The sequence below is a fragment of the Helianthus annuus genome, chromosome 16, assembly GCF_002127325.2.
Source record: "Helianthus annuus cultivar XRQ/B chromosome 16, HanXRQr2.0-SUNRISE, whole genome shotgun sequence".
Taxonomy (NCBI): domain Eukaryota; kingdom Viridiplantae; phylum Streptophyta; class Magnoliopsida; order Asterales; family Asteraceae; genus Helianthus; species Helianthus annuus.
This window is the reverse complement of record NC_035448.2, coordinates 5,009,786-5,081,176: the sequence shown is the minus strand read 5'-3', so window position 1 is coordinate 5,081,176 and position 71,391 is coordinate 5,009,786. Positions and strand designations below refer to the sequence as shown.

Below are 71,391 nucleotides of genomic sequence, written 5' to 3'. Positions count from 1 at the left end.
AGAGCGGGGATAGTCAGAGAAGTTAAATACCCATCCTGGGTTGCCAACCCAGTTATGGTTCAGAAAAAAGACGGGGGGTGGAGGATGTGCATCGATTTCCAAGACCTAAACAAGGCATGTCCCAAGGACTGTTATCCTCTCCCGGAGATAGACACCCAGGTGGACTCTCTGTCCCAGTACCCCCTGAAATGCTTCCTAGATGCCTACAAGGGATACCACCAAATACAGACGTCAATAGAAGACGAGGAGAAAACCGCTTTTATCACAGACGAGGGGACATTTTGTTACACCAAGATGCCCTTCGGCCTCAAGAACGCGGGGGCAACATATCAAAGGTTCATGAACACCTTGTTTAGAGAACAGAGGGGAAGGAACTTAGAGGTGTACGTTGACGACATTGTCATCAAGAGCTTGACAGAAACAGCCATGATAGACGACATAGCCGAGACTCTCAACACCATGCAGGATGTGAACATGAAGCTGAACCCTGGGAAATGTTGTTTCGGGGTAGAGGAGGGAAATTTTCTGGGGGTAGTGGTAACCAAAGGGGGAATAAAAGCAAACCCGGAGAAAACCCAGGCTGTAGCCGAAATGCGTTCTCCCAGGTCCCTAAAGGATATCCAGCAGCTGAACGGGAGGCTGATAGCATTAAATCGCTTTTTATCAAGGGTGGCTGACAAAACCCTTCCCTTCATGAAAGTATTAAAAGACTGCCTCCAGACCAGCAAATTCAACTGGACCACTGAGGCCGAAGCCGCCTTTCAGGAAATGAAAACCTACATCTGTAAGCTCCCAACATTAGCCACCCCGGTGCCTGGGGACCCGTTGCTCCTTTACCTATCCGCCTCAAAAACGACCATAAGTGCGGTCATGATGGTGGAACGGGAGGGGAAACAGATCCCCATATATTTTATCAGCAGAACACTTAAGGGGCCCGAGGAACGATACATGCCTCTAGAGAAACTTGCGTTGGCTCTGGTCTTTGCATCCCGGAGGCTCAAGAGGTATTTCCAAGGGCATAAGGTCACCTTAGTGACCGATCAACCCCTTCAGAAAGTGCTTAGAAAACCGGAGCTGTTAGGACGATTGGCTAAATGGGCTGTAGAGTTAGGAGAACACTCTCTGGAGTTTAAGCCCAGAACGGCCATGAAGGGACAGATACTGGCCGATTTCCTAGCAGAAGTCCCTGAGGATGAAGAGAGGGAGCTACTAAAATGGGAGGCCTTGGAGGAGGAAGAGAGAAAAAGGGAAGACGAGGCTGTATGGAAGTTGTTCACTGATGGAGCATCCAGTGAAGAAGGGAGCGGTGCAGGTATCACGCTGGTGAGCCCCGAGGGGGTCGAGTTGACATATGCTATAAGACTGGATTTCGAAAACACCAACAATACCGCAGAATATGAGGCCCTCCTAGCAGGGATGAGGCTGGCACAGAAGATGAAAGCGAAACACGTGGAGGCTAGCACCGACTCACAGCTGGTAGTAAAACAGTACCAAGGAGAATATGAAGCCAAGGATAGCACCATGGCTCGATATGTGGAGAGAGTTAAGGAGGCGGCTAAGGAATTCAGAACTTTCAAGCTGGAGTACATCCCTCGTGGAAGGAACAGAAAATTTGATGCACTCAGCAAGTTAGCTTCGGTAGCATTCGACCATCTCGCGAAAGAGGTCAAAGTGGAGGTCCTAACATCCTCCTCCCTTAACACAACAGAAGTTGGCACGGTCGAAGGTCCTCAAGAAACATGGATGACCCCAATCATCAGATTCCTCCGGGATGGAACTCTACCCGAGGGGGAATGGGCGGCCAGAAAGATAAGGGTCAGGGCCCTACAATATGAACTGATCGAGGGGAGCTATACCGAAGGTCATATCTGGTCCCGTCCCTGAAGTGCGTTGACATGGAAGAGGCCGAATATGTGGTTAGGGAGATGCACGAGGGGATTTGCGGAATGCACTCGGGACCAAGAACAATAGTGAGAAAGGCAATGAGCGCAGGGTTTTACTGGCCACGAATGTACGAAACGGCATCTGAGGAAATCAAGAAGTGCGACAACTGCCAAGTACATGCACCGATGACCCACCGACACAAACACCCTATGGTACTAGTCTCAACATCTTGGCCGTTCCAGAAATGGGCCATCGACATAATTGGGCCTTTCCCCGAGGGTCCGGGAGGGGTCAAATACGTGATGGTAGCCATTGATTACTTCACTAAGTGGATTGAAGCGAAGCCCCTGGCAAAGATTACTGGAGACCAAATGAGAAGGTTCGTGCTAGATAACATCATATGCAGATATGGGGTTCCGAAGGAGTTGGTGAGTGACAACGGGGTCCAGTTTGCTGGAAGACCCTTCAAACCATGGTGCGAGCAGATGCGGATTCAACAAGTGTTTACTTCTGTTACCCATGCCCAGAGTAACGGGTTGGTGGAGAGAGCCAACCAAAGCGTTATTAAAGGAATGAAGGGTAGGCTTGGAAGGAAACAGAAGGGCTGGCTGGAAGAACTTCCATTCGTGTTGTGGGCATACCGGACCACCCCCAAAAGTTGCAACGGGGAGACCCCGTTCAGCCTTACCTATGGGACGGAGGCTGTGATCCCTGCTGAAATCGGATCCCCAACTGCCCGGATGAAGCTTTGGGATGAGGAGAACGAGCAGGATCTTAGAATGAACCTAAACTTGTTGGAGGAAAGAAGGGAGATAGCAGCAGTAAAGGAAGCCCAATACAAAAAGCTCCTGGAAAGTTACTACAACACCAGGATGAAGAAACTCAACGTTGTCCCAGGGGATCTGGTTCTCAGAGCCAACGAGGCCAGTCTGTAAGAAAACACAGGGAAGTTAGGCCCCAACTGGGAAGGACCCTACAGAGTCACGTGGGCGAATGGCAAAGGGACTTGCAAGTTGGAGACGCTGGAGGGCAAGGAGGTCCCCAGGACCTGGAATCTCATGCAGCTCAGGAAGTATTACATGTAAGGGGCGTACCCCCAAGGAAAACGGCCAAGGGCCACTTTTGTAATAGGTAACTATATGTACGGGGACTTTCCCCCAAGAAAGTGAACCTTTTTGTAAACAATCTATGACGGGAAGTATAAACCCTCAAAGATTAAATGAAAGACGGACGAAAACGTCCCATTTTGAAAAAACAATGGGCAACCACACCTGGGCAGACGTGCCTAGAAACACCATTAAATCTAAACTAGAGCAAACAAACACACGTGTACGAGGCATTCAAAGCATGCCAAAAGCCCGGCCGTGGGGCTAATAAAGGTCTAGCTAACCTAAAACGGACAAAGCAAGTTAAGAGCATAACACCGCATTATAAACTTGTCCACCGATTGGCCTCGAACAGACTATCAAAGTTTAACGAAACAAACAACAAAAAGAAAAAACAAATAATGCAAACACACCCGTGTATACAAAACTACGAAGGGGAATCCGCTTTATTTAATGCAAAATACATGTACAAAGAAAAGCCCCAATAACTTGGGCAAAAATTAGCAATGTACAAGATTACAAACACAGCAAGGTGAAACGAAAGCATAACTCCTCGCTAAAACAACCTGAAAATTCCCACGAAATCACCAAGCTGGCCTCCGGTAAGAACCCCTGCAAGACAGGCAAACAGGCAACACAACAAGAAAGACTATGCATAACCATAAGCCATACGATTAAAGGTCAAAGTGGTCCCCAACACAAAGGACCACCTAAGATAGTCAAGCAAAGCACAGAAGTATCCTAAAGTAAGTTAAAGTTATTACAACCATATCGAACTGTATCAAATGTTTGGAATTCACTGGGGATCACCCCCGGAAAGAGACGGTGGAGACGAAGGACCGGCGGAGGAGAACAGGGTCTTCAATTCATCAATAGAGATCAGGGGATGCTAAAGGATTTTGGCAAGAATGGCCGGGGTTTTACGCCCAAACTCCTCGTTCAGTTTGGACAACCTCTTTTTTGCCTTAGAGTTATAAAGAGAAGTCTCTTTTCTGCCCAAGCCTTGGGCAGAATAAGCATAGCCATCCTTCAAACCCGCCTGATAGCCAACATCCCTATAAGCCCTATAAACCTCCTCCAAGCCACTTTTAAAGTCCTCCGATTGAGCGACAGCAGCGAGGAAAGCCCCAAAACCCTCAGTAATCAACCAGTGCTTCTCCCCCGCCAATCGTTGATTATCATCGGAAGTTATCCCATAGTCTGCGTACATGGTATTGAGCTGCTCCTGGGAAACGGAGCCAACTTCCTTCACATGCTTCAGCTCAGCAGCAAGCTCCTCCTTCTCCTCAACCAACGTTCCTTCCTCTTAAGCATAGCTCCAGCCCCCTAGAGAAAGGATCAGTGAGTATGTATGTATATATATAAAAAAAAAGGAGGGGAGAAGACTATGCACCTTCTCCTCCTGCAATCTCCTCTCGGCATCAACCACCTGGCCTCTAAGCCCAGCAACAACCGATTGAGAAGCCTTAAGCTCAGCCTTGAGTCCTTCGTTCGCCTTCCTCAAATCATCAATCCTTTGCAGAATCCCAGCACCCCTGAAAAAGCTTTCACACAAAGACATGCTGTATTGATCTTCAAAGAGATCATCCCTCAGGGCAGAGTTTACAAATTTATGTGAGGGAGGGACAACATGGTTCAGAAAGTCTCTGGCAGCTTCAGGAGTCCCTATCACGGAAGAACTAGTTACCTTCCATTAGGAACATAAGTGGTGGGAATGGCATCGGCAAACAAAGGGGCAAGAGGGGATCGATAAACAGGGCCTTCGAGGAGAGCGGGTTTGCTAGTTCCAGTAGCATGTGAGGGAGAAAGCTCAAAAGCCGAAGAAAAGCGAGCCACCCCCACCTCAGAGGCCTTGTCCCGGATGCGGGAAGGAGAAGGACCAGTTGGAATTTCTATAGGCTCCCGGGAACTCCCCTAAGAAGCAAGAAAAAGAACAATCAGAAGCGACACAAAAAGACAAAGAAAGAATAAGAGAAAAGAAAACTTACCAACAAAGGAGCACTCACTAAGCTTGAGGACTTCAAATGCTTAGACAGGGAACCTTTGACCCCGGCAGGAGGAAGGTCAGAGGCAGCCTTGTAGGAAGGGGGAAGCTTCTGACCACTGGCACTACGAAGCCTCTGACGGATGTTACGGGGTGCAGGAGCCGGTTGGGGACTGGCAGATCTCCTTTTACGAACTAGCTGTATCTCCACGTCTTCGTCGTCACTTTGACCGGAGGGATGAACATGAGGAAAGCCGGGAGAACTCTCCTCCTCACTAGAAGGATCCTCCTCGTATCCACCCAGGGCAACAGAACCTCCTGCCTGGACGGATCCCCCTGTAACCTGCACTTCTGCGTTCAACCTAGAATCAACCTCATCATCAACCACATATTTTACATCCTTGGAGTCACCCTGGAGAAGCCTCCACAAAGTTATCTCTGCACAAAAAGAAAACACTAAAGATGACTACGGGGTCCCCAAAGGCATAAAAAAGAGGATGGTTGTAAAAAGGAAACCAAAAACAAAGAGATACCTTTCTTGCCGAAAAAAGCTCTCGGACGGACTGGGTAGGAGGGACTCAGCCCCCCCCCCATAGCAAGCATCCCTTCGGAGAAAGTGAATGCCCTCGTTGGGTTGTCACACATCCTTTTCCACTGAATGGTCTCGCCCGCGGAAAGGGTAGGGATAGTGTCTTCAATAGCAGCGTCAAGATCCTTTGGCACAGGGGACTCCGGCAGCATGGCGGCAGAAACGAAGATGAATCTACACTTCCAGTCCTTTGGATAGGTAGAGGTGGGCATGAAACTGTAGAAAGGCCTCGAAATATTGTTCTGTCGTTTAGCGAAGGTAAACCAATCTCCGTCGGAGATACCGGTAAAACATACAGAACAAAGGGACAGAGGGCTCCCCTGAGATAGCTGCACAGGATAGTTCAAAATGAACCACCCTCATGAACCCTAAAGGGTGAATCTGTGAGAAATGGACACCAAAATGACGGAGCAGAGAAATCTTGAAAGCAGAAAGGGGGTATCGGACCCCACAGGAAGAAAAGGCAAGGGTGTAAATGGGTATCTTGTCCGGCGTACATTCTGCCGACTCACTGGGGCCGGGCAAGGAAGGAGAAAATCGATCCAGGATGTTGTATGCCTCAACGAAGGATTGCAAGTCCTTCGCCGTCAGTATAGACCTTATCGAAGACCGGCCACCACGACTCATGGTTAGAGGAAACGGTGATTTAGGAAGATGGTTACAAGGAAGAAAAGGGAGTTGGAAAATTTGAATGAGAAATCGGAGAGGGCAAAGGGGGTATTTAAATGCTGACATGCAAGTAACCGTCACATCAGCAGTCTCTTCAAAATTCAAAAATGGGCACGTGCTACTAGGGGAATAACTCCCGCTACAGTCGATTCGGCGATGTCATGATTAATGGGAACGGCAGGCAGTAACTGACCCGGAGTGGGCCCACCAAAAGAGAAACCACCTCTCTTAAGCGGTTGTGACTCAGCCTCGGATCATGAGCCTCGGGTCTCAGAACCAGGTACTAAAGATGACTTGACGACGGGCCAGTGGGGAAGCCCACTTTACCCGCTTTGGGCCTTTCTCTTTGGGAGCCCAAATACTTAAAAGTCCACCAGACAGAATAACCTTGTTCACTAAGGTTTCTCCTTCGTTTACAATGAGCGGGAAACAGCTAAGAGGAACAGGCTCATTAAATGCTTGATAAGAAGAGTATCCGGTCTAAATCACTGTACTTATCCGGCTGAACATTAATGGAGAAGGGTATCCCACCGTTGGGAGTCAGACACGTGTCTGACCTTCCCAAGAATCTCCAAATACCGTCGGATAACATGTGAGAAAGTCCTCGATAAGATAAGGGCTGGCTATTATATAAGAAGGAGGAAGAGAGAGCTCGGGCAGGTATAATCTCCGGCACTCTCTCATTTACTACCCTCATTAACTCCTCTCTCATTAAATCCCGACCAACATTCCTCACATTTACTACACATAATTCATTAACTAGATTCACACCAAAGAAGGAACCTTCCGGTGAATATCCTCATCGGAAAATACTCCTTATATTTCCCGGCAAGTTTACTTACTCTCACGCCGGAGCTTGGTCACGGATCCCCCTCCCGGGGTCCCCCGTGGCGAGGCTAACGGTTTATTCTTTTGTAGCAAGCAAGGATAGAAGCTCTTGACGTCACCGAAGATCCAGCTAACGTCAGCCGGAAGTTGGGTATTCGACAGCATGTCCAGTTGCGTTTGTGTCAACGCAACATTGTTGTGCGTTCTCAAGTAGGTCGAGTTTGTGCCAGCACAACATTGTTGTGTGCAGTGGCGGATCTAGAAAATCCTTAGAGGGGCAACGTTTCAAAGAAAAGGGGTAACGAAATCGAAAAAAAACGTCAGTTTTTTCTAAAATTCACACTAAATTTACACTACCGTAGGTCGATAGCTTGGTTCATGCTTGGTTCATGCTTCCTCAAGTAGGTCGATAGCTTAAATGATGCAACGTGGCTTACCCCTTGTTAAGAGGTAGATCCGCCTGCGTTCTCAAGTAGGTCGATAGCTTGGTTCATGCTTCCCCATTGCTTAAAACTGAATAGATGAGCCCCATAACTCACAATCAATTTTATTTAATTAAACTTTAGATAAAATCAGTTCTGTTTAATAAAATTCAGATAAATGTATGGGTAAACTATAAAAGAGTTGATTAAATAATTTTGTGTTATATGTCTAGAAAATGACGTAACAACGTTTAATCCCTATTGTAAGTACAACATGTCTTGTCAAACTAGTTTCCACACCCCTTGCTTTTTAATCTCACATCTTCGTCGAACGGGTGTTTGTGTATATGTCAAACAGTCGTTCGCACGTATGTATATCAAATCATGGGCCCTCTAAATTTCAAACTACTATTTTCTTGTCATCAAACGGATATTTGATGACGTGGGACAATGTGAGATTAGAAAGCAAGAGTGTGGGTATAGACGTATTAAAGTTAATTTCATATTTAAAGTAAATCTTTTAAACAAATTACCTCCAAAAGTTCTGTATTTAACCAACAATCGTATAAAATGAAACTAACATCAATAATGTCATAAGACCTATCAATGAGCAACTCCTTACTCCTCTGTTATGATTAAAATAGTGAATCCAGAAAAAGGTGCAGAGGTCGCAATGAGATGACAAACATAGTATCACTGTATTTACATCATCAAAATCTAATATTTGATTATTCAATACTAACCTTCCAGTAATCACAAAATAATCTCACATAACAAGGTTTACTTTGTTAACAATACATACTTTTACGTTATTATATTATATATATAATTATAAATTGAGTAAATTTCTGTTTTCGTCCCTGAGGTTTGTCAATTTTAACTAGTTTAGTCCAAAAATCTAATTTATAACAAATTCAGCCATCAAGTTTGCATTTGTTAACGCTTTTCATCCCTAAGGGTGCTTTTTCATTTAATTCTTAGGGATGAAAAGTGTTAAGAAATGCAAACCTTAGGGATGAAAAGCGTTAAGAAATGCAAACCTCAGGGATGGTTTTGTTATAAATTAGATTTTTGGACTAAACTAGTTAAAATGGACAAACCTCAGGGACCAAAACAGAAATTTACTCTTATAAATTTATATATATTGGTAAAGTATTTATATATATATATATGAAGTAATCATGAATAGTAATTTATTTTTAATAATAGGGTGAGAATTGACTACAAAATCCATTTTTCCTATAAAGTGTTAAAAGTCATAAAACACCGTAATGTCAACCATAAAACACACTCAAAACCCACCAATAACAAAGTGAATGTTTCTAAAACGCCATATTTGTGGGTCTTGTGTTGTGTTTTGAATGATAAGCCTTTGATTATCGAATGGCTAACATTAGTGTATTTTATGTTAATTATCATGTTATGTTTTATATGCATAGTTCTACGATTGTGTGTTTGAAGTTTTATAGACTGTTAGGGTTTGGATATTATGTTTTAGTAGTCTTCATTCTGTTATTTGTGGGTTTTAAGTGTGTTTTATGGCTGAAATTGTGGTGTTTTATGGCTTTATACACTTTGTAGGAAAAATAGATTTTGTAGCCGAACCCCACCCTCTTTAATAATAATATATATAGTTTCTTTTTCATACTTCTATTATTTCAATATTAAAATAGATTATTATTATATTTATTTTTAATCTTAAATATATTTCTTTAATTTTAAATTTTAATAAAAAAAATTTAATATTGCTAATATTGTCTAGACAACATCGGTACCGGTACCGGTACCGTATAACATAAGTATAGTTTTTTTTATTATTAACGTCATCATATACCTATTATTACATATGATTCGATAAAAGTTCTACTCGAACATGTCATATATAGTTGATTTTTTTTATCATCACAAACCGAACATATACCGACCAAACAACATCGGTATTCGAATGTGTCATATACAGTTGATTTTTATCAACACAAACAAAAAATATACCGACCAAACAACATCGGTAACGGTACCGTATTCGTTTGTATAGAATTCTCGACGTGGCGGTATAAAATTCATTGAACACAAAGTAATATTCGCAATAAAGTATTTTTGGTATCGTAAGCTATATCGAGTATCTGTACAATATTACCGGTATCGTAACGGACCGATACCGACCAAACAACACAGGTACCGATACGGGTATTCGTTTTTATGGGTTTTCAATCGATGTAAAAACTGCCGATTAGCCTATGCCGAGTGCCGGTGTCGTACTGATATTGTAATGAACCAGACCGATAATAACAAAAGGCTCGCAACGAAGCGTACAGAAATCCCACTAGTTCAAATATAAATTCTCTTCTGTTTAAACCCCTTGGTTGAACAGTTCAAGTTGGATTACTTTAGTATACATAGAAAAAGAATGTTTGTCCATGATTATACGACATTGACAAGAATAGTAAATTCCATAGGAGTACATATACATCCTACATACCTTCAACAGTGAACAACAAAGGTTACCACTCTCACTCCCACTCCTTGAACACTGTATTCAAAGGAGAACGCACAAGTGGTTCGGTAGGTCAACAAAATCTAGTGGATCCACTTTTCGGGTCATGGTTAAGTCTCCGCAAACAACTCACCAACCAACCATCATGCATTGTTTGTTTTAGTATCATATGAAATATTAAGTCCTAGGTTTAAATCGATATCCGTACGTTTAAATGATTATCCATTTTTTTTATTTAAATTTGCTTAACCTTTTATAGTTAACGTGACCCATGTTTAACAAAACACATATAACAATATTATTTTGTATTATATATCAATATATTTACATTTACAAATTAGGGTTTAGATCAAATACCAATGCTCCAAATAATAATAAGTCGTACAAAGGGTATCAAACGGACCAGCGACGGAACTAGTCCAAAAATTTAGCGGTATCCCATTTTTTTATTCTTTAGACCAGGGGTATCCTCTGTGTAACGGAGACGAAGTTGATGGGTATTTTTACACTATGGAAACGGAGTTAAGGGGTATTTTTACTCTACGTAAACGGGGTTAAAGAGTAGCCCGTGCTACCCCCACTAACATTCTAAGTCCGCCCCTGAAACAGACTCCGATTGACCCCATTTAAGTGACATTGGAACGGTTTCATCGAACTCTAAGATGTGAGATTTTAGATTTTCACTTTTGAATTTATGGGTTGTAGATTTTAGAATTTTTGTTTATTATCATTGTGTCTTTTATTTATCATTGTGTTTTTTTTATATTTGCGTCATTATGTCTTTTTCCTCGACATTGTGTTATATTTTCCTCGACGTTGTGTTACATTTTGCAATCCATTATGTCTTTGTAAACTTCTTAATTTTAGAAGCTTTTATAAAATAACTTAACTCTGCAAATTAGATTTGTTTTAGAACGTAGTGGAAAACTCACACATTCAATAAATCTACTACACTAAGCTACAAGTCGTTTGGTATTTGCAAATTAGTTACTTGTACAATTTCTAAAAACCATTAAAATGTGTATGTTGGTTGTGTAATTAATAAGTCTGACCGGTTCATTTCCACTAGAGTAAAAACAAGCAATTTTAATTTGAATTAATTTTGTCATGTTACTCGACAGAATGTGAACCTAGGATATCTAAACTATTCAAGTAAAAGAAAATCACGAAAGATTGTTCGTATGGACTAAGATCCTAGGTCTTACAAGTAGGAGTGGGGTATGGACGTGCAATCATATCCTGAAATTTATTCTTGTAGCTAGTGTAAAACAACAAAAATAGAATAGTAATAACACAATAATATAATAGAGTTTTGCGTAATAATAGGATCATTACTTAAATCACTTAATTGACATGTAAACCCCCTTGAAGTTTCTGTTTATTATGGGTAATAGAATAGACGAGGGAAGAAATAGAATGGACGAGGTAATGGAATGGACGGTGACGGTAATGACAATAGTGGTGGGTGTCGGTAGCGGCCGGTGGCGGTGGCGAGCGATAGTGATGGTTAGCGGCGGCGCGGGTGGCTATGGTCAGTGGTGGTGCTGATGGGGTGTGGTGGTGGTGGTGGTGCCGGTGATCAGCGACGACGGAGGGTGGTGGTTGTGATCGGTGGTGGTGAGAGAATAGAATAAATTTAAACGCGAAAAATTTATTTTGATCGTGAAAACAAAACTAAAGCTTTAGTAATTTTGTTTGTAATGAATTAAGTTCGGATATCAAAAGCTAATTGGTTTAGTAATTTTGTAATTTTGTTTATAATGATTTGAGTTTGGATATCAAGTTCAAGTATTTGCTCGAGATGTGAATGCATCTGTAGCTTGAAAAATTGACATTTGAACTCATATGATTCCACTTTTTGCTAGTTGTCCTTATTTAAGTTTTAGGGTTTTGTTTGTAAGCTCTAACATTTGTTACAAATTGGTAATGAATTTAAGCATGAAAAATTTTCAGGTGTTACACTAACATGTATATATACACACTAGTTGGGTGCCCGCGCGATACGGTGGGGTCGACACTTTATTTTGCGGTACTCGTTTCTGTTAGTTTTCTTATTCGTATAATATTTATGATTACATTATTGTAATGGATATATGTCATAAGTGTTACACATATGTAAAGTTTTTTTTATAAAAATTAATAATCAAAAGACAAAAAATATTGTTTTTTTATAAAAGTTAATAATCAAAAGACAAAAAATAAAAGACAACTTGTTATAATTGTAAAGTATGTTTATTTTATTGGTTAAATTATAAAGTATAATTTTATGCTTTAAAATTCATAACTTTTTTTAAATATCCACATAGTACTCATCCAATAAACTTTAAGTTTAAAATTTTCGTTTTTATAAAAATAAAATAGTATTTGACTCGTAAGTACATTTTAGACCTTTAACTTAAATTGTTAAATTTCGTTTTTTTACAGATATAAAAAATTTATATTTTTATAAAATTTCAAGATCTATTTTTATAAAAAAAATAGGATATTAAGTGTTTATATCTTTATTAACTTTATATCAGACTAAGTTCAGATTTTTTGTTCCTACCTAATTTTATTTATATGAGTCTACTTTTAACTTATAATACCTAAAAATATACAACATAATCTACTATGTATCTAGTCAAGTTGGTAAAGAATTCTTTTGGAACTGATTAATATTATTTATAATAATATAGTTGAACTTATAATTCCTAAAAATTTGTAACACAATTTAATATTTATCTAGTAAAGATTGTAAATTTCTGGAGTATTTTATTTATATTACTTGTTACAAAAAATGTTTATAAAAGAATTATCTTTTATAAAAACAAAATATTTTGTTCATAAATAAAGTAAACAAACTGTTTTACACATGTAAAGTTTGTTTTTAAATAAATAATAATAATCAAACGATAAAAAAATTAAAGATAAGTTGTTATAGTGGTAAAGTAAGTTTATTTTGTTGGTTAAATGATAAAGTTTATAATTTTATTCTTTATAGTTCATAACTTTTTTTAAATATCCACATGATACTCATCCTATAAACTTTAAGTTTAAAATTTTTGTTTTTATAAAAATAAGATTTAATTACATAGTTAGTGCCCGTGGTTTGCACAAAATAACATACTTAGGTACTAATAGTTTAAAATCGCTTTCTAGGGTATTAACTTTTCATTTTGTAACGTTTGGAGGTATTAACTTCTAGGGTATTAAGATAGTTAGTCCATGTGGTTTGCATAAAATAACATATTTAGGTACTAATAGAATGTGATTTTAAACCTACAAATAACGTTAATACCTCCAAACGTTACAAAATGAAAAGTTAATACCTTAGAACGTGATTTTAAACTATTAGTACCTAAGTATGTTACTTTGTGCAAACCACAGGGACTACCTATGTAATTAACTCTAAAAATAAAAGATAGTAGTTGACTCATAAGTACGTTTTACGCCTTTAACTTTATTTGTTAAATTTCATTTTAATATATATAAAATTTTTGTATTTTTATAAAATTTTAAAAACAGTTTTTATAAAAAAAAATAGGATGTTAAGAGTATCTTTATTAACTTTATATCATAGTAAGTTCTGTTTTTTAGTTTAGTTTTAAAGTTTATTACTTTATTGTAAAAAATAAGATATACAAATTATTAGATTAATATCCAAGAATAAATGCAAAATTTTATAATTTCAGCTTGACTATATCTAATTGCAATATCTATTTATTGCAACTTTAGGATATTAACTTATATAAGTTCACTTGACTTGTAAATTTAGGATACTAACTTTATTTTAACCTTTATTAATATGGTCAATAATTGCATTATATTAACACAAAAAAAATAAAGTTCAAATATAAAATAAACTTTATTCATATGTCTAGATCAAACATAACAACTAAAAATGGAAAAAAATATAAAAACACTTGATAGATTTCATATTAGACTGCATGAAATTTGTTCCGCTTCTGAATTGACACTCGATGTATGTTTAATCAGGTTTTCTGGTTTGTGCTTGAATCGGCAGTATCTTCTAATTCCTCCTTTGTCATTGTCCTCAGAATCGTCTAAATTAATAACCTTACCCCATTTCCATATAGAGAGTCTCTTGGATCTCTTCCTTTGAATCTTAAACTTCCGATCCTTAAAAAGGACAAAAATTGAATACAAAATTTAAAAAAGATTAAATAAACCTTAAAAATACATCTTCACTAAATTCACGTTGAAAATTAGACTTGTATGGACTAAACATTGCACCAAAAGAAATAATATCAACACTTTTATCACCATCATTCTGCAATAAAACACACTTATAATAACACAACGAACATGTTAATATACAAGATATACGCAAAAATAATACTTAAAAACCAGCAAAAATCAATACCTTAGAAGCTTGTTCAATAACTGGTTTGTTTAAATTGGCATGTTCATCATGCAACTTGTGACATCTGTGCTTGTGTAATCATTGTATAAACTCTGGACAATTCAGTATTAATAAAACAATGTGTTTTGATCCCAATATTTGTTTATTTATGTTTGAAATTTTGCACGTTTTGATTTTTGTTCGATTTTAAACTCTATATCGCTTTCTAGAAAGTTATACGCAGACTGATGCGTAAACGTAATCAGTTTAACGTGACAAACACTCCGGAACAGCAAAATAAACTTAACATACCTTAAATAACCTTTACATAACTTAGAAATAAGTTTTGAAGGGTTTGGTATGGCAAAAACAAGTTTATTCGCTCACATGGACTATTTGCGTCAAACTGCAAAAGTCTGTCATTTCGTATGGCAACGTACATTCCGGAACATGATAATAAGCTAAAAATACCATAAATAATCTTAACATAGCTTAGAAATAAGCTTTGAGGGGTTCGGTGTGCTAAAATACGCTTATTTGATCAATAGGGACTAAAAGCGTCAAAAACTGCGTAAGTTTGCATTTATGCGCATATCTTACGTTTTGACCACATCTGGACATCCAAAAAATTTTTAGTCACTAAAATATTTTATTTTAGTGATAGGAATGCAAAAATACCATTCGTCGCTTAATTTGGATCGTTTTCGCGTCCGTTCGAGTTTCGTCGTAATTAGCCGAATAACGCGACCGTACGACCAAACGAACCGACATCCGTGATATTTCCAAACATATTTCAAGTCCCCTATACTTTTACGTCCTTGTAGAGCCTTGAAAATGTCTTGACGGAGGTTAAATACGTCAAATATGCATATAAGTGTGTGCAGGGACCGAACTTGTAATTTTTGAAACCTGATGCAGTCCTCGCGCTGCGCGACGGCCAGAGGGCCATCTGTCGCGCCACGCTGTGAGTGTACATGAATGGTTCTAAAAGATGAAGAACGTGGTGTGAATCTGTCAAACCCCAACCGATGATGGAAACATCGGGGCGCGGCACTGAGCGAAACAGATTGTCCAGGAGTTTCCATAACAACTACGATTACCAATTATTTAAGCATCACGTCCCATACCATGACATAACATGTAGCATAGTTATTACAGACAAATCAAAGACAAATAGTTCTGTTCCGACAACTCAAATATAAATTGTTTTTGTTTGTTTCTAGACTCCATCCTAGCTCGATTCCATCACATAGCAAGCAAAGCATCCTAAGCATTCAAACAGCTGTCACATATGTTAAAATAGAGTCAATACACATAGTGTAAAGGTGAGCATACAATTTTGATAGTATATTAGAGTTCGAATTCGTCTACGCATAACCAGCATGTACAACGTATAATGTGAAGCATGTAAGTTATCGACAAACATCCTATCAATACCAATGACTGCGAGTTGACTGCGAGTAGCGAGTGCGCAACACATGTTCACCACTGCGAACACGTGAAGTAATATCCTTAACAACCCCTGAGTGAACAGGTGCTGAGTCCAAACTATAGTACTTACGTTGCTAAGGCAGGTAGACAGCAATCAATGTGTAAATATAACAAACAGGCATTCATCGAGTCACGTATAACATGCAATAGCGGTTAGCGTTTAAAGTGTTTGCGTTGTGTGTTGATGTGATTTGAATATAAGTAACGTATGTCACACCCGAAAGTGCGTAAAGCAAAAAGGGATCGAGTATACTCACATATCGTGTTTAATAAGTAAATACTCTCTTGGATTGAAGGGAGCACTGGAAGAGATTAGCCTAAACAGTTAAAGATAGCATAAGCGATGAACGGTGCGTAAAACGGTGCAAAGTGGCCAAGTGTCGAACGGTAATCCGATCGGATGTCAATCCGTTCGGATGGCCATTCGGTCGGATTGACATTCGTTTGGTAAGGATGTGTTTGTGTATGATGGCTTTGAAGTTTTCGTTGTAGCATTTTGGAAATAGAGAAGTATTTCTACCCTTCAGGTCGTTCGATCGAACGGCAGTTCGATCGGATGGCGATCCGATTGGCGAGACATTTCTCAGAGAACAAGTTCACAGCAGGATTGTCATTCGATCGGATGGTCTACCGATCGGATGGCAATCCGCTAGAACTGGTAATGCATTGAACATGTTGAAAATTGTTTAAGTGTTAAAATCTAAGTGCAATCCGATCGGATTGCGGTTCGATCGGATGACAATCCGATCGGATGGCAATCCGATCGGACGGCAATCCGTCCCGTGATCTGATCATTTTGCAACTTAAAATTTGTTAAGTCTTGCGGTTTGCTCGAGACGGTATGACAACGTGTTAAAAAATAGGAACTCCACCAAGACTCAGGTTACCCGATCGAACAGGAATCACCCTAGTCCAATCAGTTAACTTGTTCGAGACGAACGTTCATGTTCAACCCGTAAATCGGGTGTCTCTTTGATAGAAGTCAGATCTTGCACCAACTCTTCACTAAGAATGAGTAGAAGATCAGAACGAGCTCCGATTCTATCGGTTTTGAGTGCATTGAGTGTAAAAGAGTTGAAAAAAAGTTGAAAAAGTATCTTTTAATCCTTTTAACCATGAAAGTGTTTAGATCTATGCGAAAACATTGTTTAATCATGTGAAAATCCTTCAGATCTAAGTTGTTCTCGGTGGAATGAAGCCAAATCTTGAAGTTCATAAGAACTCCATGATGATATCACCCTAGAACACCTCAAATCCACTGATTTCACGGTTAAAAGTTAAGATTCAAAGGTGAAAATGATGAAGAAGTGTGTGTAGATCATAGAAGTACAAGATTTGAGTTGAAAACTTACAAGAATCGCGAGAAATCGAAGAAAAAGTAAGCTGGAGCGCTGCTGGTCGAATGAGGGAGCTGTCACATCAAGTGATGTGACAGGAGGGGTATTTATAGGTTACCAAAAAGGGAAAGAAGGGCACCAACGTCGGATCGGATGACAATCCGATCGGATGGCCATTCGATCGAATAGTCATACGATCGAAGTGGCTTGGCGAGTTGAGTTTCGGCGTTTCGTTTCGTGTTTTGAGCGATGCGAGTTTCGATTAAGCGATGCGATAGATTAGTAATAAACACACAAATACTATATCTAACATACAATCATCCTAAGTAAATTGCATTTAGCATTTGCGATTAAAGTGCGATTGCGATAGAGTTGCGATTGCATTTTCGAATAATCACCACAACAAACCATAAATAAACATGCACAAGTAACAAATAAGTAGCACACACACGTAAAACAATATCCAGAACGCATAATTCGAGTTGCGAATGCGATTGCGATGCGATTAGCAATAAGCGATAAAACATTCGATTAGACCTTGATTATTCACAGATACTCCACATAATACAACTAAAGCAAATAAAATAAAAGATTTGATTACAAGTCACGGTGTACAATCCATAGTTAAGCAAGGAGTGACTGTAACAACTCTCACTAAAATCAATACTTAGGATGTTAATTATCTATTAAGGAAACCCTAATTAAGAAACCCAAGTAATTCTGCATAAACCCTAAAATTTTCATAACAATCAGAATTAGGATCAGGACCCCTAAAACTCAAGGGGGATAAACCCTAATCGATATTTATCTTCTAAATTCGTTGTCTGAATTCAAATTTCACAAAATGTCAACTCAGCAAGCCTACTGGAACACAAGGCTACCCTAGGGTAGACTGGCATCTCTCGCGCCACGCGACAGGTGCATGTATCCCTGTCGCGACACGCGAGGGGGGGCAATTTCTGGGTATAAATAGTCGGGTCTGGGACTTGACATTCTGCTTTAATTCGACACTCAAATTCCTATTATGCTCTGAGTTATAGTCGAAACAGTCCAACAACACACACAATTCACGAAGTGCTGCCGCAATCAGGGTAATAACTCGATCGCTATTACGATTCAACGTCCGATCGATTGTAACTATCCAACGATTGTTTGAGTGCTGCTCAAATTGAGTTTATACTTTGTTATTCATAGTGATTTCGACTTGAATGTTTGAGTGCTGTTCGAATTCGGACTATACTCTGTCATTCGTTGTGAATCCGTTGAATTGTTAAGTATTGCACTTGTAAATCGTTGTGAGGGTTTAATCTCGTGAATTATCGTAACTGCTGTATTAGTTACTAACCCGTTTGTGTGTACGTTGTTATTCAAATTAGATTAATCAAGGCTAATCAGTAGGCTTATACTCTGCTCGTTAAATCTGCAATGTGAGTCATTCTCTTTTTATCAACTGTTTTACAATACTCCAAATTATTTTCAAAGTGTTACAATTACAGGGATTAAGTCGTGGTTATCTTGAATCACTCGCTAGTGGGGTGTTGTGCACATTACTAATTTGCTCCCAGTTAGGTTCATTGACCTACTAGGGATAATCATCACTATTTAGGTTCATTGATCTAATAGTGGTATGACCATCGTCACCATTGTGACTTGTCACCATTGTGACAGAGCGCCAGATAAAAATAAGATATAAACCATTGTAATCGCTCGTATGCTGTAATTTATAACTAAGAGTCATTTTATAAAACCTGAATGAACTCACTCAGTATTTCCCGCTGACAAAACCTTTTTCAAACATGTTTCAGGTGATCTGTTGTGATCCAAGAAAAGTGCCGTGAAGCACTTCAAGCTAGAAAAGTGGCTCAATGTAAATAAATAAAGAAATATGTTTTGTAAAATAAAGATTTCCTAGTGAAATCATCTTATTGTAAATTACCGGGGTTTTATCCCTAGATTATATAAACGGGCAGTTTTAAATATTGAAAGATCCTGTTTTAAAAAGACTTCCGCTGTCGCCTAAATTAAATACCACGGGATTTCTGTCCCGCGGCTCCTGAAACGGGTCAAACCGGGTCGGGGGCCGTGACAGTGACAGATCGCAATTAGCAATCTTTTCTTCCTTTGACTTCGACTTTGACTTGTACGTTGACTTTCGTAACACGGGGTGTTACAGAATCGATCAATAACGAGGTGCGGAATCCCTCGGCATCGTCAGAGAATCATCAACAACGATATCAACGATTAACTTGTCCAATTTCATTAGCTGATATGAAAGTACAAAAGATCCTGATGCAAACTGGACAGAGCTTCGCTATGACAAAATGGCAAAAGGTTCTAAACTAAGACCCCTACTCACCTATTTATAGGGAATCTTGGGAGAGGTGATGTCATCCGATCGGATGGTCATCCGATCGGATGGCCATCCGTCCGGATGACCCATGTCATCCGTTCGGATCACATTTTACGTTCCGTTCTCCCGATTCGTCTAGATACAAAATACATACATATAAAAATGTACAACGACACATACAGGACAAAATACATAGACTTGATACAGACGGAAGCTACAGACATAATGCACTAACAGACTCCCCCTTGGATGTAGTTGTAGTCTTCCTTCCTGCATAGTCTTTTTTTCACCTTCCTGCTGCGTCTCCTAGCTCTAGCTTTCTCTCTCCTCTTTTCTTCTCGTTTAGCAAGCATCTTGCGCCTCAGAGGCCTACCAATCTCATTCCAGTACTTTCTATACTCAGTATCTCCATCTCGCTTTCTATCCCACCTAGGGATCATGTTCTCATCTGATTCTATTGGCGTTTGGTCAGTTGGAGAAGGTCTTTCGAACTTTCTACGCCCAAGAACCGCTGCTCTTTCCCTTATCTTCTTGAACCTTTCAATTCGCTTTTCTCTTTTCAAGAATTCCTCCAACTCTAAGTCTCTAAACTTTGTCTGCCAACATCTGCCAGAATTGATATCCTTTGCAAAGCATAAGTTTGCCATCTTCTGATATTGTTGCGCTTGAGCTTTCTCAGGAGCATCATACACAATCTTGTTGAAACATAAGTACTCAATATCCTTCTTCGAACAATTCACCAGTATGAGATATATAATTAGTAGTCGGCGGCTTTACGCTATCTATGATAACAACTTTCCTATGAGCTAAGTTGTGTTCAAAACAATAATAGTGTGTTTGAAATGAAATTGAAATGAGGAAATGCCATGATCGGCGGGTGTACAAATGAAGTGTTTACAAGTGAAAAACCATGATGCTTAAGCTACTTCCGTCGGGTTTTACTTCCACTCATACGCGCACACACTGTGGGTACAAAGGTTGGTTCGAATGGCTTGGTAACTCAGAACTTCTTATTTGAAAATTGTTTGAATGAAAATGTGTCTACACAATCTATACATAATCTAATTTATCCACGTCAAAGTGGTGTTGGTTCAAGCCCACACTGAATTTTAGAAGTACATTTAAAGTGGTGTTCGCCGTTCAAAAAACAATATAATTCTTCTAAATTTGTTAAAGACTCTTAGAACAACAGATATTGTTATGGTTATATAGTATTCATTTTACAATGAAGAATAATGAGACAGATACATACATACCACTTTATCCTGCCAAACGCCCCGCCCCTTTCGTTCCTCACAAAAAACATTAATTAAATTACGCTGAAAAGCGAAAACTAAAAACAACTCCAGTAGTAATGTACATTTCTCAATTCAGAGACTAACATAAACTGCATTACCGAAAACAGACATCATCTCATATAACATCACAAACATAGTCGGTCATACGAGTTTTCTGGAACAATGCGTTCACCAGTAAACGGGTCAAATTTGTAAGGCTCACCAGTGTACGGGTCAAATCTCATTTGCAGACGACCATCACCGCCTTTTACATAAGCTGGAATTGCGTACGGATCTTGTGCATGAATTGCATAAGATATTGAAGATGAGCCCGGGATTTGGTGTGACGACGGGTTGGGGCTCATTTCCTCCATGTTTCCGTAAGCTGTTGGGAGATTTGAATTTGTCAAATATCGACTGACTGTAAGAAGCAGTGGCGGAAGAAGCGGGTAATTCATGAAAGCGTAATGGACTTATTTCATCTCTTTTTAAAACACTTGCATGACTTGGCGCACCATATTCTGAAATTAATGAAGAATAACGAGATGCATAACCATCCGACCTGCTGCATTATACACACGAGAACAATAACTTTAAGGAGTCAGCAGAAAACACAATTTATCTAACCAAGATTCAGATTTTATTTTATCATGTTCACATGATGGGATTTATCTAATTTGTAACTTGTAATCATTCAAAGGTTATACGTCGTATATAACATTTGTTTTGGTTGACAGGTACAAGCTATCCATACCGAGATATCTGGATAGTTATAAAATACTTATGTTATATTGTGCAATCATATTTATTATACATTACATAGTGCAGATTGAGATATCTGGATAGTAATCAAATGCTTTTGTCATAATGTGTAATCATATTATTATATATTTATACATTACATTTAAGTTGAGACCTGAAGCAATAAGATTATTTTAGAAAAATGACTCGCTTTTTCAGCAACAGAAAAAATATATACAAGTATAGAACAAAATATAAAACTGGAAAACGGAGAAAGTGTCTGAGCCCACCCAACCCGACCCGTGGCCAATTTGACCTGTTTTTATTTTAATGAACATGTTACCCAACCCAGCTGTCTTTTATCCTTTACTATGTCTGAACATTAGACTCTGATTAGTTTTGAGCGATATGAAACTGTTGTTTCCATTTGTGAAAATTATGCTGCTATTACATTACAGGAGTTTATATAAAGTATGGTTTGGTGTATGGATAGGAATATTATTTAATCAATGTTTGATTAACTATTGAATTAGGCTTAATAATAAAGCATTATTGGGAAACGGTGCCACTTGATTAACGTTAATAACAGGTTGACTTTTGTGTTTACTTTTTTCCTTATTTGTGTTGGGTCCTATAAAAATTGCATAGGAACAATTATTAAGAAAAAAAAAAAGTGAAGCTTTATCAAATTGCTCTTTATAAATGTGAACTAATATTATTATAAACCAAGTTACGTCGTCGAATGCAAGAAACAAACCTAGGCACAATTGGGTCAAGAGGCAAGCCAAGAGAATCAAGAGCTGGAAGATGGGCCCTACCAGAGAGGCCCAGGCCCACTGTTTCCCTGACATTAGTGTCCCTTAATCTCACAGGGCATTGAAGATGATACTTTTGATTAAGGTTTGTAAGCTTTTAATGATTTTGCTAGAGTTTGCAAAAATTCAATTTTGCTAAAACTAGATTAGGGGTCTGTTGGCCCTTTCCTGTTTTTCTGCATCTTGCAGAAGGTGAATGCGGGTAGCTTTGTAATAGATGTATATTTGTTTTAGTAATAAATTGTTCTACTAAAAAAAACGGTTAAGATGGTTCAGTTGGGTAGATAGAATAATGACGCAGTGCATTTTTGTTTCTACATTTCATATTTAGGTAGCTATCACTACAAGAAAATAAGCTATCTCAGTATGAGGGCTTTGACACGTTAAATTAATTGAGAGTTTTACTCATGGTTGCAAAAGTCGCTAGGTGCTCCCTAGTCGGTGGACCGGGGAGTTGAGAGTACTCGGCCTAGGCGGAGAGTAATCGGGGAGTACTCGGACATGCTAAATTATAAAGAAATTAGTTTTTGGAAATTATATATATGTCAAAAACATAAATTTACTAATATCTAGAACAAAATACGTGAAAATGATATTAATTATTTAATATGTTAAGCATAGAAATTATGTTTTATTATTTTTTAAGTTAAACTCGGACAGAGTTGACCTACTAGATACGATTTTGGCCGAGGTTGACCGCGTTTGACCGATTTCGAGTAACTAGGCGGAGTCAAAGAAAATCGCCTCGGCAGCCTACCTTGTAGCGACTACTCGGGGAGTACTCGGCCTTGGAAACCTTGTTTTACAACCATGGTTTTACTTAACAATCATATAACTCGTTCTTATTTTATTGCTTTTGCACCATGCAGAAGAGCAGTTAAATTAATGGATTTCTTTTGGGGTTCTATACATTAATGATGCTTTTAAAAATTTAATTACTGACGGTAAAATGGGAATTTATTGGTGTAGGATTACTTTTAGTGGAATAATAGATAATGGAGGAAGAAATTAGAAAATAGTGTTTCAGGGTTTTGAAAGGGCATGTAAGATTTTCGAAAGGAGATATACAATATATTGAAGTTTTAAGTGTGTGTGTGTGTGAAATTCTGGCTAAAACCAAAACTTAATATGTACCTTTGAAATTAGTGAAGTGAGATATGCTCCCTTGTCATGCTCTTCTTCTGCTCCCAATAACATAAACTGTAGAGAAAGATATAATAGCATAATTATTAATACTTGTGTATAACAGATATCTTAATAATATTCAATAGTTAACCTGATCAAGAACTAATATGGCTGTAGATTCAGGTAGTTCCGCTAGATTAGCTAGGGATTCAACTTCGATCTGCAAAAGAACAAATACAAATATAATGTCAACTCCCCCAAGCATATTTTCCAACAAAAAGACAAAACAGAAAACTAAATCAGGGGATAACATTACATCATATCGAGTAGCAATACCTTGGTTTAAAAAAGCGTGAAGCGCTCCGAAGCGTTTTGGTTCCAAAAGCTTTAAGCGAAGCTTCAAGCGCGAAGCGAGAGCTTCACGTATACGAAGCGCTCCATATTATATATAATTATATATAATGTTAATTTTATATATATGTATAAAAAATAGCTATCCATATTATATATGGATAGCTATTTTTTATAATGTTAATTTTGTACTTTTATGCATAAATTAAAAAGTTTAAGGACCAAATGTAAACTACTGAAGATAGAGGGGGTTAAATGTTTAAATAGACAAACTATCTTTACACTTTTTAAGTAAAAAGTTAGAAGTTTCAGGGACTGAATGTAATCTAATGAAAGATAGAGGGGTTAAATGTTTAAAAACCTTAACTTATAAAAACCCTAAAAGCCTAAAAGACAGATACGCCCGCTCTCAGCATCTCTCTTCTTCTTCCCCCTTCTTCCTGGTTTCCGGCTGAAAGCAACTCCGCCGCCGGAATTTGTCGCCGGATTTCACATAGGAAGTCGCTATATCGTCGATATAAGGTCGATATGTACCTTGTAAGGACTGTTGGGCTTAAAAAATGGCCCAAATGGTGATCTGATTGGCTGGAGCGTCGCTTCACAACTTCATCGCTTCGCCGCTTAAAGCTCGCTTCACGTAATGTAACGCTTCAGACCCAAAAAAGCGTTTTTTCCAGCGCTTCAGCGCTTCACGCTCGCTTTAAGCGCGCTTTTTTAAACACAGAGCAATACCGAGTCGTAAAACTCGAAGTAACCGATCTCTAACAGCCACTGGTAGCAGAAGAACAGCAGCTTCATGGGGATCAGCAACTATAGGATCCTAAATATAAGCAGAAAAGAATATCAAAGTGTAAGTAACCAGATAGATATATTATTCTTTTGGAAAAGGACATTAATATCTAACAAACCTTTTGAACTGTGTCGTCACGGTAGCCATTGAAAGAACTCATGACTGACTCATAATTTTGAGGTTTGTAGTTATTTAAAATTTCACGCGACTGAGTGATTTGCGAACCCTTTTCCGTTTCTTGTCCATGGGCCTTGCAACTTCAACCTATTATCATATCTCATATTTGTTTGTTATTCTTATGTAAATAACTTATTAAATACCTACAGTTGCTTACAGTACCTGTAGCTTAAATGATGGACCGCCCTTTGACGGTTTTTTCATTTAGCCCCCCTATGGCATTATCAAGGTGCTATTTATGGAAACAAAGTTAGCAATTACAATAACATAAAAAAAAAAAAAAAAAAAGATTAATATGTCAAACTGCATGCTAAATTAAGTTTTGCCACTTACTGATCGTTGAGCAAAATGAATAAATCCGACACTAGACGCGCCCTTGTTGTGTACCACCACTTTTTCTACCTGAAACATAAGCATGCAAACCATTAAATCTTATAACTTACATACTTAAATTAAAATAAATAAATAAATAAATAAATAAACCACGGTATCTCTAACCTTCCCAAAGGGCCCAAAGAGTAACTTCAAGTAGTTTTCATCAGCAGTAGACGGTAAGTTTCTGATAAATGCTATTTTTTATCTGGAAATTAAAAAAAAATATCAATGTACATCAGATAATTCAGAAGAATCATGCATGATAAATTACCAGTGACATCGGTTGGCATCGTCTTTTGGATCAACACTTTTGGACTTAACTTTCAAATTAGTAAACTTTAACTTGACATTTCTGATGCCGTTAGTGAGTGACATGTGTCCCGAAGCAGGTTTTATATAATACGCTATAGACTATAGATGTTAAGTTTAGGTGATTAAAAATCTATCTACCCATCAAAGCAAACAAAAGAAAACAGAAAACCAAAATGCCCTAAAAGCTGCTAACAAGAAACTACAAAAATTTCAAAACTCTAGTAGAGTCAAATCCTTACAAACATATAAAAAACACATAGCACCTTAAACAAGACAGAAAAGAGAAAACATAGACATTCAACTCGAAAAGAATTGCTGCCTGAAACTGGTGGTTATCTCCAGAAATATGCAGCAACCAATGGAGCCATTAATTCAGGAACTTCGAAGCTCAACTTGAAAATTCATGAATCCGTCTTATTATAACTACTCTTCCTCCGCATCTTTCTTCTTTTTCTTCTTCTTCTCACTTTTGCTTACTTCTTGACCATCTTCAGCTTCTTTACTTTTCTTTTTCTTTTCACTTTTGCTTGCTTCTTGACCATCTTCGGCGTCTTTAGATTTCTTTTTCTTTTCGGATTTATCCCCATCTCCGTTCTCAGCTGCATCCCCATCTTTCTTCTTCTTTTTCTTCTTCTTCTCTGTCGTCTCACCTTCCGCCTTCTCCTCTTCTGCTTCAACCTTCTTTTTCTTGGACACCGGTGTTTCTTCAACTTCTAAGTCTTCTAACTTACGTTTAACCCCTGCATCACCGTCTTCGTCATCCTTGTCCTTCTTCTTCTTCTTCTTTTTCTTCTTCTCACTGTCAACTTTCACGGTCTCTGCAGCCTCCTCCACAGCTTGTGCGGCTGCAGGTGGTGCAGCAGCAAGGCTAGCAACGATAGAGTCACCACCAGTAGGAAGAACAACGTTCCTCGTCCACTCAGCCGGAGTTTTCTCATTCGGTTTTCCATGTTTGCTCAACTTCCCTTCAGAAATCAGCTTCTTTTTCATCGAAGCAGTGGGACCCAACCCCCATTTCCTAGGATAAGTATCTCTATCCATCACCACCCTCTTAATCTTCGCCACAACACCATGATCACAAGTGGCCATTACAGCGGTAGTCATCTCCGCTATACCTAACGCTATCGCCTCCCCTTTCGTTGTCATCAAAACCACTTCCTCCCCGTTCTCAATACCATTCTCAAACCTCAACAAACCCGGAATCATAAGCTTAGCACCATAACAAATAGCATTCACCGCAGAATCCTTAACCACTAATCTCTTATAACTAGTCAACAACACCTCCAACGGCATAACCACACGCCTCAAATAACTCTCATCTCTGTAATTATCATACATCCATTGAGCATCCATAACATCGTGCATGGTAATCATGTTATCCTTCTCGCCCATAATACCGGACCGAACCCTTCTCAACTCCTGCATATGCCCACCGACCCCCAAAATCAACCCTAGATGGACACACAAAGTCCTCACATAAGTCCCGGCCTCACAACTAATCCAAAACACAACCAAATGCTTCTCAGCATCATACTCCAACAGCTTACTCTCATAGATGGTCCTAATCCTAAGCTGCCGTTTAACCGCGGAAATCAACGGTGGTCGTTGAAACACCGCACCGGTCAACGTCTCGAGTGCACGGGCCACTTTGGCAACATCAGGGACAGCAGAATGTAACCTAGCAACACAAACATACTCTTTACCAGCACCTTGCTGGGACTTAACTAACCTAGTGGCTCTATCAATGCAAACAATCAAATTACCAGTGACTTTGGGGTCGAGTGTGCCGCTGTGGCCCGTTTTCTCGACCCGGAGGATGCGTTTAATCCAGGCAACAACCTCGTGTGAGCTAGGGTTAGCAGGCTTATCGAGGTTAATGACACCGTACCTAATGTATTCAGCGAGAGGACGCTTCAGAGGAGAGTAGCCGGAGGGGAGAGGAGTGTAGTGGCCGGTACGGACGTTCAATCGGTCGTAGTTTTTGAGGAGAATGGGCCATTCGGAGGTGTCGATTGCAGGTGTGAAGCTTTGTGGTTTGATCAAGTAATCTTCGGCGGCGGCGGGGTTTTCGGTGGTGGCGTCGGTGTCTTTGGACTTGCTCTTCTTTTTCTTCTTATCTGAACGGTGGAGCTCGACGTCGGACATGGTGGAGGTTTGTGGCGGTGGCGGAGGGAGTTAGGGTTTTGGGGGAAAAGAGAAATGGGGGTTTAGGGTTTTGAGATGTTTTATCACTTATGGTGGGTGAACTTATAGAGCATTTTATTTTCGTTAAATATCAATAAATATGATATAAAGAAAAAAAAAGCATTATGCATTAAGATGTTTTGTTGTATAAACTAGCAATGTGTATGTATTTTTTATAAGAGTAAATTGCAATTCGTGTTTCTGTGATATGGATCAAAATGTTTCAGAGGCTGTTTAGTAACATCTCTGAATGGTTAAGTGTTGAATTAGTAAGAGGTCTGAATCATTAAGTGCTGAATCAGTAAGAGGTCTGAATCATTAAGTGTTGAACCAGTAAGAGGTTTGAACCATTAAGAGACTGTTTAATGCTTAACCGTTCAGTGGCAAATGTCTGACCAATTCAGATTAGAGATCTTAACCATTCAGACTCTGTATAATGTTTAACCATTCAGAGGCAAATGTCTGAAGTCTGAACCATTCAGACATCTGCTCATGAAACAAACAATCTGAACCATTAAGTGCTAAACAAGTAAGAGGTCTGAACCATTAAGAGGTAAACAAACAGCCTCTTATATGAGTCTTATAAGGGTGCATCTAATGCTGAGATGCATAAGTCTTCCCTAACACGACTCAAACATTAAACACACACTACTTTCACACACTCAAGACCTGACACAAAGATTGGTCCGTTTCTCTTTTTTTTCACGTTAAAGGTTAGTTTAACTCGTGATCATGAATGAATATGTATTTTGATTTTGTTTTTATCCGTTAGAATTAGATGGTTTGATTTGGGGTGGGTTTTTTTTAATTCAATTTTTTTTTTTTTTGAAAAGGGGATAAACTTGTATTTATTAAAATATTTAAAGAGTTTATAAATTTAAAAAGTGTATTAATTTGTTAAAACAAGTAAAAGCCTCCCGCTTGACGGCAGGTTTACAACTAATATATTCATAATAACCAGTTGAGTATTCAGGCACGTTTAAAGTTTGCTAATTTGAAATATAAGTCCAAAAGTGCTAATCCAAAAGATGATGCCAATAGATCCTCTTCCCATGAATCGATCTAGAAGACAATGTCACTTTCTGAGGGCATCGGATATGTGGATTTCTCGCCTTATGATCATTTTCTTAAACAAAGCAGCAAGAAGCGTTTTGGGTCACCTATGACCCGACATTTTTTTCCAAACTCTTAATCGATCCATTCTTCATAATCGGTTTCTTAGACTGCAACTTAGATTCTATATTCATCGTTGCATCATCTATTTGGATTTGAATAGGTTCTTTTATCAAAAACACAGCTCCACATCGTGTTCATATGTAGATTTCGTTATTTATTTTGAAACTATTTAAATACCAGAATTTATGCCGCTACATCGCTTTTAGTTTTTGATAACTTATCTTGATTTCAATGATACCCGATTGTGGTTGTGACTTTGTAGGAGTAGGTAGTTTTTGCAGGTTATTTTCGTCTTGGTGGTCTATTTCAATGAACTTTCTCTCTCTAGCACCTCTATTGTTGTTTCTCTTTCCAACGTCACTCTTGTTAGCTTAATCATAAGTCATTTTGTAACACTCTATCCTGTTTATATCAACATTTTAAGCAATCGGATATTTTGGTCCCGGATTTTTTTATTTTAAAACATAGAACTTATTGTTGATCAGTTTCGTTTAAACATAAGGGAAAACATGTAAATAATACTTGGTACAATAAACAGGCCAGCAGAGAATCCAGTCAGAGACGCAGCCATGGAGTTCGACATACTTGTCAATATGATTTGGTTCCCCTTTAGGATGTATGTTAATGAGTAGTACCAAGTTCTTTAGGGTTGAAGAACTCATAGTAATGGAGAGAGAGGATGGGCGATTTTGAGTGTGATGTTATGAATGTCTAACTCTAATCCTTCTCTAATAATCTCCTTACATACACCCAAGGGGAAACCCAATTAGTTAATAAGCGTAATTTGGCTCATCAACAATTACCAACTAATTTATTATAGGTTTTAATATATTTTAATCTATATTATATAAATGATAATGATGGCTACTAGATTAAATACATATAAATAAATGTTTAGTCTTACATTCTCCCACTTAGCTGAATAATCATTTATCATGAGCATTAGATAAGTCTGATCAGAAGTTAATACTCATTTTAGCTTTAAACCAAGAACCGTAGCAGAAAAACACAGCCGTTGATTCATTATTCGACTCAGGACCCCCATTAATCATACTACAGCCTCAATTTAAAACCTATCAGTTATGATCAAAATAAGTAAGCCCTTTAACATTTGATTTGTATTTATATTTGTCTATATGTCATTATTATACTGGCATAACATATGTTAGAGACATACAAAATCAAACTGATGAGAAAAATTAATTAACAGTTAGTCATTCATAGTACGATATGCAGTTGTACATGGTCATTAATTAAAACACGTCTCTTTTATGAGCCATCTTAATAAGACTTATGGGTAATAGACCTTCAGTTATAGGATCCTTAAGCATATCATGAATGCATTCGATACAAAGATTTAGTTTCCCCAATTCGTTCATAAACGAATAATTAATCTCGTATAAAAATTTAATGCAACACCTCTCGAACTATTACTGTCCAAGGAGACATGGTAGCTGACATTATCACAATAAGTTAATTTATATGGAGTTAATAAACTTATGTGTCCACTGATAAATTTCCAACAATATTTAGTGACTATTGCTTTGTGATCAACAATATATTATGTAGTTATAGCTTAGGTTGTTGATATCAGTCAGTGACACACATACGCACTGATTCTGAAAGTCGTTTTGAAATGTTATTTGTGGCCATAGGTGCGGTGGTAAGTGAAAGACTATAAATAAATAAATCAATAAATAAATTTTTCCCCAAAAATCTAACATTATCGTATTGCTTTCAGATTCGGAGCTTTGTCCGTAATTTAAGACCGCTTATCATCATAAATGCGGCCCCCTTGAAGGGTGAATTTAAAGGAACAATGTTTTTGGCTGTGGGCATGGACGGAAACAATCAGATTTTGCCTATTGGTTATGGCATTGGTAAATCTGAAGACGGTGAGTCGTGGACGTGGTTCCTTTCAAAACTGAAAGAATGCATCGGCGAGCATCCAGATTTGGCAATCATTTCTGACCGGGCAGCTTCTATACAATTAGTCGTATGGGTGGTGTTTCCAAGAAGCTTTCACGGGTTATGTTGTCGTCATTTGATGGTCAACCTTCGATTACCGTAAAAAAAAAGGAATATGAGAGTCTTTGGTGGAAGACTTGCAAATCTTACCGGATATCCGATTTTCAAGAATCATTCGACGCGCTATGTGCTGCTGTTCCAAGATTACGAAACATTCTTATAGAAATTGGGTTTGACAAATGGTCAAGAGCACATTGTCCAGCCAGAAGATATCATTACATGACATCTAATAGCGCTGAATCTATGAATGCTTTATCAAACCATGCCCGAAAAATTCCAATAACCCAACTGATAGAATTTTTCATACAGTCTGTCTAAAAATGGTTCTATGATCGCCGGAAAGAGGGAATTCAAGGGGAACACTTGCTTACACCGTGGGCTCAAAAAAAAATTCGAGGCAAAGTTGAAGGTTCTCGTTCGTGGGTGGTTGCTGGAATTTCCCAGGACAGTTTTGATGTTGATGACGGTGGAAAGAGAGGTTTAGTTGACTTCTCTAATGGAACATGCAGTTGTCGGGTTTGGCAAGTATCTGGGTTACCTTGCGGGCACGTTATTGCGGTATCTAGATTTTTAGGTGAACCAGATTGTGCTCATTATGCGATGTCATTTTACACTAATGAAGTTTATAAATCGACGTATGAGGCGCATATAAATCCAGTCCCTGATAAATCAGAGTGGGAAGTACCCGATGGACTGGTGAATCTGCAACCACCGCTTATTACAAAACGACAAGCCGGACGTCCGAAAGAAAACAAACGAATCCTATCGCTAGGAGAGGACCCAACTCCCGTATATTGCGGTAAGTGCAAAACGTATGGGCATTCACGTGCGAGCTGTTTAGCACCGCCCAAAACAAAGACTTCTTCTCGCACCGTCTCTAAGCCACAACCCACAACCGCCCAAGTTGAAGCCAGAGAATTTCAGGATTATGTACTTCAAAATACATGGCCCTCGTACAATTTGGGTGATGATTAAATAAGAAGTTTTGGTATAAATTTATGCCAAATGTATATCCTATTTAAGATATATTACAATCCTTATTTTATTTATATTAACTTTCTATTTTAAGTTTTTTGTAATTCACAAAAAAAGTCTTTTATAATTGAAAAACAAAAGAACATAATTTCACTAAATAAACAATTAACAAAAATTTCGATTCAATTAATTTAGGGATTAATTTATCTCACAATAATTTCACTAGGCATTTTTATTAATTAGATTATTAATGGGGTGTGAAACGTGCAGAATAGAGTTGATCCGCCGTAAATCTTCTATATCTCATACATGCATCTTGCATGTTTCGTTCCTGCCAGTTTGGAAGTACACTGTTTTGCACAAGATTTTGCAGCAACATACACAATATCACACCCGAATTCCGACCAACCCGATGTTCCAATGTAGGCCAGACAACATCCCCGGTGTAATCCAACGCATCAGCCTCACTTAGTCCCGCATTTTCCCAATATTGTATACGACCGAGGAACCATAAGAAGAGACTCTCGAATTCTACTAGAATTTGGTGTATCCTTCTGTGAATGCAGAATCGTTCCCCGCAATTAAGTGCATCACATTTATTGGTAAAATAAACGGTAATTTTTAGTGAGTGCATATCTATCTTCAAGATTACCAGCCTTCTTTGTCTTGGGATACTGGTATGTAAACCTGAAAAGGAGATACGGTAAATATTTAGTGAGTACATATCTATGTTGCTCATTCTTACAATGTAATTTTTTTTATCGTATCCACTTCCCAAAAGGCAGGGTAAAGTTCTACAATGCCAGTAGCGTATCCGTAAGCATCTTGATCCTGTTCCGCCAGAAGGTTTATAAAATTTGGGGGTAGAATGGTCCAACCAACAGTATTTGATGAAGATGTCCCTCGACGATATTTTGTTTCTCTATCTTGTATTAGCTTGTTACACCATGCACGGACATGCTAATTTTTTTTTTTAAAGTATCATATTTAGAAATTATAAATAATATAACTAATAAAACTAAGTAAAATAATCTAATTACCGTTTCATGCATAAATCCATCTCCACAATACCCTAGTACTCCACCCCACCACTCCCTGTCTAATGGCGTCTGCCCCATATAAGTTGAATAGCAAAATTGGCTATCACCGCCGTAGTAGAAGTCAAGAACATTTTGTGACCAATAAACAGATTGGTCATCCCGATTAAGCCAAACAGCGTTCTCTACACAATCTGGAATGCTTGATTGACGCCTTCCTTTTGACGACATTATTGTGAAAATTTGTGGTGGTATGAAGAAATCCCACCAATGGTCCATATTTATAGACCAATAATAACTTCCACCTACCTCCTCATTTTTTATAACTAATACATTATTATAATTTTTTTTAAACCGTTTGTTAAAAATAGGTAAACTCAATATTAATAAAATAATTTAATAACTTTTTATAAAGTTTAGAATCTGTTTTTTTTATTATTATTTAAAGGTATTTTTTTAAGTTATACAAAATTAGCAAACTTTATGTTACAATTTAGTTCCTTTATTAACTTATACTTATTTTGCATTTAATTAAGACATCCATGCATATATATACATAACCTACCTCCCATTTTCATCATTCCACTTTCTTTACTCTACACAAAAACTTCAAGAATATGGATAATTCATGGACCGAGGTTGAAGACATTGCCGTTGCAATGTCCTACGTTGAAACGAGACACCTATGCCGGCATGCTACTATGGATGCCGCCTTTTGGGTCAGCGTTTTCCACATGTTTTTTAGACATGTTGGTGAAACCGAACGAAATGTGAATGAGGTGGAGTTCCGTGCGGCCTACCTAAGGTGCATTTGTTCGAGGTTCAATGGAAGGGTAAAGGAAGCGTCCAAGGCAGCGTCCGACGAGAAAAAGAAGGTAACTGAACAAGAAGTGATCGAGGACGCAAAACTAGAGTACCTGTTGACGTATTATGAAGACTTCGATCGGGTCTCTATTTGGGAGATTATGAAGATTTACTTGTAAATCTTCATATAGTTCGTCACTTATGTCTAAGATCACCCGTTTGTTAACCGATTTTGGTTTTATGTACTAGTTTGGTTAACAACTTTTATTTTTAATATTTAAGATATGTATGAAACGAACCGTTTTGGTTATATTAATATATATTATGTGCATTAAATCTATTTGGTTATATTAATATATTTGGTTAACAAGTTTTTTTTTTTTAACATAATTATGCACCCCCTTCTGAATTGGTCCGAAAATAGTGTAAGAATTGCTGCACTAATGGAATGAGATTTGGGCCTGCCCGAAAATAGTGCATTAAAAGTTATTTTTTTTTATTATTTGGTTAACAAGTTTTTTTTTTTTTTTTTTTTTTACATTAAACAGTGTTTTTTTTTAATGAGCCATATCAGAAAGTTGCTCTAATGAGCCAAATCAGAAAGGGGAGAATCAGATTTGGGCCGGCCCAACCCGTAATAATGGGTCAGCTGCATGGGCTAGACCAAAATATAAACAATAAACAAAATATTGTAATGTAAATGGGCATAACCAGATTTGGGCCGGCCAGAAAATAGTGCATTAAAAGTTTTTTTTTTTTATTTGGTTAACAAGTTTTTTTTTTTTTTTACATTAAACAGAGTGTTTTTTTTAAACATAATTCTGTACCAGTTGAGAATATGCAAAAGTTGCTTTAATGAGCCAAATCAGAAAGGGGAGAATCAGATTTGGACCGGCCCAACCCGTAATAATGGGTCAGCTGCATGGGCTAGACCAAAATATAAACAATAAACAAAATACTGTAATGTAAATGGGCATAACCAGATTTGGGCCGGCCAGAAGATAGTGCATTAAAAGTTATTTTTTTTATTTGGTTAACAAGTTTTTTTTTTACATTAAACAGAGTGTTTTTTTAAACATAATTCTGTACCAGTTGAGAATATGCAAAAAGTTGCTTTAATGAGCCAAATCAGAAAGGGGAGAATCAGATTTGGGCCGGCCCAACCCGTAATAATGGGTCAGCTGCATGGGCTACACCAAAATATAAACAATAAACAAAATATTGTAATGTAAATGGGCATAACCAGATTTGGGCCGGCCCAATGAGATTTTTTGAAATCGAACAAATTTAATTCAGTGGAAATAGGATGGGGCGAATCATAATTGGGCCCCAAATGGGCCGGCCCAATGCAAAATGTTCAATGTCATAATACCATGTTTACGGATCTACAACTTTTTCATCAACTTGTTCATCCTCATCATTTTCAAATGACTGGCAACTACTGACAAGATCAAAGTTTTCCGGTAACAGGCTATCGTAGAACATGATAGCCAACCTTTGTCTCATTTGGTAAGCTGCCTTTGCGGTGTTTTCTTCTCGAGAAAGGGGTTCCTTTTTGATCAGCATTTCCATGAAAATGCAAACCCATACACCACAATCTCCTAAACTCCCTGATTGTTGAGGTACTTGCCTGGGGTAAACGACTTTGAACGGCAACGACAAATTTACTGGCTCATCGGCTGAATAGTATCCGTTGATGCGTAGCCATATGTCGAAGGCAAAATTGATGTGGTAAATGACTTTCGTTCTGTCTTGAACCAATGTTTGACTTTGCAATAAACTACACACGTATGAATATGTAAATTGTAAGAAATTGATTCAATGCACTATACTGGTAGTATATATACGATATGACGAATTTGTCGTAAATTGTGAGAGTCCGATTGCGAAGGTGGAACACCCCCAAAATCCAATGCACGTTTTTTATATTCAACGGAACATAAACCTATCCATGCATAAAATAGTTGCTAGTAATTTTTTATTTTTAAATGAAATATATATAAACATTTCGGCATTCAAACATAATTTACCTCGTCAACTTCGGAAATTGGTGGAATAGGAATCAAGGACCCATTGAAATAGCGCTCCATCCTCCGGTGTGCATCACACTGAATTACGGTCAATTGAAAATAGGGTGGTAGAATGCTCCAACGATCGGTGTCGTTCCTCTGCTCGTACATCTTAATCATCCAACCGTATAAATGCTGTTTTGAAAAATTTTTAAAATAACAGATTTGAAAATATAAATAATTTGAAAGCATTAATATTGATAATTTCTTACATCATCACTTAACCAACCGGACCCGTCGTCACTTAGCAACGAAGACCAAAATTGTGGACCAACTTCACCGGCCATCGTTTTTCCAAGCTTCCGGGTCCTTGAATCCGTCTTGTTTACAAGTGAACGTTCGATGATATACCAATCTCGGATCTTTTGAATCTGTTTATCCGTACACGTACTATCTTCTTTGTTCTTGTTTCTCTTTGACACATTCTTGAACAAAACAAAAGGTGATAGCATAGACGGATCGGGCTTTACTAACCTCTCTGATCGCCGCATTGCGGCTGTCGGGGCATCGTGGACTAACTGTTCTGTATTATTACAGACAAGATCGTCACACGGTTGCAACTTGACAGTTGCCACTTCATTATCACCAACATCATTGAAGTTCACAAACGAGTCTACTTCCGGCTACAAACATAAGTTTAAGTGATAACGAACATTAGTATATATTATTTTTGATGTAATTGAATTGCTTAAATCCTCGCAATACAACATTACCTTTCCGACTGAATGAACTCTACCATGATCAAGACTTAGACTCATTAGCTGCATAAGAAATAGACATATTAGCATCACTATCACATAAAACACATTTATTTAATTTCACCCTCACCTTTGCCTCAAACTTTGCATCAATTATCGAACTTAGCTTCTCATTGTTCAGGTCCAATATTGATATAAATTTTTCAATAAGAGACGATTCTAATTCATCCGTATTTGAAACATTTCCTCCATCATGAATTGCAGATCTTCTTTTTCTTGCTGTTTGGGTGGCTGCTGTTTGGGTGGCCATGGGGGTCAACGTTGCATAACCTTCAAACCCGTCAGCAACCCCATCATTTGGAATCTCACCACTGTTGTGCATCGTATCAGAATTGGGCTGCATGTTACGGGGTACCTCACTTGCTATACGAATACTATCTAAATACTGAACACTCGATATGTACCACTCAGTCTGCATCTCCTGACTAGTGGGCAATATGGTTTGAATCGGACGGTAACGTTCATTCTAAGAATTGAATAATGGAAAGTTTTATCAATCACTTTATTCTAATCTTACTATATAACTGAGAATAAAATAACAAACAGCAGCAATTACCTTTTGGGCAGATTGAAAAATGCGTTCAACGGTGGCAGTTGTAACCCTTTTTCCAGGCCCCCAACCCAAAAATCTTGGAATTGCTTCGGTTTTAAAAAATGAAACCATGTCCTTAAATTCTGGAAATACTTCATAAATCCACATCTACACATATACATAAATTTAATTTATTTTATTTTAAGTAAGCAGTTGCAATGTATTGCATTAGATTAAATCAAAATTTGTACCTTGAACGGCCAAACGCAACCAGGCAACGAGAACCCAGCGTTACCCTGTTGGTGTCGACGACTCAAATCATAAACATGCACATACGTGCTCTGCCAAAGATAGCTACCCCACGGAAAGTTGTTCCATGCTTCTAAATCATCAACCAAATTCAGAACCATTTTGTCAATTGATTCGAACCGTTGGGTACCTTTAAAACTTAACTCTAGTAACATCAACAGACAAATACGAAGACAATCGTCTTCACTGAGTTGTGACCAGCCCGAATCAAATGCATCTTCTAAATGACGTAACTTTACATCGCGTGTCCCCGGGAAATTTCTTGAACTGAACGAACTAGGTGATCCATTAAATATCGTATTTGTAATCTGCCCAAATCTAAACCCGGTGATAAGACAAAATTGGATGGGAGTAAAATGAATAAAATCATTCCCAAACACATAACTTATTCCGTTGCTAGGATTATCACTGGGAATCTGATGTCGTGCAACACAAAGCAAAAGTGGGCTTTCACAAATGACATATTCAAGATCCAAATAGTGACCAAAGACCGTCTGCCTTAGCCTATGTTCTAAATTACCCGTCATTTTCTTCTTGATTCTATCTAGAACCGTCCAAGCTGCTCTAACTCTAATTCTAGGAGCCTTAGCCTACATCAGTGGGATAATGAATGGTAAAGACTACAACAAAAACTAACAAATCAATAACACTAACATAAAAAATTAAGATTAAGAATTACCAGTTTAGTGGTATCCGGAAGAGTGTTGTCCAGCATAGCAACCGTATCTTCTACAGTGAATTCGATGTTAAAGTTTGGGATTGAGTCATCCTCCCAATAATTCTGATTCATTGTGCGTGCTTCCGTTAAAAAACGGGTCGGATCGGGTCGGAGAGTAACGGAATCGGGTCGGATTGTGTGGTTTACTGAGGAGAGATGGTTCGGAGCTCCGACAAAGGTGGTCCCTGTTACCCGCTTCGGAAGCAGCAACCTAGGAACAGTGTAACCACCGCATGTGGTGGTCCCTGCAATGGGAGACGCCTAACACCGGAAGCGTCTATGGACCCCTCGTTTAATGTGTCGCTGCATCGGATGCCTCTAATGTAACTTTAATTTCCATAAATCAATTAAATAGTCATTGGCACTTTCCTAGGCGTCTATGACGCATAGGATGCGTCGGGGCGTCCCATCTCATTTATCTTGTTCTTTTTTGTTTTTTTTAATGTAAATTTTTTTTATATAATTAACTTTTATTCCAAGTGCCAAAACACATAAAAAATATGTGGTTCCGTAAATTCTATAAAAAAGCATGTCCGAACGGCGGGGAAAAGAATTAGCTGGTGAAGAATACTGCTCTCAACCTGCGAAAAAATCCTCAAGTTGGATCCTTAATCGATGGAGGAAGCCGGTGACTGCAGCAGAAAGCGGAACATCATCCAACCCCCAAAAAATGGGAGGTGAAGACTGTCTACATAATAGACATAGCCTACATCAGCACAACCGCGGTAGATGGGCGATACCAGACGATGAAACAGAAAATTGGTCGAAAGATGTGCTCGAGTTCTACAACAGAGGCGATGCACCGTTCTGTTATTCAGCCGTTTTTAATAGATCAGTGCAGCTTGACAAAAACTTTTGGGGAACTTTATTGGGATTTCGTTTCAACGGCTATCTCAACGACACAGTAAATTATATGAACAATTTTGCGTAAACTATATTTTTGTTAAAAAAAATTACTAACACTACAATTTTTACAGCATATCGAAGCGTGGGTTGGAAGACTGATGAATTGGAGAAGTAGAAAACTTCAAAAAAACTCCTTGTTAAATCTACGTTGGACAATACTACCACCAAAGTTTTATGATTGTTTATTGGAATCGGTTACGAAAAACGCGGCTACTTACTGTAACGGTAAATTAAGCCCGTTTCCTTCCTTTTTTGACATTGATTATGTTTTTTTTCCGATCCCGCTAGAAAATAAAGAGTGGCTAATGCTACGTCTCGAGCTGGCAACCCAACAGCTGGTAATGTTCCCGGGTCAAGACATTTGTGCAGGCGAAAAATACAGACAGGTTGTCATCCCTAGGCTGACAAAAATATGCGTATACTTTGGAGCAGTATTAGTTTATTTGCGCTATTGGAAAAAGACTGGAAAGCCAGAAAAAATCATTTCATTTGAAATGAATGATGACTTTGTCGTGTCAAACTGCTCTTTGGCTGGAAATGAAGCTGTGTATCTATGTATGCTGATGGAGCATCTCGTTACGGATAAACCGATAAATCTCACCGGTGACATCAATCAAAAAATGAAGTCATATAGAAGGTTCATGGCAGATAATTTGTATTTCTGGCATTGTTTACCACGTCCTAACGTAGTTTAATATGTAATTTTTAATTTGGCCTTTTTAATTTACCTTCATGATCGTTTTACTTTCTGTTCTTTATGTAATAATTCCTTTATAAATATAATTTAATTAGTACTATAAAAATAACAAAATCACAAAATATAATTTAATTGATAAATTTTATATAAAATTTGTTTTTCATTTCTCTTTTATAACAAATCACCTAAAATATGAATTTCTTTAATAACATATTAACATTTTAATATATAAAATTTAGAAAATATTTGCATGTTTTTTTAAAAAAAATCAGATTCATATATTTATGTGTATTCATAAGAAATTACTGAATTGTATATAAAATATAAAATTTGTTTTTTATTCACCTTAAATTTGGACTACTTTTTGATAAGATATTTACATAATACCATTAACATACATTCTACCATTAATAACTATTTCTCTAATTTAAACGCTGATCACTTTTCTTGGGCTTCCCACAATCCATGTAGTTTGACTGACTACCACCAACTCGCAAACACGAAAACTGGAGTTCTGCCATGGCACAATCGTAAGCAAAGCTTGCTTCTTCATCGGTGATACCGTCCCACTCATCATCGGTATTCACAGGCGGCGGGTTGAATAAATTAGGATTTAAACGGGGTGGTGGCAGTGCACGGTAGCCTGGTGGCATTGCACGGCAGCCTGGTGGCGGTGTATAGTGGTTTGGTGGCGGTGTACAGTGGGGTTGTGGCGGTGCACGGCAGCCTGCTGGCGGTGCACGGCAGCCTGCTGGCGGTGAACGGCAGCCTGCTGGCGGTGCACAGTAGGCTGGTGGCGATGAAGGGTAGCATGGTGGTGGGTTGCAATCACCCGATGGTTCAAATTCTTCAAATTCACCACCACCCATCTCTTCTAAAGTGATATACTAGTTACCAAATTTTAAATATATAGATGGAGATATGGATAATAATGTTAAATAAAAAAAAACATACAACTTTTTATTTACTCAACAATTAAACCTAATAAAAAAACAAACCAAAATAAACCAAAAAAATAAATTACAGAATTAAAATAAATTACAAAATAAACCAAAATAAACCAAAAAAATAATAAAAAATATATTTTTTAAGCAATAACACGAAGTGATCCAACTCGTCCACAAAGCTCGGTCTCCAATTCCTCTTTGTTTTTGAATAATTTGGTGGCTTTGGAGGAGCGGTAGAGGACGTGGACGGGGAAATCCGATAACACGAAGTGATCCAACGTTCCCGTTGTAGGTGAGTTCTTCGCATTTCTTCGTTAAACCCCCTACAATAAATGGCAACGATGATCACTTCCGGCACTAGTGGCAGGTCCCGTCACCCATAAACACTAGCACTTCTAAAGCTCAGGAAAACGTCATCTTCAACACTGTTAAACATCTTCATTTTTATTTGGAGAGTATCAAATGGCGGATACATTGACATAAACATTTTATAAAGACTTTTATAAATCAGTTGGTTTGGAGAGAAAATTTTGAAATATATCTGATTTTTTTCATTATATATATAGTAGGAAGGAATGTAAATAACAAAAAATGTAAATAAATATGTGATAAAAAAAGAAAAAGAAAATCACGGAAACCGATGCCCCCCATGCGTCGAACAGATCCCAATGCGCCACCATGCGTCTAACAGCTCCTCCAAGGAGCCACTCAACGAGCCACAGCCGAGCCAGCCATTTGCATCGGGATGCAGCTAAGCCGGACGCATCAGCATACTTTTTGGACCGGATGCGTCGGCGGCTGACCTATCAAATAACTTTTGCCACGTGTCAAGTCACCATTGGCGGAGGCATTAAATGGTGGATGCCCTGCTCCAAGAATATATCAGCTGCTAAATTGGTGGTCAACCTATATTCTTGGCTAAATTGGTAATTTTCCCTTAAAAGAATATATTTCAGTGATGAAGTCCGAAAGCCTCTTCGATGGATGAAGAAGAACGTGACGACGATTTAGCCATGTTTCTATCTGGGAGTGCGGAAAGATCGAAGAAGATTCCAGTTATATGACAAGTTGAAGTTGACCATCTTGCATAGAAGCTGTTCGTTTCGGGTCACGCTTGTTTTGATGCTAACTATCTTTATGCTTGGTAAGTAGTTTTGCATCTGAATTGCTTGCTTATTATCAAGATTGTTAAGAGTCAAAGCTAACATCCTAAATTGAAGTTGACCAACTAGATATTCCGCTCCTCCTGCAAATCTTGAAGATCTGTTTGCAGCGGAGCTTGCTTCTTCTCCAAGACAGCAGCAAAGCATGCTTTCTCCTATCAATACCAACGTGTTTTCACCTACCATATGTTGCAAGCTTCTTTTGGCGTTTCATCACCGGGGAGCATGGATCCAATATCTCCAATGGGTGCTCGGCTTTGCGCTACGTGAAAAAAATCAACAGCTACGCAGTCTCAGTTCTAGGGATCTTGGTACAAACAGTCCTTTTAGTGTCCTGTGAATAATAACACTTGGTCTTCTTGGTCAAAATGGGGATCTCCAACTGGGAAAGCTGAATGGTCGGTGGTCAACGGAGACGGGTTTGGTAAACTGAAAAGGTCGTCTTCTTTTGAGCACCACAACAACAACAATAATAGCAACGGTGCTGAGGAGCCGGACCTATCATGGGTGCAATCGCTTGTGAAAGAATCACCACCTGAGATGATGAAAAACAAGGCGGCTGCACCATCCGGTGAGGGTCGTTCACAGGTCGAATCAAGTGATCATTCAGTATTAGGGGCTTGGCTCGAGCAGGTGCAACTCGATCATCAGCTTGTAGCCTAAGCAAATAGATGATTTCATATTCATTTTCATGTCTTGACAAAAACACAACTCATTTTCTAGCTATAATTTTTATATGTTGGAAACAATTTTGAATTTCTTTAATATTTACTTACTTTTGGCTAAACCAACAACACTCACTGCACATGTCTATGATTAAAAAACAATCTGACATGTTACTTCTCATTTGTGCAGATGATTGATTATAAAACAGACTTTTCCCCTGCTTTTGCCTTGAGATTTGCTAGCGATTGGTTGAAGTCGTTGTACACAGATGCGGAGCTGCTGAGATTACAAAGTTAATGATTTCTCTACATTGCCTGCAGGGTTAAAAGCCTTGACAACGGCCGCAACAGCTGTGAGTGTTTCACGTGCTCTATACATACATACATACACAAAAGTATATATAGTGTTTAACATGCTCTGCTTGCTTTTTTTAGGAAGGAATTGAAGAAGAATGTAGAAAACTATGTGGTGGTCATTAATAGTGGGCTACCTGAACTATTTGCATTTTATGTACATACGAAGGCGAAAATGTTGTCATGCTGCTTCAGGTGGTATTTAGACATAAATCATCTGTTGAAGACAGTCTCTGACCTGGGAAACAAACTGCCAGTTGGGACAGCAGCTTATCGGGTGACGCCGAAGAATTGTGTTGTCCAAACTGGTAGATTATCTTCTTCGACAATGGCCTCTTAAACTTGTTTGTTTTTACTTGTATTGATTTAGATACGTATAACTGGCTGATGAAACAATGGTTAACCGGGCAGGGTTAACTCACTGGTCTCATCAAGAAGGGTTAATCTCTTCCTCTCGAGGATCGCGGGCTGGATCACCGGTGGGTGATCTCCTGCACAAGGAAACAAACCGTGACTCGTAACAAGAAGGATGGGGTGGGGGGTGCTCCTTGTTACCACTCTCCGGGGTGAAAATCAGTAGTCTGCTTGGGAAGCAAAATGTGATAGTAGTAGTAGTCAGAGAGTTGTGAAGAGATACCTCAAACCTGGTTTGGGGTTGGTGTTTATAGCCGAGGAGTGAAGGAGGAGGTGGATGAACGGACTGACGACATGCTGCACCTTTGCAGGCGTGTCAGGCTTGTCGGATGTGGAGGTAACGCCACATCAGTATGTTGCTTACGTAGACCTGACAGGTGACTGTCATGGGTGCTACTTGCACTGTGGTGTCAGTCCCACTTGCTGAGCGCACAGGGTGCGGTGCGAGCCGCATGGCTGCTTGCGGTAACTTTTGATGTTACTGCGTCTCATACTTGTGATCAAGAAATACGCGAGATGCGGTGCCAGCCGTATCGTCGTCCGTGGAGACTGTTGGTGTTGCCTGCATCCCTTGTCGTGACGAAAATGCCCATATGATGCGGTGCCAGCCGCATCGTTATGTTCATCTGCTTCCACACACAAGGTAAGGCTTCTCATCCTCTGATCAATTGGATTCGAAGGATGTGACCGCATGGACGCGGTTCATTGCTGGTGGGGGTTTGTTTGATACGGGTGATGGTCGATTTAGGACCATACCCCTTCACTGGCTCACTAACTTTTAAGTGTGTTGGGGATACCCCTTCGTTCCATTACCCCAAACCCAAACCTGGGATCACGTATAACTGGCTTACTAACTTTTTGCTCTCAAATGGGTATCAAAGAATCCTGGGTTGGGACAGGTTGCAGCAAGGGAACAAAATGAATGCTTATCTGATGCTGTTGGGTCATGTTTTGTTTCCAGTGTTAATGGTTGGAACAGGCAAGAGCAGGTGGCATCAACCGATAGGGCAAAGCTGGTATAAACACCGAATTCGTTCCCAGGGGTACCAATGGTATTTTGGGTTAAAAAGGATACACAAGCAGTGTAATTGGATGTTCTCGAGCTGTAGAAGGTCTGTGGTTCTAAATGGGAAGTGTACAGCAATGTAAAGTTGATGGTTCTTGGTCTCGGTTGGTTTGTACGTAGGACAACCGAGAGCTGGTGGCATCAAATTAGCACTATTTCTCAGCGTAAAGGATACTAGTATTTTTTTATCAGAAAATTACATACTCGTGAAAATGGCATGATTATCGTGTATTTATTATTGCTGCTGGGTCCGGTTTAACGCTGCTGTTCAAGTTCTGGAGCTGGTGCTGTTGGGTGTGTGACGAGCATAGGAGCTGGGTTTTATCCCCATTCATGAAGGCCCTGGCCCTCATCAAAAAGCTATGGTCTGCTCTGCTGTGTTATGGGATTATAGAAGGTTGACTTTTTAGTGTTTGTTTGCCCGTAAGTCAAGCCACTTTTTTTTTTTCTACATTCAGTTTATCCTAGACTTCATTGTTAATAAGTAAACTTGGTTTTAAGGTTGAATCTTTTGTTGCTTATAAGTACAAAGCTCTTGTTGAGTTGATTTCTTTGCACTAACATTTCCGTGTAAGTTCTTTTTTTTTTTTTTTTTTTTTGACCAATTTTGTTTGTTGCTTCAAATGATTGTACAATGTACAGACTTGTACCATTATGGTCATGAGTGGTTGACATTTGTATTACTGAATAGGGGTGTTTATGCTTTTGTTTAAAGCCGTTCAAACCGGTCATTAGTTTGGTTTCACGGTCGGTTTCTCTACTTAAATTTCGGTCGGTTGATTTCAACATTTTCGAGTAGTAGCCAACTGTTTGGTTTGTAGTTTATACCAAAATCCGGCTGACCGTAAATTTTGATTATGTTTAATTTTTCTTAATATTTCATTTTGGATACATCTATTTTGTTATTTAATACTTTACTAAAATTAATTAAAACTATATTATCACTAACTCAATTCAAGTAACCTGGCCGACTCTAATTTATATTAGGCTATTAGTCTTTTAGCCCACCCATTTAACCGTCGTGTGTGTCTTGTAAATTCTCATCTTAAAGTGGTTTACAACATGTTTTTTGGATTTCGTGATCTATGTAACTTTGAAAATTTTTGTTATATTTCATTCTATGTATTTGATTATATGCCCAAATTAATATCCATGAAACTAAATTAGAACAAAGCCATTCGCAATGGTTCGGTTTTAAATTGTAAAAAATTGGTTTCGATTTTTGATAATCGAAAACCGTTATTACTGGTTTTGCTCACGGTTTGATATAAAACGTCAAAAGTTAACCGCGAATTAGTGAATACCAAATGATGTTCAAGATTTACTTTTATAATGGGGTAGTTTATTTGTACATGATAGGGGAGGAAACAAATCGAATTAACTAACCTCAAGCAAAACGTGATAGTCAGTTTTTTGATTAACCGAAATTTTTGGTTCGGTTTGGTTTGATTACTAATCACAATTAACACTCTATACATAATATATTTTTAGAATATTGTTACTATTTTTTTGAATGAAGTCGTTTTTTACAACATATTGTTAGCGTTGTTAATATAATTTTGTGGTTAGAAAAGCTCGCTCCAAACCACTAGACGTACTATATAATATATAATAAGAGGATTGATAAACACAAACAAAAAAAAACAAGTATCGCTTTGTATATGGTCGTCGCCGCCGCCGTATCGCGCGGATTTTTGCTAGTTTCAAATGATATGTATAGCTTGTTGTAATTCACCATTCAGGTTCATTTACAGGTCTATCTGTTCTAAATGTTAAAAATAAAATGTTGTAGACTCGGATACCTTTCTATTAGACCCAAATCAAATATTTCTATAAGTTTAGGAACATCTAATATACTAGTTACATACCAAAAGATGTTAAAAACACCATCAAATCTAAGAAATCATCATTGGAGACCCAATCTACCATGATCATAATCAAATCTCACCTTCAAAATTGAGATATTCTTTCAGTGATGCGGAAACAATCTAAAAACCACAACGCCATCGCCTCAACATGCTTGCAGGCCGTGGCACGAGAACTATAAATCCTCACATTATGAACGAGAGGCGACAAAAGGTTCAAGGAATGGAGGAAAATGAGAATTTGCGGCGTTAAGAAGTCGCACCATCACGAACAATCGAAGAAGAAACCAGCCGTTATCATGTGGTCCATGTTATATAGCAGGTAAATCGTTCACTATTTGTTTTGAATTCAAGATATTTGGTTTGATTTTTTTTTTTTTTTTTTTTTAGGATAATTTTTTTTTAGCTTTAAATAATGAACAAAGACGATTTGTTTGATTTTGACCGTGAAAACAAAATTGAAGCTATGTTTAATTATTAATTCCTCAACCCAACCCAACCCGGCCAGATCCCTAGAAAACCGGTTTGGGCCCCGACCCAACCCGATGGTTTACCATAGGTTTGGGACTTGTGTGTTGAGTCTGTTGACTGTTGAGCACCTCTTTTAATTTTATAGCAGGCCCATTAACATTGAACTGAAAGCCCAAGCCCAAGCCCAATTACACTCAAAATACCTAATCGAAACAGTTCTGCCCTTCACCACCGTCCGTTCGCCACACCACTCCGTCACCGGAACACTCGCAGCTATCACGGCCACTCGTTTCAAGCTCTCAGGTAACCTCTTGTCTATCTCTCCTGTTGGCTCCTCCATCTTCTAAACCTAAAAAACAGCCGACGACACATCTTCTTTCATTCGCAGGGAAGGTAAGGTTCAATCAACAGGTAACCAAATTTTTAGGCATTTTAATCGACTAAACAGTCGTAATCTTCACTAATTGCATTCGCTACGTAGCGTATAGGTAGGTTGTCTCTATTTACTGCTATTCAGCTAGTGATATTTCATTGTTCTTTATATATCAGAACGAATCGAGCCTTCAGTTAGGGTTTCTAAACCGTTAAAAAGCTTCAATTAGCGTCTCTAATGGCGGCAACGGCGCTTTTTCTTCATTTCCATCCTCATAGACACCGTAGATTCGTACAAAACGTGGCGTCATCCATCCGATTCTATTCGTCTAACGATGATAACGATCAGAATCGAAATTCACCTTCAAGACCACAATATTCGTTCAGTGACGTGAAAAACAGTCTGAAAACCACTCGCAACCCTAACCCTAGCACTCGTGAGGATTTGAATCAGAAGGTGGTTTCTCTTGAAGAAATTCGTAACAATTTATCGAAGTTTCGTCGTGAATTGCCGGATCAACCGCCGCAATCGGCTAGGCCGGTTGTTTCGTTTCAGGAGCTTTACCAGCGGAATGCGACGCTGAAAGCGGATACAGGATCTGGAACGGAAAGCGGTGTGAAAGGGCAACCGGATAAAACTCTGCAGGCGATCAAGATGAGTTTGAAGAGCATCAGATCGAATGTGGCACGGTCGCAGGCGCAGCCGGGAGTTGGTACACGGAGGTTGCCGCTTGATGATATTGAACTGAATTTTAAACCGAGACCGAAGAGTTTGAACGAATTGCCTTCGGATTCCACTGGGAAAGGTAATGCGTCGAATGAGGCGAAAATAGAGTTTGCTATGTTTTATAGTTATGGGGATATGGGGGAGAAGTTGAGGAGATTGAGGCCAGCGAATAAGAAGGTTAAGTTTTCTTTGGAGGAGTTGAATGAGAGGCTACAAAAGGTTCGGGAAATGGGGGAAAAGGAGATATCGGCTGGGAGATTTGGGCCGTTAAGGGAAGGCCTTATAAAGTTGCACACTAGCGGTCAAGAAAAGAAGAAACCAGGTATGTTATAGCTTACTCGGTTATCCAGTAACAGTTTACCTCGTTGGTTCTATTACTTTTTGCTGTATCATGTAAAGTTTTACAATCATTTGCAGTTCAGAAAATTAGTGTGTTGGCGGATATGGGGGAAATTTCTAACTATTCGTCACATCCACCAAAGGAGGTCTTAGTCGAAAAGGCAAGTGCTACATTTTCGGCAATGGTCGTTTCTCTATAATGATTTAGTTAATATCTTAAGCGTTTTGAACTTTGGTAATTTTTCTGGACAGTATTTCCATCCGGATCATATGTCATCTGCAGAGAAACAAAAGCTTGAACTTAAAAAGGTAAGGGACAAGTTCAAAATTTCTGAATCAGACTGTGGATCGGCACGTGTTCAAGGTATGGGACAGAAAAATATTACATTTTTTCTGCATTCTTTTCTGTGTTATGTTTGTGTATTATGAATTCTGTGAATTGTGCTTTCTGCACTGATTTAATCTGTCCTTTTAGTGATAGTGTTAGGAAGCTTAGAAAAAAGACCTTAATTAGAATTCTTTAGCATCATCTGCCCCTGAGAAATCCTATAATAAGTTTACCACCAACCAAATTGAAGATTAACTGCAAAACGAGGTTAGGCCGTTAGGATATGTGACGTTTGGTTTCTCATAATTCTGAGGTTAAATTCCATGGCAGCCCTTACTTTTTCTACTTCCTAGTGTTCATAGTTGTCAAAAGCGCAAAAGGCGCGCGCCTAGGCGCTCGGGCGCAGCGAGGCGCGCCTATAGCGCCTGGTGGTAGCTTAGGCGCAAAAATGGGTTTTTTTTTTGTAAAAACTGTGCTCAGGCGCAAAAGGCGCGCTCCTAGGCGCTCGGGCGCAGCGAGGCGAGCCGAAGCTGAATATCCAATTGATGTTGATGGAAGTTTTGATGACTTTGATGATGCTCTTGATGATTGATGATGAACTATAAGTCCTATACTTTTGCTACTAACTATTAGCTACATGATCTTAAATCGCATATATAATAGTTTTTTTTTTATTTTATATGTGGAATCTTATTTATTTTCAAAGCATAACATATTTTTTATATTTTATTTCTCTATGTGCGCTTTTCTTAAAAAAGCCCACGCTTTTTTTGCGCTTTGCGCCTAGGCTCTGGGCGAGGCCGATGCGCCTCGCCTGCGCTTTGCGTCTTTGACAACATATGTACTTGACAGTAACCTGAAGCATATATAATATTTGTGTATGTATGCAACTGACAGAAACCTGATGTATATGTAACATGTGCATATTTATGCAACTATAACCTTTTTTTTCTTTGAACTTATAATCTTAATTAGTTTAATATTAATAAATTTATTTAACAAATAAGTTGAAAAACAGTTGGCAAGCGACAAAGTTTTCAAACTTCCCGGTTGCCGTGTTCAAAACATGCTTACTTTGCTTTTATAATTACTCTTGTGTCTCACTGCGGATTGATTCACCGCTGCGTGTTGCTTTAAATGTATAAATGAGAACCCATCTCTCATCGCTGGTTGCTTTCATTTCTTTGGGTTCTTCCAGCTTTAAGAACATGAAGTGACAATCTTTACTTAATCTGGTTCAACCGTGTTTGTTTAAAAACCGTACGATTTGGTGTAGCGCGTTTCAGTTGAACCAGTTCGGTCTTAATAGGAACACTGCTTTGTATTTAGATGATTATTAATTAAAGACTATTTTTATGTTTATGTTTTAAGTGTGTTTTTCAATCATGTTTTTGTGTTTATTTATGATTAACAAGTAGAATACGTCATATTGATGTGTACAAATATTTTTTATACTTATTTTAATTTTGAGCGCTTCGTATACGTGAAGCTCTCGCTTCGCGCTTGAAGCTTCGCTTAAAGCTCTTGGAACCAAAACGCTTCGGAACGCCTCACGCTTTTTTAAACCAAGGGTACCTTTAGGGGTGTATTACTAAAAGCTTGAAAACGATAAAACATCCCTTACATGTGATATACTAAAAGCTAGCATCACTTTTAGTTTGAAAGTGTATTTTTCGTGTTGGTGTTTATATTGTGTTTTAGATCTATTTTGTTGGTGTGTTTTCACCTATTCCCAGAAGCGGGTTTTCAAGCCGATTTTGTTATGTTACTGCTAATGTCTTAGTTTTAATTGGTTTATCCTTTTTACTGTTTTCAGTGGCACAACTCACAACAAAGATCAAGCACCTCGCTACGGCTCTACACAAAAAGGTAACCGACATAACACATTACGCAACTCCTGCCTGTTGCATCATGTCCCTAGACTTTACTTTTAAGTGATTTAATCTAGGGCTGCAAACGAACCAAACGTTCGGCGAACAGTTCGTGAACCGTTCGGCGGGAAGTTCGTTTGTGTTCGTTTGTTAAGAAATTTTGTTCGTTTAGTTAAATGAACAAACGTGAACAGAGGTCGTGTTCGTTCGTTTATGTTCGTGAACGTTTGGTAACGTGTTCGATAGTTCATTAGTGTTTTTATTTTTTATATTTATTTAAATAATTCAAAATTCTGACAAATTAAATATCTAATAAGTGTCAGTGTATTATATATATATGTTCATGAACGATTGTTTGTGTTCGTTTGTTTCCATATGCGTTACTGAACATTAGTTTGTACTCATTTGTGTTCGTCAACGTTCATTGCCTAAAATTAACAAACAAACAAACACAAACGAACACGAACAAGTTCATTTCCTTAACAAACGAACACGAACATAAAATATCGTTCGATAAGTGTTCGTGAACGGTTCGTGAACACATATATTTCTTAACAAACGAACACGAACAAGATCTTGTTCATGTTCGCTCGGTTCGTTTGCAGCCCTAATTTAATCTTTTAAGTAAAAGTTAAACGTGTTTTTTACGAGTTTTTATTAGTTTAGAGACTTAAGCGATGAAAAAATTAGAGGTGAAATGGATGGAATTTGGTGCAGGATAAGCACTCTCGAAAGGGTCTACAAGCAATGGTACAGAAAAGGAAGAAGCTATTGAAGTACCTCAGAAGAACCGATTGGGATTCTTATTGCTTTTGTCTCTCAGAACTCGGTCTTCGGGACAGTGCGGATTACAAAGCTTAGAGTACACTTTATCTTCTATTTGTGTTTTGTTTCAAACCGAGTCGAATAAAAACAGGTTGAAAAATCTTGAATGTCCATGAACGAGGAGTGTTTCGACTCGTATTGAATTCAATCCAAGCATGTTTGATGCGAATCTATTTGTCTTCTAGGACTGACCGCTTGCTCGGCTGTTTAGGAATTTCTTATGTTTAATTTTATAGAGGTGAGTCTAGTTTGTACTGGTTCTGTTATGTATCAAAACTCAACCTGTAACTGATTTTTGTTTACCAAATATTTTTAAATCGATCGGTTCGTTACACCTGGTTTGTTTTATCGGTTATAATTTAGTAGAGTAATAGTTAAGTTTTTTAATTGTTCTATCTGCTCTATTAAGTTTATACAGTAGTTAAAAATTTCATAACACTAAAACAAATTAATAATTATTCATTTTTATAGTTGAAAAAAGGATGATTGACTTCACAAAACATTATTGAAACTTGATTCCTGTTTTATACATTTATTTTTGAGTGAATTTCAAGAATTGTCCTTTATCTTTATATCCATTTTCGGGTGCTGTCCTTTATGTTCAAAGTTGACGAGTTTTGTCCTTTATGTTTTCATATCATACACGTTTTGTCCTTTAGACCCAACTCAGTTAGTTTTTTCAGTTAAATTTGGTCATATGCTTTGCACATGAGGGCATTTTTGTCAATTCAAAGGTAAATTCAACGGCAGATTTACAGTTCAAAGCTTCTGCAACCTTTGAATTGACAAAAATGCCCTTATGTGCAAAGCATATGACCAAATTTAACCGAAAAAACTAACTGGGTTAGCCCTAAAGGACAAAACGTGTATGATATGAAAACATAAAGAACAAAACTCGTCAATTTTAAACATAAAGGACAGCGCCTGAAAATTAATATAAAGATAAAGGACAATCCTTGAAATTCACTCTTTATTTTTACAACATTTTTTTTACTTATTTAAGTTGATCTAATTACATTATTACAAGACAATATGCAAAGGGATTACATACATTTGACTTTTGATATAGCTACAAACATCATACACCTCAACTCGACTATATGCGCAACTACTTATCACAAACTTGGCATCCATGTCTCAAAATAAGCTGTCGTTGGCTTTCTGAAGTAACCGCATAAGACGGTGGTACCAGTTTCCTCAACGATGGCCTCGTATGAACCATCCAATCAACAATATAAACATGTAAATTAGGGCACCCCATCAGATTAACCTCCCTCAACTTCTCACAGTTCTTAACCATAAACTTAACCGCACTTGTGGTCACGTGTTGACACCCTTCAAGATCTATCTTCACAAGATCGTTACATCTAACCGCGATTCCAACTAACCCTTCATCGTTAACACCAGATCTAGCCATATTCAGCTTCTTTAACCTCAAAGGTAACATATTTAATCCTATATTCTTAACCCCACCACAATCTTGTATGCTCAAATGCTCAATCTTGGGACAGCTTTTCAAAACCTCGCCTACGGACCGTGTAATACCTGAACACGAGCTCACATCGAGCTGCGTTAAGTTGGGACAAATCGAGGTTATCTTTAAGAGGCATTCATCAGTCAGATGTGAATTCCATCCCAAGTTCAAGGACTTCATACTTGATGATTTTGTGTGCACGTTGTTCAAAACGTTGATAATCGTATTTAGATCTTCTTCCTTACCGAGGCTTGCATGTTCCATTTCAACATGTTCAAGAAACGGACAGTTGATGATGAGAGCAAACAATGATGTGTGTGTTAGCTTATGACAGGAATTGAGCTTTATTGAAACAAGATCACGAAGATACCGAGATAAATCTACAATGGAACTGTCACATAACTGGTAGCTTTTAGTAAGATCCAAGAACTTAAGCGAGTGATACGCGTGCAGGAACCTTAAAAGTCCATCAATGGAGTAACTACCACTATCAGAAAAACACACACTCTTCAACGGGACACGTGCTTTCACAATTGAATCCAGGAACTCATCGGAAATATCAGAATCGCTAAAATGAAGCTCAGACAAACATCTACCCGACGTAACATCAACGAAAAGCGAATCAGTTCCATGAATATTCGAAATGAGACACATGGAAACCGATCTTAAATTAGGACTATTATGCAGCATAAACCGGACACCTTTCATCGTAATCATAATACATTTCAACATTATTATCTCTTGCAGACGCAAACACTTCGACGACAGATTAACAAGCGACCTATCCGTAAGCAGCGGATTCATCGAGATATTAATTTTAACCAAATTCCTCAAACCACAACACAAACCTTCAATTCCAGCATCAGTTATCATAATCTCACTAATACTATACCTACGCAAAGCATCGATTTCAAACTTATTACGCGGATAACTAACATCTAACTCCTCCAGATCTGGAAAATATCTCGCGATATCTATCAAATCAACATCACGTAACTTATCAACATTCGCACATCTCAACACCTTAATTCTCCTATTACTCAACCCTAATTCCTTCAATCCTTCAATCGGAACCGAATTATGATTCGAAACATCAACAGATTCTAAATTCAAAGCAACAGACGAACGAGCAATCTCTCTAATAGCAGTTTCTACGTAACAGTTCTTCAATTTACTAAGATCTAGAGTTTTTAGGTTTTTAAATCGGTAAATGAATCGAGAAATCGTACCGTGAATGATGTACGTCTGATCTACGACGGTGAAGCGGCGGCGTAACCGATCGGTTAACGATAATAACCGTTTGCTTACCGATGAAAGTGATTCGAATTGTTGATGATGAATATCATGATCACCGCTCAATCGGTGCAAAATTAGCTCCCAAATTTCCTCCGGAAGTTCGTCGTAGTTGCGATCCATGATTTGATCCGGTTATTGATGGTGAATTGAAGGAAATTTTGATTGAATTGTGAAGATCGTGTGATTATGGAAGCAAAATTGGGAGATTCACACACACAAAAAACACACAGTGGGAGTGGGTGATTTGGAATTCTGTTACAGGAATATGGAAATTATGTGCTTGATGACGTCAGTGGAGCCCGGTGTGATGTCATGATTCCGTTAGGCGCGGGGTTGCGTTATCGTTTTCTTTGATGATATTTATTGTTTTATTGTATTATTATTATTTATTCGATTTCCCCCTTTTTATGATTTAAATTTTGAAAAAAAAGGGAGTAAATCTAAATGTTAGAAAAGATAGGAAGGTGTTAGAAGGTTACAAGCTACATAAAGAAGTTGGAAAGACAATATACTAGACATTTATCTATCTACCTTTTTATATTAAACTAGACGGAGTAGCATAAATACTGCAATATGTTTTGTAAGATGAGCGGATTTTTTTTTCTAAAAGGTTATGAGTTCTGAGCTTACAAAATCTATCAAATAGTAGACTAGATCAACGTGAGTTTGAGCTTGTACGATGATCCATCTCATGGACCATCATTGATTATTGAAGATCTTATGTTAGATCGTTAGTCTTACCTACTTAAGAGGATCCAATCTTCATAGTGCCTTAGATATTTCTTACAAAATCTAGTATTATTTGTTATAATTTAGGTTTTCAAGGATTTTTTTAATGTATAGGTGGTTTAGAAATTCATACATGCTTTTTAGGTGAGTTTTGAAAGTGTGTTGGTTTTTAGGTGATCTGCTTGTAGAAATAGCATCAGATCTCAAATGTGTCAGAACATAAGTACTTACATGAGACTATACGGAATTACGGAGTATGGGGCATGAAAGAGTGGCGTTATTCGATATGTGGTTGTCACGTCAGCACGCGTAAAAAAAGCGGCGTGGTGCAAAAAAGGGAAGAGTGGGAGTGACGTGGTTAGTGGCGTTTTTATAAAAAAAATAATAATAATAAACATGAACCAATTAAAACACACCCAAAATCCACCTACAAATCAAGAGCCTCCACATCACAACCCAAATGCCCCCCACGTCGGTGGAAAACTCCCCGCCCTCATCACCACAAGGGGTGGTGTTCCCGGCGTGGAAAGGTCACCGCTCCACTTTTCCACGCCCACACTGTGTAATCTAAGCAGGTCTCTAATTTCGTTGTTTTTATTTCATTAGCTATTATTGATTTTTTTTTCTTTAATAGTTTGTTATATTTCTTTTTTTCAAAAAATCTAAGTACGCTCTTTTGTTTGTTTTTTTAAATGTATTCTAATTTAATAGTTGTTAAAAACCAAAAATTTTAATATAAAAACTACCATATTTTTGAAATAACTCGGTTTTAATAAAATTTACATTGGAATGTCCGTAAAAAAAACAAAAAAAAACAAAAAAAAAAAAAAACTAAACAAACTGGTGTATTTAGATTTTTGAAAAAGTTGAATATTACAAGCTACTAAAGAAAAATCCTATGTTTACAACAAAAAAAACAACACTTTCAAAACATATCTAAAAACCAGCCCATGAACACATTAAACCCATTCTTCAGCAACAGAGCAAGAGCCCAACTACACTTCTCATTAATAGCCCAGCCCAGCTGTAGCTCTTAGCCTATCTCAGTATCTCCTCAATCTAAACTCATACAAAAAATCAACAATAAACAAAATACAATAACACATAAAAATAAAAATAAAATTGAATTTGAGCAAATCAAATCAATATTTTTTATCAGTTTCATTAAAATATTTTTTAAAGTAAAATATGATAGTTTATTATTATTATTATTATTATTATTATTATTATTATTATTATTATTATTATTATTATTATTATTATTATTATTATTTTAGGATTAACCATAACCATTTTCATTCATACTTGCCGAGTTACATCAAAACAGAAGGTAGACGGCCAACAAATTGCGCCGCCACCTCTTTCTGAATTGCAAACCCTAATCTACTAACGACAAAACCCTGCCCCCTGGGGCTGAACAATTGTTGTGAATGACCCGTTGGACCCTGGTTAGGAATTGGATAGCTTCTAGCACTAGGAAGCGAAATGTGTCAGCAACAAGATTGAAAAGGATTATATATTTCAACAAATTAAGAATATGTATGAGAGGTGGTTGTTTATAGTAAATCTTAAGTCAAATGGTTAACTGTTTTCATTAGAATTCAAAAATCATGAAAATCACTTCACCATATTTATATTAGATGTTTGTTAACATATGGTAAAAGGTTACAGACAATATATATAACACACGTACACACTAAAAGTGATACATTCATTATACACTCTTAAATCATATGTGGTGTTGAAAACAAAGGCTGCACTTATGGTATAGGGTCCTCATCTACTGGTGGAGGCATTATGATCTCCGGTAATGGTGTCGTCGATTCGAACGGTGGAAATTGTTGTCCAGGATTATCGAATTCTGGCGGAAACTGCTGTCCAGGGTCTGTTTGTGGTGGAAGTTGTGGAATCGGTCCAGGATCGACCTGCGGTGGAGGTAATATAGGCACAAGTGGTGGAGGATTTATATCGAAAGCGGGCGGGGAAAACGATATTGGATTCGGAACCAACGGTGGGGCTTGAAAGGGATTGTTGGGTAGCTCGGGTACTGCGGGAGGAAGGATAAAGGCTGGTGGTGGAGATAACATAACAAGTGGCGGTGATGGGACGGGTGGTGGAGGTGACGGTACAAGTGGCGGTGGTGGCGGCGGTGATGGCGGAGGAGGAGACGGGACCAAAGGAGGTGGTGGGGGTAGTGCGGGTGGAGGTGGGGATGGGATAAGTGGCGGACGACGTGGTCGCCAGCGAGGGGGAGGTGGGGATGGGATAAGTGGCGGACGACGTGGTCGCCAGCGAGGGGGAGGCCTAGACAGAAAGGGATTATTCGGAGAAGTACGAGAGAAAGGCCATCGGCCACATCTTCCGAATAGATACTGGTATAGTGGATCACAGTTTTGTGATCCACTAACTGGTCTTGGTCTACCACCGCCACCCACCCTTCGCCCACCGCCACGGCTACCTACCCTACCCCGATTCCTACGTGGAATCCGGGTTAGGGTTCTTTTGTTAACATCAAACTGGCGATGGGGATCGAGCGGGTGGGTGGAGACTGGTTCCGAAATAGAGAATGTAACCAAGAGCAATGCAAGACATATGGACACTAGAATGCGTTGTTGCACACCCATTATCTATCATTAGGTGTGTCTAGTTGAGGTGTTTTGGAGCAAGAATACAAGCAAGAGTATTTATATATTGTAGAGTAAATTGTCAAAATCGGCCCTGAGGTTTGGGTATGTTTGTCATTTTCATTCAAAACAACTTTTTTGTACCATATAGTCCTTTACTTTTTGGTTTTTTTGTCATTTTCATCTAAACGTCTGACTTTTTTGCCAAATTAGTCCCTTGGATTTGGGATTTCTTGCCATTTTCATCCAAATGTTTGATAGAAAAAATAAAGCAAATTAGATGTTTGGATGAAAATGGCAAAAAATCTCAAAAGTGAGGGACTATATTGTACAAGAAAGTTGTTTTGAGTGAAAATGACAAACATACCCAAACCTCAGAGACAATTTTAGCAATTTACTATATATTGTAGCTCTAAGTTACACTCCTAATTAAAAGTTTTTTTAGTGAAATGGTATGCTTATCTTGAACACCAAATTGCTTTGGAAAAGAAGCCAATATGGGCATAAATAATCAAAGAGTAGTTGGGTTGATTGGATTGTATTTAATAGAGGAGACTAGAGATGGGTTGCCCTTGTTTTACGTGCCCCCATTTTCACCCAAGTGTTGGTCGAATCGTTCGTTTACACTTTGTCATCAATCCTCAAGGTCAATTGGCCTTAAAAAACTACTTTAAAGGTGGAATGGGTTATAATATAACTCGGAAGGTGTCGGGTTGATGCGAGTTGGTACGGGTAGGGCGGATACACCGCCACAATCAACCTGGGTAGTTTGATCGAGTAGCTTTCGCAGTTTCACGAGTTTCACATCCCGGAAGAACATAGGGTAGTAGGTTGAATTAGGTTGTATAAGGGTAGTGAGTTGAGCTAGAAGAGTGCCCTCTAGTATTTGGGGTTAAATGAGGTGTCATAATCCTATTGAATATGGTCTAAGTACTTGTGGGTTGCTAGGAAAGTGCCCCTTCAATTAGTGGTGGAACTAGAAAATAATTATACTGGCAATATTTCAAAAAAGAAAATTTCTATAGGGCAGCAAAAATCGAAAAAAGTCAAATTTCAAAAAAGTTACACTACGGCCGGAGTGTCAAGGGGTAGCGGTAGCGAGGGCTACCCCTTGTTCTAAGGTATATCTGCCCCTGCCTCCACCCTAAGCTCTCTAAACACAACCTGTTTTTGCATCTTTACCGTACAGAGTTGATACCGTTTGAACAACGTTGGTAGCATAATTTATTTTTGTGGTTTTTTGTTTCGATAGAAATTGTTTAAATGTATAGATAAATGGGTTAAGTGATGGTGTGTTCTTGGAAGGTTAACGTTTTGGACTTGAACAACGATATCTTAAACCTGAAACCTAGCAACCCAACACAATTAACACCTCTTGTGTTAGAAACATCTTTCCTATAGTTCTTATGGGCCCAACACAGGCAATTTTGGGCCACAAAGTTTTGTATCACCATATATGTTAAAAAAATCTTTTTTTTAACGGCAAAAAAGGTGATAAAAAAATTATTAAACGTCGACAGCAGGGTTCGAACCTGCGCGGGCGAAGCCCAACAGATTTCAAGTCTGTCTCCTTAACCACTCGGACATATCGACATTTGTGATCAAGGATTGTAATCATTTTACTTCTGTATCACAGGAAATAGAAATTGTATGCGTTTACCTAACTGTTTTATATTCAAATAGTTTTTTTATTCATGAAACATCAAGTTCATCAAATAAAAAAAAAACATTTTAGAATAAATGAAATGCAATTTGATTTTAATAATTTCCAATATTTTCCATTGGTCGATAATAATTTGTATTACAAGGGTTGAGATACAATAGGAAGTTTATTTGGCTAGGAAGGCTAGGAAGTGATCTTGACCATCCATTAAGTTAATCAAGGGCTAAGATTAAATCAGGGAAATTGAAATGAAGAAAAGAGGCGCGTGAGTTTGTTCAAGGGCATTCTAGTCAATCCAAGCCAATAGTTTCTCTCTCCTCCAATTCCCCTCATTTTTTAAACGTTAATAACTCTTTCATACGACATTATTTTTTTTATAAAAATTGCACCAAAAAAACGAGCGTTTTTTTATCTTTAAAACGAGTATACTATTGCTATATTTAAAAAAAATATATTTAAACCCAGTTGTGTAAAATGCAATAGAAAAACCACCAGTAACGTAAAACGCAATGAAAAAAAAACCTAAAAAATAACATTTTTCTAAAACGCAATGCACAAAAAACACAAAGAAATGACTTATTTGTAAAACGCAATGGTCAGAAAACACAAATAAATGTCTTATTTGTAAAACGCAATGGCCAGAAAACACATAAAAACGTGTTTTACCTAAAACGCAATGCATAAAAAACACATAAAAAGGTGTTTTACCTAAAACGCAATGGCCAGAAAACACAAAGAAATGTTTTATTTGTAAAACGCAATGCCAGAAAACACTTAAAAATGTCTGTTTTCTAAAACGCAATAACCTAAAAAAACAAAATAAAGTGCTCTCTGTAAAACGCAATGGACTGAAAACACCTAAAAATGTGTTTTACCTAAAACGCAATGACTAAAAACACTTCAAAAATGTGTTTCACCTAAAATGCAATGACTAAAAATACTTAAAAATGTGTTTTTCTAAAACGCAATAGCCAGAAAACACATAAAACTCTCTTATTTCTAAAACGCAAGGTTGGAGAACTCGCTAGTCGCTAGCGGGTCGGTGAGGTAGGGACTAGTGACTACTCGGGATTACTCGGGATTACTCGGGATTAATCGGATCGGACTTTTTATGTATAATTTTAAGTTTTTATACATATATACATATATTTTTATACGTAATTTTTTTAAGTGGACAAGTTTTGACCGGAATTTGGGAGGTTTTGGCCGGAATATGTGTTTTTTTCTGATTTTTTTCCGATTTTTTCTGTTTTTTTTTTGTTTTTTCCCGATTTTTCCCGACCGACTAGTCGCGATTAGGGCCGACTAGACTAGCGATTTTTTTACTGATTAGCTGAAAATTACTCAGTTGATGGGCGACTAGCGACTAGTCGGCGATTAATCGCCGGCTAGTCGCGATTTTTGCAACCATGCTAAAACGCAATGGACACATAAAACTGTTTGTGAACTATTTGTGAATTGTCTGTGAACTATCTGAATTGTCTACGAATTACTGTATTCGAAATGAGCCAATTTCTGGAAAATTAATTTTTCTGATGCATTTTTATTCAACCCCAGCCAGGGGCTCTGCCCCTTAGAAATGACTTATTTGTAAAACGCAATGGCCAGAAAACACATAAAAATGTGTTTTACCAAAAACGCAATGCACCAAAAACACATAAAAAAGTGTTTTACCTAAAACGCAATGCACCAAAAACACAAAGAAATGTCTTATTTGTAAAATGCAATGGCCAGAAAACACTTAAAAATGACTCATTCTAAAACGCAATGAACTGAAAACACCTAAAAATGTGTTTTACCTAAAACGCAATAACTAAAAACACTTAAAAATGTGTTTTTTTCTAAAACGCAATAGCCAGAAACCACATATAACTCTCTTATTTCTAAAACATTATGGACACATAAAACTGTCTGTCACTGTGAACTGTCTGAATTGTCTACGAATTACTGTCTTCGAAATGAGCCAATTTTTGAAAAATTAATTTTTCTGATGCGTTTTTAGTACAGCAATTTAATCGAAAAAAAATTTTCCGAGCTGACACCCCAGCCAGGGGCTCTGCCCCTTGGACCCCGCCAGGGGCTACCGCCCCCGGACCCCCGCCAAGATCGTAAAACGCAACGACTAAATAAAACCCAGATCGTGAAAATGAAATTAAAGAATTTCTTACATGGATCGAAGCCGGTTTCTTCATCAATTGACGAAATTTGAATGATAGAAACACTTATCAGCGATTGAATCGAACAAATCGAGTGATTATCTTCAAAATCACCAGAAAAAACGAGATTTTGAATGAAATTAAACTGGGTTTTCTTCGAAAAAAGCTGAAGAACACGTTGATCGGGTTTTGAATCATTGATTGGTGATGAAAATCGCACTATAATGTAGTGATTATTGAGATAGAAATTGAAGAAATGGTTGAAGATGGTGGGTTTTGAAGTTACTGGGTTTTGAAAAAGGAAGAAGAAGGAGTTGGATTGACTAAAATACCCTTTTTCTTTATTTTAAATGTTGCCACATGTCATAATTCTATGGCTTCCTATCCTACCTAGCCAAAATTAACTTCCTATTTGATCTTTTCCCTGTATTATAATGTGACCGCTAATGCTTTTAACTTTCAGTTTCGTTGCCAATAGTAACCCCACTATAACAAAGTAACTTTGTATACCCCTAATAAAAAATGATTGATTTTTATAATAATCTTTTGTGTTGTAGATTGTTGTGAAACGGCATATATTATGTTTAGGGACAACCATAGTTACTTTTCTGATATAGCTGTTATAGTGAGATAAAAGTCTAGAAGTTAGGAGTAATATTGGTCACATTGTTTGTACGAGTTATCATCGGCATACGACTCGTAATTTGAATTATTAAAATTCAGTTACTTAAACGAAATAAAATCTAATGGCTTTCGATGACTTATGTTTAAAGTTGGCTTGCTATTTAGGCTTACGTCCGGATGAGACCCGATTTGCTGGGTCTAATCCAACACACACTCTCTCTTGTATAAGGGTATTTTGTCACACCCCCAAAATCCACCTGCGGAGTACCACCGCTTGGGAGCGTGACTGACCAGGATCAAGCCACCAATCATATAGAACGATACATATAGTAAAAGTAATTGTCATTTAAACCAAACCAAATCCATATGAAAAGTGTTCCAAATCATAAGTAAGTTATCATTGGATGGATCGACATGAATCCCATCCCTGTTCACCACATGGCCTAAGAAGTGGAATTCTCGAAGCCAGAAGTCGCATTTTGAAAACTTGGCGTACAGTTGTTCCTTTCGAAGGAGTTCCAAGATAAGACGTAAGTGCTGCTCGTGTTCCTCCTGACTCTTGGAGTAGATCAGAATGTCGTCGATGAAGACAATGACGAACTTGTCAAGATAGGGTTTGCACACCCTGTTCATAAGATCCATGAAGACTGCAGGCGCGTTCGTAAGCCCGAATGGCATGACAAGAAACTCGTAGTGGCCGTAGCGAGTTCTGAATGCGGTTTTGGAGACGTCCTCATCCCGGACTCTCAGCTGATGATACCCTGACCTCAAGTCTATCTTGGAGTAGTAACTCGACCCCTGCAACTGGTCGAATAAGTCATCTATACGCGGAAGGGGATAACGGTTCTTCACCGTCACCTTGTTCAGTTCACGGTAGTCGATGCACATTCTGAAAGTGCCATCCTTCTTTTTCACGAAAAGTACTGGAGCTCCCCAAGGCGACGAGCTTGGACGAATAAAGCCCTTTTCCAAGAGCTCTTGTAGTTGCTTCGATAGTTCTTCCAGCTTGGTTGGAGCTAAACGATACGGTGCGCGGGCTATAGGTGCTGCTCCAGGAGCTAGCTCAATCTGGAATTCAACTTGACGGTGAGGCGGTAAACCAGGTAAATCTTCAGGAAACACCTGAGGAAAGTCACGTACAACTGGAATATCCTCCAGCTTCTTTTCCTTTGCTGATGCGTCAGTGACAAGTGCCAGAATTGCAGTGTGCCCCTTTCGTAAACATTTCTGCGCCTTTAAGAAAGAGATGATGCCAACCACAGCACCACTCTTGTCACCCTGAACTTCGAGAGGTTCCTGACTAGAGCGAGGAATGCGAATGGCCTTTTCCTTGCACAAAATCTCTGCGTGATGTTGGGATAACCAATCCATACCCACAACGACCAGCTTCTCCCTGTGCAAGCTCCATGTATCTAACGACCTGCAAGGCATGTAACAGATGATCAACAACTAGTTGAGCGAGTTCACAGTTAACAGTTCAGTAATAGTATAGTGTGAGTAGTAGTATGTTCGTTCGTTATGTCATGTATCGTATTAGTTTCCATCGCGGCCTCCCAGGCAGGTATGCGAAGATATTAGGGGATGTTCATCCCGAGTATTCTAGACTAGGTTTATCTGTATCGCGGCCTACCAGGCAGGTGTGCGAAGATTAGTAAATTCAGTTCGCGGCCTTCCAAAGGCAGGTGTGCGAAGTCAGTCATAATATCGCGGCCAACCCTTGGCAGGTGTGCGAAGATCAGTTCAATAAGTGTTACTAGTCTAGTCGTAGTTTTATCAGCGAAGTATATACAATAGTTCATCAAATCCCATTCCCACCCGGGAACCTCATGCCTTGGCTGTGTGAACTCACCTTGGTTTGCTCGGTATGTTATTGCTTCTAGGGTTTATTAATCTCTAAGTCCGTTACACACGACCTAGGATATATTGCACATGATTCATTCAATTAGGGTTTACAATCCTCGATATTCAAGCAACGGTGCTTTGTGTGTTTATTGTGTACACGATGATATTACATAAAATGTTCACACATGCAGGATCATGCAGTTGCAATCAATGTCATACAATCATGTATCGAATCATACCGTTATATGCAGGAAGGAACAGTTGCATGCAATTACATACAGAAGCGTACAGAAAGCTTAATTACTGGTGTTTGCCTTAACACAGAACACTCATTCACTTATTCAGCATATGAAATCAGCAAACTTGGATCATGTGCTCATTATCAGAAGTTGGATCATATTTATATTCAATCACAAGGTCGGAGTAATATAACCATCAATATTCGGACCACTATCACATCATAAGAAGGTCGGGTTACATATAACATCTATGAACTTCGGATCGCATTACACATCAAAAGGAAGTCGGATCACTTATAAATTTATAAACCTCTGAGTACATGTAATATAAAACTCGGACCTAAGGGGGCTCCCTTTTAAAACTCGGACGTGGTTAATTGATTTTAAAAGTCGGACCTCATGCCATCAAGAACTCGGACCCCCCCTATCTCATAAAGGTCGGACCAATGCTAAAGGTTAAAACTCGGACCAACTCATTCCTTTGGCCAAAAGTCGGACTAAGGGGAAGTGGTTGAAACTCGGACCATCTATGGTATTCATAAAGCTCGGACCTTTGTATATTGTAAAGATCGGACTTCAAGTCTTATATATATACTTCGGACTATTCATAATGTTATAAAACTCAGACAATGTTCGCTTTATAAAACTCGGACATATTCAAAAGTCGGACAAGATTTCATGGTTTAAAACTCAGACAACTAACATTCAATAAAACTCTGATTAACAAATAATCATGCGTTCATTGCGATTGAAGCAGTTACGCACATACATCCAACAGTTACGTTTTTACTTTTCTACGATCCAGAAACCCTAGTTCATACAATACATGGCACGAAACAATTTAACAGATATCATCATCATTCAAGCAATTGATTTCACGACCAAACATCATCATAACACAATAACCAAGAATCAACCAAAGCACAGAACCATCATATGAAAGCTAGGGTTTTTCAAGTATTACAAGAATCAAGAATTGATAGGATCAACCAATCAATTAGGGTATACAAGTATCACAATAACAATAAACAATTACCTTGGATGATTCTAGAGAGAATGTGGAAACAAAAGTGATGAAAGTCTTGCCAATGATTTGGTGATGATTGCCAGAGAATATGAACTACGTGCTTGGATTTTTGTGTGTGTGGTTTAGTGAAGGATTAGGGTTAAGTATAATTAAATTTTCACTAATTACTCAATACACCCTGAATTATTATATTTTACACAAGCATACCATCTTACGAGCATTTCACAGTTTCACCACCAAGTTCACATAATTGACAAGTCTATCACAATTAATCAAACAACCATGCACAATCACACAATACGATTTATTGCATTAAAACGTATACCATTCCATAGCAATCAATTGTGCAAATAATTAACTACACGAACAATGAACGTGCAATAAATGCGAAATAGAAATCTTGGAAATTCGAGTTGTCACATTATCCCCAACTTAAAAGAAATTTCGTCCCGAAATTTGGTACGCACTCACTGAGGAAGCTAGGTAAGCTGTATTGTTCACTGGTTTTCCTGGGGTGTTACATCATCCCCCCGTTGATTTGGAATTTCGTCCCGAAATTCAGTAGTAGTAGCTTCAGCCTCAGTAGTGGTTGCATTGGTTCCGAATAACTGGGGATACTTTTCTTTCATTTGGTCTTCGCGTTCCCAGGTGTACTCTGGGCCACGTCGGGAGTTCCAACGAACTCGAACAAGAGGGATTCTCTTGTGTTTGAGGACCTTAACATCCCGGTCCGTGATTTCAACTGGTTCCTCGACGAACTGCAACCGCTCGTCGATAGTGAGTTCCTTAAAAGGAACTATGAGGGTCTCATCTAATAGGCACTTCTTCAGATTCGACACGTGAAATACATTGTGAACTGCACCGAGTTCAGCTGGTAGGTTCAGTCTGTAGGCTACTGGGCCTATTCTTTCAGTGATTTCGAACGGTCCAACATACCGTGGATTGAGTTTGCCTCGTTTACCAAATCGAACCACACCCTTCCAGGGTGAGACTTTAAGTAAAACCCGGTCCCCGACCTGAAATTCCAATGGCTTCTTACGCTTATCCGCGTAGGCTTTCTGACGGTCGCGTGCTGCCGCCATGCGTTGTCGTATCTGTGCAATCTTTTCTGTGGCGTCCACTACAATCTCTGGACCCGTGATCTGACTATCCCCCACCTCTGCCCAACAGAGAGGTGACCGGCATTTACGCCCGTACAATGCCTCGAATGGAGCGGCTTGTATGCTGGTATGATAACTGTTATTGTATGAGAACTCCACCAAAGGGAGATGCTTTTCCCAGCCGTTGCCGAAATCAATAACACATGCCCGAAGCATGTCTTCAAGAGTTTGGATCGTTCGCTCAGACTGCCCATCCGTCTGAGGGTGATACGCTGTGCTCATGTCTAACCGTGAGCCAAAAGATTTGTGCATCGCTTGCCATAGCTCTGACGTGAATCGTGCATCCCGATCCGAAATGATGGAGGTGGGCACCCCGTGCCTCGAAACAACTTCTTTAAGATAGATGTCTGCGAGAGTGGAGAACTTATCCGTTTCCTTAATAGCCAGGAAGTGTGCAGACTTGGTGAGTCGATCTACGATCACCCATATAGTATCATTCCCACGCTGGGATCTGGGTAGGCCTGTAACAAAATCCATGGAAATCTCTTCCCATTTCCACTGTGGTATCCTGGGTTGCTGAAGTAGGCCTGAGGGTTTCTGATACTCTGTCTTGACTCTCGCACAAGTCAAACATTTGCCGACGTAAGTTGCAATGTGGGCCTTCATGCTAGGCCACCAATATGTAGTTCCAATGTCGTGGTACATTTTATCCGACCCGGGATGTACCGAGTAGCGGGACTTGTGAGCTTCGTCCATTACAAGCTCTCGTAAACCGCCATAAAGTGGGACCCAAATACGCCCCGTTACATAGTATGTGCCGTCTTCCTTTTGTTCCATTTGTTGCCTTGAGCCGCGTAAAGCTTCAGCTTTGACGTTTTCGGGCTTTAATGCTTCCATCTGAGCAGTTCGTATTTGTGCAGGAAGACTGGACTGAATAGTGAGCTGCAAAGCTCGTACGCGTCTAGGTAGAGTGTCTTTCCGACTGAGAGCGTCAGCCACAACATTGGCTTTGCCTGGATGGTACTTGATAGCGCATTCGTAATCGTTAAGCAGTTCGACCCATCGTCGTTGATGCATGTTCAATTCCTTCTGCTTGAAGATATGCTCGAGACTCCTGCGATCGGTGTAAATAGTGCACTTGGTACCGTACAGGTAGTGTCGCCATATCTTGAGCGCGAAAACAACAGCTCCCAGCTCTAAATCGTGCGTCGCAATAGACCACAAAATCGTCTGTGCCCTCTGGCAATGAGAGAATAGGTGCACTGCAAAGCCTATCCTTTAAGTACTGAAAAGCGGTTTCCTGGGAATCTCCCCAACGGTAGGTGACACCTTTCTGTGTCAGCATAGTGAGCGGCTGCGCGATCTTGAAGAAGTCTTTAATAAATCATCTGTAATACCCCGCCAAACCCAAGAATTGGCCTTTTTTCCGTTGGTGTACGCGGTGCAGGCCAGTTCCTGATCGAATCTACCTTGGATGGATCGACATGAATCCCATCCCTGTTCACCACATGGCCTAAGAAGTGGACTTCTCGAAGCCAGAAGTCGCATTTTGAAAACTTGGCGTACAGTTGTTCCTTTCGAAGGAGTTCCAAGATAAGACGTAAGTGCTGCTCGTGTTCCTCCTGACTCTTGGAGTAGATCAGAATGTCGTCGATGAAGACAATGACGAACTTGTCAAGATAGGGTTTGCACACCCTGTTCATAAGATCCATGAAGACTGCAGGCGCGTTCGTAAGCCCGAATGGCATGACAAGAAACTCGTAGTGGCCGTAGCGAGTTCTGAATGCGGTTTTGGAGACGTCCTCATCCCGGACTCTCAGCTGATGATACCCTGACCTCAAGTCTATCTTGGAGTAGTAACTCGACCCCTGCAACTGGTCGAATAAGTCATCTATACGCGAAAGGGGATAACGGTTCTTCACCGTCACCTTGTTCAGTTCACGGTAGTCGATGCACATTCTGAAAGTGCCATCCTTCTTTTTCACGAAAAGTACTGGAGCTCCCCAAGGCGACGAGCTTGGACGAATAAAGCCCTTTTTCAAGAGCTCTTGTAGTTGCTTCGATAGTTCTTCCAGCTCGGTTGGAGCTAAACGATACGGTGCACGGGCTATAGGTGCTGCTCCAGGAGCTAGCTCAATCTGGAATTCAACTTGACGGTGAGGCGGTAAACCAGGTAAATCTTCAGGAAACACCTGAGGAAAGTCACGTACAACTGGAATATCCTCCAGCTTCTGTTCCTTTGCTGATGCGTCAGTGACAAGTGCCAGAATTGCAGTGTGCCCCTTTCGTAAACATTTCTGCGCCTTTAAGAAAGAGATGATGCCAACCACAGCACCACTCTTGTCACCCTGAACTTCGAGAGGTTCCTGACTAGAGCGAGGAATACGAATGACCTTTTCCTTGCACAAAATCTCTGCGTGATGTTGGGATAACCAATCCATACCGATGACGACGTCGAAACTACCCAAAACTATGGGTATTAGGTCTATCGAGAAGGTCTGACCCGCTAGAACGATGTTACAACCCTTGATTACGTGTGCGGCTTCTACACTCTTACCATTTGCTAACTTTACGACATGTTTGGTGTTTAGGGGTGTTGGTGTACGTTTTAACAATTTACTCATTTTCAAGGACATATAACTTGTGTCAGCACCCGAATCAAATAAGACAGTAACATAAATATCGTCGAGAAGAAACTTACCCATAACTACATTGGGATCATTCACTGCGTCACCCCGACCTAGCACAAAAGCACGACCCCGAGCTTCGTTGCCATTGTTGTTGTTTCCCCCATTGTTGTTGTTGTTGTTCCCGTCGCCCTAGTTGTTGTTGTTGCGATTCTGGTTCTGGTTCAGTTGAGGGCAATCACGTTTGTAGTGGCCTTCAGCCCCACACTGGAAACATCCCCGGTTTCCACGCTGTGGCTGCTGGTGCTGGTTCTGTGGAGCTGGCGGTGGGAGTTGTTGGTTCTGATTTGCTGGCCGAGAGCTTCTACAATCCTTAGCCTCATGGCCCATCTTGAGGCATCTTTGACAACGTTCCCTACGACATCTTCCGCTGTGGTGTCTGTTGCACTTATTACACAGTGGGTGAATTCCCCGATATCCACCCTGCCCCTGACTGCCAGATGATTGCTGACTCGGATTCTGGTAGTCATTTGTCTTGCGCTACTGAGACTGAACAGAAACTGATCCCTTGCTGGAATCCCCCTCCCATTTTCTCTTGTTGTCACTGGGAGTAGCAGAAGTAGTGACAGCAGTAGTGGTAGCCTTGATACGTTTTGGCAGCCTGTTCTGATCCACTGCCTGATCTGTAATACGATGAGCAAGGCGCTGAATAGCCTGGATATTATCAAGATTAGCCGATGTCACATGGCTCTGGATTTCTGGCGCTAACCCCTTGAGATACAACTCAATGCGCTTAACTGGAGGGTCCACCATAGTTGGGCATAGCACGGCCAGCTCATTCGACCGTTTAGTATAGGCTTCGATCTCTGACCCAACCATTTTCAAGTGATACAATTCATCTTCCAGCTTGTGAATGTCTTCACGAGTGCAGTATTCCCTTTTGATCAATTCTTTGAAATCATTCCAAGGGGTGGCGTTAGCAGCTGCCAACCCTAGGATCTGTACTTGCGCGTTCCACCAAGTCAACGCGATTCCTTCCAAAGTGCCAGTGGCGTACTTGACCCTGCGAGCCTCAGGGCATTCACACATCTCAAACACAGATTCTAGCTTCTCAAACCAATGGAGGAGTCCCACTGCCCCCTCGGTGCCACTGAATGAGCTTGGACGACAGTCCATGAAGTTCTTGAAAGTGCAGACAGGCTGCTGCGCGTGTTGACCTATTGTGTACGAATAGGACAAAGTTAAATACGAGAGTTAATGTAGGATCTAAAGATCCTAGTGTGTGTCTATACTGCAGGGTATACTACCTGCTTGAGCAGCTGCAAGTGCCGCAGCAACTTGAGCTTGAACGAGAGCCTCTAGCTGGGCTTGAGTCATGTTAATTCGTCCAGACATGATCTTCATAGCAAATGCAACATGAGTTAGAGAGGTTCGCGAATAGAGCGATGACAGAAGAGTGTAAGCACATAGATGTTCTTAAGCAATAACAAGTAGTGAGCAAAAATAATGTAAGCATACTTCGAGCAAAGTTCTATGCAATTCTAGCAAGCAGGTAATAAACATAAACCTTATTACCTAGGATGTTGAGTCTTGCACGTGGAGCGAAGCGTCGTTGTGGATCGTTGAGAGCACTGTTCTGGTTATAGTCTGGTTTTAATAAAAAACGTTTTCCCATATTAAAACCTAGTTCTCTATAACCAATGGCTCTGATACCAATCTGTCACACCCCCAAAATCCACCTGCGGAGTACCACCGCTTGGGAGCGTGACTGACCAGGATCAAGCCACCAATCATATAGAATGATACATATAGTAAAAGTAATTGTCATTTAAACCAAACCAAATCCATATGAAAGGTGTTCCAAATCATAAGTAAGTTATCATTGTTTAGCGGAAGCGTATAAATAAAACCCATCGTAAATAAGTATCAAGTATCATAAGTGTTTAACAAGATAATCACGATCCAAGCCCACAACGACCAGCTTCTCCCTGTGCAAGCTCCATGTATCTAACGACCTGCAAGGCATGTAACAGATGATCAACAACTAGTTGAGCGAGTTCACAGTTAACAGTTCAGTAATAGTATAGTGTGAGTAGTAGTATGTTCGTTCGTTATGTCATGTATCGTATTAGTTTCCATCGCGGCCTCCCAGGCAGGTATGCGAAGATATTAAGGGATGTTCATCCCGAGTATTCTAGACTAGGTTTATCTGTATCGCGGCCTACCAGGCAGGTGTGCGAAGATTAGTAAATTCAGTTCGCGGCCTTCCAAAGGCAGGTGTGCGAAGTCAGTCATAATATCGCGGCCAACCCTTGGCAGGTGTGCGAAGATCAGTTCAATAAGTGTTACTAGTCTAGTCGTAGTTTTATCAGCGAAGTATATACAATAGTTCATCAAATCCCATTCCCACCCGGGAACCTCAGGGGGCGTTTGGTTCGCGGAATGATTTGGAATTGGAATTGGAATTTGTATAGGAATTAGAATTTGAATGAATTGGATTTGGAATTTAAACATTCCAATTGGAATTGGAAATTGTTGGAATTGGAATCTCAATTCCATTTTTTTTTGTGTTTGGTTGTCAAATGAATTGGAATCCCTCACCCCGGCACCCACAACCACCAATTCGGGTTGAAACGGTATGGGTCGAAATGGTTCGCGTCGAAACGGTTCGATTTGAAGCGGTATGGGTCTAAACGGTACAGGTTGAAAAACGGTTCGGTTCGAAACGGTTCGCGTCGAGACGGTACTCGTCGAGACGGTTTGATTCGAAACGGTACGGGTCGATACGGTACGCGTCGAAACGGTAATCGTCGAAACGGTACGCGTCGAAACGGTACGGGTCAAAACGGTTCGCGTCGAAACGGTTTGATTCCAAACGGTACGGGTCAAAACGGTCCGCGTCGAAACGGTTTGATTCGAAACGGTACGGGT

General features: G+C 38.9%; 6 protein-coding genes and 1 non-coding gene across 10 annotated transcripts; 2 read left to right on the top strand and 5 right to left on the bottom strand.

Annotated features, from left to right (window-relative positions):
* Window positions 1–20,785: 20,785 nt before the first annotated feature.
* LOC110916233 lies at window positions 20,786–25,505 on the bottom strand. Its single transcript, XM_035985994.1, has 8 exons — window positions 25,271–25,505; window positions 25,106–25,174; window positions 24,714–25,004; window positions 24,538–24,625; window positions 23,771–23,790; window positions 23,606–23,674; window positions 23,464–23,529; window positions 20,786–21,335 (listed from the first exon to the last, which is right to left on the bottom strand). The coding sequence occupies exons 3-8, from the start codon at window positions 24,753–24,755 to the stop codon at window positions 21,252–21,254; spliced, it is 369 nt and encodes a 122-aa protein (XP_035841887.1). The 5' UTR covers window positions 24,756–25,004; window positions 25,106–25,174; window positions 25,271–25,505; the 3' UTR covers window positions 20,786–21,251.
* Window positions 25,506–25,633: 128 nt separating this feature from the next.
* Window positions 25,634–27,697, bottom strand: LOC110916232 (H/ACA ribonucleoprotein complex subunit 4). The gene has a single exon (XM_022160980.2). It carries the CDS (start codon window positions 27,602–27,604, stop codon window positions 25,883–25,885), a length of 1,722 nt encoding a protein of 573 aa, XP_022016672.1. The 5' UTR covers window positions 27,605–27,697; the 3' UTR covers window positions 25,634–25,882.
* Window positions 27,698–41,579: 13,882 nt separating this feature from the next.
* On the top strand, window positions 41,580–43,242 carry LOC110918875 (zinc finger CCCH domain-containing protein 30). The gene is made up of 4 exons (XM_035985364.1): window positions 41,580–41,654; window positions 42,093–42,395; window positions 42,618–42,780; window positions 42,863–43,242. Exons 1-3 carry the CDS (start codon window positions 41,580–41,582, stop codon window positions 42,723–42,725), a joined length of 486 nt encoding a protein of 161 aa, XP_035841257.1. The 3' UTR covers window positions 42,726–42,780; window positions 42,863–43,242.
* A 3,546-nt stretch (window positions 43,243–46,788) lies between these two features.
* On the top strand, window positions 46,789–51,393 carry LOC110918708. 4 transcript variants are annotated; one of them, XM_035985993.1, is made up of 7 exons: window positions 46,850–46,900; window positions 46,986–47,008; window positions 47,147–48,018; window positions 48,114–48,196; window positions 48,288–48,399; window positions 50,180–50,232; window positions 50,952–51,393. In XM_035985993.1, exons 3-7 carry the CDS (start codon window positions 47,208–47,210, stop codon window positions 51,093–51,095), a joined length of 1,203 nt encoding a protein of 400 aa, XP_035841886.1. In that variant the 5' UTR covers window positions 46,850–46,900; window positions 46,986–47,008; window positions 47,147–47,207; the 3' UTR covers window positions 51,096–51,393. The 4 variants fall into 4 exon arrangements, with proteins under 4 accessions (XP_022018678.1, XP_022018677.1, XP_022018679.1 ...); XM_022162986.2 differs by lacking the exon at window positions 46,986–47,008 and having other exon boundaries at window positions 46,789–46,900; XM_022162985.2 differs by having other exon boundaries at window positions 46,830–47,008.
* Window positions 51,394–52,012: 619 nt separating this feature from the next.
* On the bottom strand, window positions 52,013–54,129 carry LOC110915617 (F-box/LRR-repeat protein 3). Its single transcript, XM_022160346.2, has one exon. It carries the CDS (start codon window positions 53,947–53,949, stop codon window positions 52,168–52,170), a length of 1,782 nt encoding a protein of 593 aa, XP_022016038.1. The 5' UTR covers window positions 53,950–54,129; the 3' UTR covers window positions 52,013–52,167.
* A 2,189-nt stretch (window positions 54,130–56,318) lies between these two features.
* On the bottom strand, window positions 56,319–57,182 carry LOC110918876 (leucine-rich repeat extensin-like protein 3). The gene has a single exon (XM_022163156.1). It carries the CDS (start codon window positions 57,180–57,182, stop codon window positions 56,319–56,321), a length of 864 nt encoding a protein of 287 aa, XP_022018848.1.
* A 1,511-nt stretch (window positions 57,183–58,693) lies between these two features.
* TRNAS-UGA lies at window positions 58,694–58,775 on the bottom strand. The gene has a single exon. It is a non-coding gene; the product is annotated as a tRNA-Ser (tRNA).
* Window positions 58,776–71,391: the final 12,616 nt, after the last annotated feature.

What these genes read in the sequence shown, in the direction of transcription:
- LOC110916233 (XM_035985994.1), bottom strand. Translation starts at nt 24,755, where the DNA reads ATGAGTTCTTTCAATGGCTACCGTGACGACACAGTTCAAAAG. An exon ending in GTATTGCTACTCGATATGAT is followed by an intron (nt 23,675 to 23,770) that starts GTAATGTTATCC and finishes GTTCTTTTGCAG; the next exon opens with ATCGAAGTTGAATCCCTAGC. An exon ending in TCACTTCACTAATTTCAAAG is followed by an intron (nt 21,336 to 23,463) that starts GTACATATTAAG and finishes ATAATGCAGCAG; the next exon opens with GTCGGATGGTTATGCATCTC.
- LOC110916232 (XM_022160980.2), bottom strand. Translation starts at nt 27,604, where the DNA reads ATGTCCGACGTCGAGCTCCACCGTTCAGATAAGAAGAAAAAGAAGAGC.
- LOC110918875 (XM_035985364.1), top strand. Translation starts at nt 41,580, where the DNA reads ATGGATGAAGAAGAACGTGACGACGATTTAGCCATGTTTCTATCTGGG. An exon ending in AAAGATCGAAGAAGATTCCA is followed by an intron (nt 41,655 to 42,092) that starts GTTATATGACAA and finishes CAGTCCTTTTAG; the next exon opens with TGTCCTGTGAATAATAACAC. An exon ending in TAGGGGCTTGGCTCGAGCAG is followed by an intron (nt 42,396 to 42,617) that starts GTGCAACTCGAT and finishes TCATTTGTGCAG; the next exon opens with ATGATTGATTATAAAACAGA.
- LOC110918708 (XM_022162986.2), top strand. Translation starts at nt 47,208, where the DNA reads ATGGCGGCAACGGCGCTTTTTCTTCATTTCCATCCTCATAGACACCGT. An exon ending in TCAAGAAAAGAAGAAACCAG is followed by an intron (nt 48,019 to 48,113) that starts GTATGTTATAGC and finishes AATCATTTGCAG; the next exon opens with TTCAGAAAATTAGTGTGTTG. An exon ending in CTACGGCTCTACACAAAAAG is followed by an intron (nt 50,233 to 50,951) that starts GTAACCGACATA and finishes AATTTGGTGCAG; the next exon opens with GATAAGCACTCTCGAAAGGG.
- LOC110915617 (XM_022160346.2), bottom strand. Translation starts at nt 53,949, where the DNA reads ATGGATCGCAACTACGACGAACTTCCGGAGGAAATTTGGGAGCTAATT.
- LOC110918876 (XM_022163156.1), bottom strand. Translation starts at nt 57,182, where the DNA reads ATGGGTGTGCAACAACGCATTCTAGTGTCCATATGTCTTGCATTGCTC.